This window comes from Mustelus asterias, chromosome 25 (assembly GCF_964213995.1).
Source record: "Mustelus asterias chromosome 25, sMusAst1.hap1.1, whole genome shotgun sequence".
Taxonomy (NCBI): Eukaryota; Metazoa; Chordata; class Chondrichthyes; order Carcharhiniformes; family Triakidae; genus Mustelus; species Mustelus asterias.
In genome coordinates, this window is record NC_135825.1 from 20,327,073 (window position 1) to 20,399,161 (window position 72,089).

Below are 72,089 nucleotides of genomic sequence, written 5' to 3' on the forward strand. Positions count from 1 at the left end.
TAGTGAGGGTGTAAGCTCCTTACCCCACATGGTCTGTTTAATGCGGTTCACGGGCATAACATTTTCTAATAACGCAGGACTATCCATTGATGGGGACGGTTAAGACTGCATTCAGAACTATATGATGTGGAGATGCCGGCGTTGGACTGGGGTGAACACAGTAAGAAGTCTCACAACACCAGGTTAAAGTCCAACAGGTTTATTTGGTAGCAAATACCATAAGCTTTCGGAGCACTGCTCCTTCGTCAGATGGAGTGGGACATAGTGCACATTTCCACTCCATCTGACGAAGGAGCAGTGCTCCGAAAGCCAATGGTATTTGTTACCAAATAAACCTGTTGGACTTTAACCTGGTGTTGTGAAACTTCTTACTGTGTTCAGAATTATATACAGTGGTGGGATTCTTTAAAACATTCATTCCTTCCCAATCAACATCTCCTGGTAATTCCATGCCTTCCTTGTAACTAATAGTCACAGAATTCTTTAGATCAGGGGCAAATTCTAAACTTACTGTGGGATTACGTGCCTCCGGAAAAGGAGGTGGGGGTCCCCAGTCAATGTCACGTGCAAAATGGGTATTCTTTTCCAGATACAATCCACAACCCAATCCATAAACACCATCTCCCTCAGACTCAACTGTCCCAAATATAGACAAGATCCCTATCTGCATTGGCAACTGAGATTTTAATTGTTTAATCTGCTGGAACTTGGAGTAATCAGAACTTTGATTCTTTTCACTAACTTGATATACTTTAAACTGACTCATAGACAATATATTTACCTCATTGTTTTGTTCCTGCTTATCTACTTTTCCACAAAATTACTTATTTTCTTCTCTTAACTTCTCAACTAACTCTCATAATTTCTAACTTATCTTTTAACTTCATTTTCTCTGACTTCTCACTCTGTAACTCTTCTAAACTAATAATCACAATAACTTTACTCAATTTCAACAAACATTTTCCTTTATCTCTGTTTCTCTCATTAAAACATCTCTGACTCACGGATCCCAGATCCAAAAACTCACTGTAGTATTCTACCCATTTCTCTAGGCGTAATCCCAGGAGAACAAGAAGTGACTGAAAGGGTACCGTGCCTGCTAATTTACCAATCAGTCCCTCTAAGTCAGTTGGTATCAAGGGTATGATGAACACCACCTCTCTACTCCAGAGTTAGGTTTGAGCCTTGCCTCATGGTCGACAATAGAGTTCACCCTTCCCTTTGACTAACCTTACTTCAAAATCTCACTTCTAGATTAACTAAGGATCATCCCAATACTTCTGCCCTAGGGATCCCAGTCCTGTCTCAGTATTGGCACAAGATTCTGCCCATAGGGGGCAACCCTTTTATATATATATTCCCTGATTCTTTTTTCCCATATGGGACATTTCTCTGTCTCTATACTGCTTCCTGCCATTCTATATTTAACGACAAGGCGTAGAGAGTCGATCGGACTGCGGGTACGGCTTTGGGCTATGTTCCGGTCCTAATCCCTCTGTGTTCTAATACAAACCTACAGAGTTTACCCTATCCTCCTTGTTAGTAACAATACACAAATTCCCGAAAACAGTTATTTGTCCAGTAAGGAGTTTACGCCTGTCGGCTCTGAATTTAAAATAACTGTTCAATATAGATTCTACGGGGTTCGATATCGGAGCAACAAAGTTACTTCTTATCGAGCCCACCCAGGGACGCCAATGTTGACTCTTATCTGCCGCACAGTCTGTTTTAACCCTTATACGGTGGACAAATAACTACGAGTAGACGTCTTATTAGTACAACCAATATTTATTTAAACCCACACAATCAATAATCACCTACCCAACCAACGATAAGTTATCTTACAGGAAAATACTAAAGTTCAAGTCCAACATAAGACCTTAACTTAACTTTGCATGACTGACAAGTACCCAAGCAGATATTGGTCTTTATCTGTGCGTTGGTCTCGGTCGTCCTCTGTGTAGTCTGGTCCTTTGGTCTGGTCTGGCGCTCTGGTCTTTCTTCCTTCCTTGGGTGTGGTGGCTCTCCTCGTGCTGGTCGTCGCTGGTGATGTTCACTGTTGTAGCTCATTCGTGGGGTCAGAGAGAGAGATTCCTGGTTGCGCAGCACCTTTTATACCCCGTTGGGTTTCACGCCCCTTTTGGCCATTGCCAATCAATCGATCAGGACTTGATCACCCTGATTGATAAGAGTCCAATCAGGTGCTGCCACACCAATCTCTGGGTGTGTCCCCAATGGCCATGTTTGTAGGTGTTGGAGGCACATAGGTCACATACCTCCCTCCTAAATAAGGGGTCACAGTGCCCTTATGTCTGTTAAACAACCCAGTGTGGCCAGAAAGTCTCTTTCATCCTGGAGATGAAACATATCCTGTTTATTCACCCTTCAGGGTTGCAGCCTGTTTGTCTCTGTCTCTTAAACTGCAGCCTGCCGTTTTAGTTCTTGCCCAATTGTCCCAGAGTGCTTTACAAATCGCCATTTTAGATGGCCCGTTTGGCCACATACTAGTTCCTTTTTATCACGTGAACAAATTCTTTGAAATCCTAATTTGTCAGGTCCTTATTCTTGGACTATTTTACAATGCACATCTGTATGGATCAGCAGCTCTCGCTGTCATGTACACATCAGTAAAGGACCATTGTCATCATCAGTATAAACAAACCTCACTAGGAAGGATGTGCAATTTCTATCTTCAGCATAGAAGTGAATAGTTGTGCTCTCCGACTCATGATCATATCCACACATCACCTCCCACACCACCATCGTTATCCCAGTTTTCTTTCATTGCCTCTCCAGGGTAGTTCACCTACAGCTGAGAGAATGGTGCAGGTAACCTTCAGTGCCATTGTTGGCCAGCTATCAGATAGAACATGATAAGGATCCATTGAAGGCTCCATGTGATTTCTTCCCACTCCTCCTATTCCTGCAACAATGGATTGGATATCTAGCTGAGTGGGGAAACGAGTATGGATTTCATTATTCCAAAGTGCTTAAGGATGTTGCACCTACGCCAGCAGGTTTGCGTACAACTTAAAACATCAATGAAATAAACATAACTAGAACTCGGCATCATCTTGAAATATTAATTTTATTGACAAAATACATAGAAAATACTGCATTTTCAGCTGCCATTTTTGATGTCAGTACTTAAAACTCAAATGTGAATATATTTTTAATTCGCCTTTACATCTTAACGACGAAGTAGCGAGGCAGGGTTTTAACCATATACGTTGTGAAGTGAATTATTGAAATGGAATTTGTTGCTAATGGTTTCTCTCATTTTCCCTTAGCCTAAATAGTAGTTTTTTAAAAAAAAATCCACCTTCTTTATTCGCTTTGTCTGTTTCACATGCTGGGTGGACAAACCGCCTCCTTCCCCAATCCTCAGCCGAGACTGTCCCGGATAGCGCCATCCTTATGTTCACATGCTCACTCAGAAATAAGAACCATTGCTTGATAAGAAATCTGGTTCAGTCTTGAAGGGAACAAAATAATTTTGACTTGCTGATTGGGAAGTTCATATGGTACCAGAGCACTTCAGGTTAACTACTCTGCAAGAATTGCTCATCAATTGTTAGACTGAGCAATTCAAAATCTTACCATTTGCTTTCATCTTTAAATAACTCCTCAGTACTAATTTTCTTCATCAATTATCTTATGAAAAATCATTTTGAAACTTTAATCAACGGGGCTGAAGTAGAAAGGGTCGAGAACTTCAAGTTTTTAGCTGTCAAGATCACCAACAACCTGTCCTGGTCCCCCCCCCTTGCCGATATTACAGTTAAGAAAACCCACCAACGCCTCTACTTTCTCAGAAGACGAAGGAAACTTGGCATATCAGCTACGACTCTCACCAACTTTTACAGATGCACCATAGAAAGCATTCTTTCTGGTTGTATCACAGCTTGGCATGGCTCCTGCTCTGCCCAATACCGCAAGGAACTACAGAAGGTTGTGAATGTAGCCCAATCCATCACGCAAACCAGCTGCCCACCCATTGACTCTGTCTACACTTCCTGCTGTCTCCGCAAAGCAGCCAGCATAATTAAGGACCCCACGCACCCCGAACATTCTCTCTTCCACTTTCTTCCGTCGGGAAAAAGATACAAAAGTCTGAGGTCATGTACCAACCGACTCAAGAACAGCTTCTTCCCTGCTGCTGTCAGACTTTTGAATGGACCTACCTTAAATTAAGTTGATCCTTCTCTACACCCTAGCTATAACTGTAACACTACATTCTGAACTCTCTTGTTTCCTTCTCTATGAACGGTATGCTTTGTATAGCATGCAAGAAACAATACTTTTCACTGTATGCTAATACATGTGACAATAAATCAAAGGTTAAAATTTTAAATGATTAACATTTTTCATTGAGGTAGGTCTTGACCATGCATAGCCAATTCTCTCCACATACAATGAAATGGGATGCTGTAAATGGTTGTTCCTCCTTTTCTCTCAATTTAAGGGAGCCTTATGAAAAATGTTTGCCATGGCTAATATTTTCTGTCTTCTGAAGTAACAAGATGTATTGGTATCCAACATGTTAAATAAAATAAATTTTAAACGGGCTAGTTTACTATGTGGACTTCAAATATTGTGATACAACAGATAAGAGTTGTGGCAGTGAATCATTACTTGACTGGTGATATTGATTGTGTGATTACTTTTTGGCAAGTTCTCACTAGAGCATCAGTGTAAAGTGTTGAAACACTTAAGTTTTGTGCTGTACCCGTGTTTAAAAAAGCGGTGTGTCACAGCTTGAGTAAGTGAATTGTTACTTTAAATGTAAACATTTTCACACACTGGAGGGAAAAATACAGATCATGAACAGTGGACCTATACAGGAACTGGTGAGTTTTTGTTCAGTTAATCATCACATTAACTCCATCAATCACCATTGTTATTTGATAAAGAATAAAATCTCTTTGAAGACAGTTGTTTTCTTGTTACTTGATTCTCTGGTGTAACTGAGCTCTGCGTTCAAAACAGTGATTCACGGATTTTCCACAACATGTAATTATGCTGTTTTTTTCCTCAGTAAAATGCACAATCCTCTCCCTAAACAGTGACTCTATTTTTACTACTGATCCTTGGCTGTTCAGTAGTAATTAATTTCACTGACCTTATCCTTGAGAGTTTTGGGCAGCTCTAATTCCTTGGGCAAATCCCCGACCTTTCCCTGATGGGGGCCCCCGTACTTCGCTGTAAACATCTTTAGTTCCCAACATCTTTATCAAATTTTCATTTTGAAATTCTAGTTTAAACAGGAAGTTAAAATTTTAAAGGATTAACATTTTTCATTGAGGTAGGCATTGACCATGGGTGGCCAATTCTCTCCGCATACAATAAAATGGGATGCTGAGTGGTTGTATCCTTTCCTCTCAATTTAAGGGAGCCTTATCACTGGAGGGCGGGGCGGTCAAAGGTTAAATCAGGAAAGCTATTCGATGAACTATGCTGATTCTGCTCTGTAATCAGCCTGATGGAGATGCATGATCACAAACCTGAGGTAAAAATATCTCTCATTGATTTTGCCTTCTCTAACTGAAGAAGTGGTGACCCTATAGGCTACAATTTGCTAACTGAAAAATGTCACATAGATAAGCAATCAGAATTTCACACTTGATAAGTTACTGATCTCAGTCAGGTTGGCAAGAGCAAGCAGCAAGCCTGTAATCCGTGAGTTTTTGCATCTGTGTAATTCTTATGTTGTAACATTCATGTCCAGTAAATTATTTTTGAAAAATCTCGAAAGATAAAAGGATTTTATATTGAAGGACGTTTGGTGTTCAAAGGCTGAAGCAAGTTTATGCTGGTAACAAAATGTGCTTTATTCCAACTTCTTAGAAAGGGATATTGTCCATATTTGCCCAAAGTACTGCAAGCCCTGCTGCTACTGCTGCAGCCAGTAGAAGGAAGGGCACACATCGACAGCATCGCCGCTAGAAGAGACAAAAACGTTCAGACAAATTATTAAAAATCACCCAAGAGACAAACCTGCATGTGCCAGCTCTGCTTCACACTGATCCTGATTCCTTATTGGAAACATACACTAATCATGTGGCAACTTCCGATTTCATAGAATCCCCACAGTGCAGGAAGCCATTTAGCCCATGGAGTCTGCACCGACCCTCCGACGGAGAATCTCACCCAGGCCGTCCACCTCCCCTGCCCGCCCCCCTTCCCCATACCAGTAACCCCACGTAATTACCTCGCTAATCCCTCTAATCTACTTGGGACACTAAGTGGCACTAAGTAGCATAGCCAATCCACCTAACCTGGACTTTTCATCAGTTGTAATCAACTATTCGTAAATTTAATGGATACAATGAGGTAGTTTTTGCTTGCTACATTCAAAATCTGTAAATATGATGACAATTGATAATTCATATATTCAAATATTCTCCATGAGCTTGGAGCGATTCTGAATATTCCCTATTTTGGCTGCACCTTCAGCCTATGAGTTACGTTATGCAACATTACATGTTGGCAGCTTCAATCTGATACTGCAGCATTATACAGTTCAGATCTATGTGATATCCAGCTGTATGTTGAATTCTAGATGAATGCCAGAACCACTGCTCAATATGAATGGCAAGTTACACCACAATATATTCTAGAACAAAGCATGACATAGTCAAATCAAGACGATGCCAGGCAGCACATTATACTGCTCCTCATCTCTGTGTTAACTTTGAGAATAACAAAAAAAATCTCAAATTGTTCTATGTTGACATTGATCTGTTGCAGTTGAAACTCAATTTTAACTCACTCAAAAACTCAATTAACTGTACAGAATTAAACTTAGGCCCTTCCTTTCTGTCAAATCTATGGTTTCCTGCAACAGTCCAACTGCCTCTTCCCTATTCATAAAGTCATGTCCTGATGTGAGTGAATAATATATTTATAATGTTTAATGCAGTACCTTTTTGTCAGTGCTTTCCTAGCATTTCTGCTCTTCAGCACATTATCCTAGCTTTCTAGTTTCCCTTACCACTGCACTTTCCCTCCTGCTGCACAGGATATAGTCTTGGACATTTCTCCCTCTTGAGCTGTGAGTTACAAATACCATTTCTCATTTTTCCCACTCTTCCTAAGCAGCTTTACAATATTCTGTGTTCACGAATATTGCTCACACTCTCTTTCTTTACCTTGTGATAATGAGCTGTGTTTTCATTCTTGAACATGAGTTAGTTAACAACGTCTCCCTTTCTCATTCCTCTGAATTCATTACCATCATTGTTCGGATGTTCTTTCCGACAGGCCAATTTGCGGGTTGGAGTGGCAGTGATTAGCACTGCTACCTTACAGCGCCAGGGACCTGGGTTCGATTCCTGGCTTGGATCACTGTCTGTGTGTGGAATTTGCACATTCTCCCCATGTCTGCATGGGTTTCCTCCGGGTTTTCTCCCACAGTCCAAAGATGCGTGGGTTAGGTCGATTGGCCATGTAAAATTGCCCCTTGGTGTCAGGGGGACTAGCTAGGGTAAATGCATGGGGTTATGGGGATAGGGCCTGAGTGGGATTGTAGTCGGTGCAGACTCGATGGGCCGAATGGCTTCCTTCTGCACTGTAGGATTCTATGATCTATGATCTCCCTGTTAATAAACTACTGAAAAGTTTCTACTTAACATATTGAATCTGTATCAGCTTCATTTCATGTCATTTCTGAACTGTACAGACACTAACTGATTACTTCACTGGAAACCCATCGGAGGTTTTTCTATGTTAAAGGGTGCTATACAAATGCACTTTGTCTTGTTGTTGCAATGAATTATTGCAACAGTCTGATAATTGCAAACCAAATTAAGTCTACTGTAAATAAATATTTTGCTATTAAATTGCAAATATTTTGTTATTTACTTACTCTCGTAAAGATGTCTGGTAGCAACCAATGGATTAGCAAAAAAATTAACAAACCAGGGTGGATTGGAAGAGATATAAAATGGGCTGCTGACATGCTATCATTTATTCTGTTCCATTCCACAATGTCTGCCCCACCTTGTGAACTCACAATAACCTATTCGCTCTTGGAGTATGAAATTTACTCATGTCAGCACTGCCTGTGAAGCTGTCATACTGTGTAGTCTATGCAAAAATATATCAGCAAGAATGGCACCCTAAATACCAGAGATGACAACAATCCTATCTGTAATAACGCTTTATTTTATTGTTTACTTCAAGAAGAATTTAAATAAGTTTCCAAAATAAGAAAAAAAAGGTTTCGTCTGACCACATAGGTTTTATCCTAATGATGAAAAGCAATCAATCAGGGGCAAATTAATTTTCTCTTGATTTGGAGACACAAAAGATTGACGTTATAATCAAGTCTTCAACATCAAAATCATTGTTATATCATTAGTGTAAAATCCAATCACATGAGACGGTATGAAAGGTGTTAATACAGGCTTGCGCCATTGCAGATAAATTGTTTTAGTGTTGCTAAAGGTATTGGCTGAGTTTCAGATGGATAGAATGGAGAGGAAGCCAGTTTGACAGTGTTGGCTTTTAAAGCCGGGTTTTACAGTTTTCACACACCCCTTTAGCTTGAAACTGTTTTCTTTATTTATTAGTGTCACAAGTCGGCTTACATTAACACTGTAGTGAAGTTACTGTGAAAATCCTCTAGTCGCCACACTCCGGTGCCTGTTAACATCTGTCAGTACACCTGTTGTTACATTGTCCTTTTCATTCAGATTCTGGGAACCCAGCATCAGTTTCACTCTAGTCTACAATCTGCTGCTGGGTGACACAAAATGGATTTAACAGCATAAATATCATAGCCAGCTCAAAGAAACCAAGATCCGAGAACCTGAATTAAAAGGTAAAAGCAACTTTAAGTTTGCTCACAGCTTGCAAGCTGCATTAAATAGGCCAATTTTATGTTGCTCGGGCAGGCGCTCACCTGACCCTGTGAAATCATGCGAGAAATCGTGTGAGAAGATGTCGGGCACGGGTCCCAATGTCATTGCACCTCACGCAATATTCCAGTTGTCTGGTGTGGGCGAGAGAGTCGGAAATGCACTCACCGACAATGAAGCAAGCAAGTTAGCCCATTAAGGGGTCAATTGAAAGCATTTTTACGTGGTCCACCTGTTTTGATGGGTGGGCCAAATGGCCAGGCAACCTTTAGCTGCAACCTCCATCGAGGATGGAATGAAATGTTCGGGCTGAAATAAAATTTATAAAGGTGACTGAGGTTTGTGCTTGAACGCGCTGCCTAGACAGTGTTTGCAGCATCTTCCCATCGGTATTTTTATTTTAACAGGTCTGCAGCTTTCTGAGATAGCGCCGCCCCGCTCCCTCCCTTGAGGGACCCCATTAGAAGCACCAACCCACATTCTTCCCTTTCTCGGTGCCTGTCCTCCTTGGCAGACTGTGCCTTTCCCAGCATGCAGTTCATGCTGGCTGCCCAACAAGTAGCCATCCAGTGCAAAATCGCCTTTCGGGGCTGATCGCGGCTTGAAGCTCATTTCACGCCCACTTCTGGATCTGAAGAATTTGCAAGCCTGACAGGCAAAAAACTTAGGCCCATGAATAAAAATTAACTCTTGGGCTGATACTAGGCACCCTTACAAAAACTATGTACAAAAACATTTTTGTCACCAGTTTACCACAGTTAACTCACGTGTATTCCAAAAAAATCCTGAATGTTAGAGTACAAGATAGATACTGTAAATTGTTTTATTTTTTGACCTTGTATAGTAAAGTTTATTTTTGTTTGTTGAAAACCCATGGAATCTTGTAGCTTTACTCCTTTGGCAAGTGTCTTGAGTCTCAAATTTTATCTACATTAAACAAAATGTTATTGGTCCCTAACACCCCAGATCTTACCAAAACCTTGGGGCCTGGTCTAGGATTAAAAGAATAGCCACCACCAGTCTAGTTGGACTGAATGGCCTGTTTCTATGTTATTTATTCAATATAATATCTTTGGGTTCTTTTTCTTTTTAAATTACTGTTATCAGGTTAATTCAACCAAATGTTGTCACATAATGTACCAGTTTTGATAGGTTAGTATGTGAATAAAATGGTTATTAGTGACAATTACAAAAACAATCATCAAATTAGTCCAAAAGCTACATTATTTAAAATGGAATGTGGTTTAGTGAATTCTTGAAAAGGAATCTTTTGTGTTTGACTTCAGGCCTTGAAATAAAACCCTAGTAATGTATTGCTTGCTAACTGTTAAACTCTGGTATTTGTGGCCATGTCTCACCTTGCCTTGTGACTGCAGATGAGATGATTTCAGAACCTCACCTGGGCAGGTTTCTTCTGAAACCTCTTTAACTCATCCCGAGGATTTTGCAGTTTTTTCAAACAGGTGTGATGCTCATTTTGCACGAGTGTGAGCTTCGAACGAAGTTCGCTGCACTGTAAAGTTGATGGGAAAGAACAGATTACACAAGTGTGCAAAAGAAAATGGCTCAATATTCCCCAACACAAACAAAATCTCCAGAACTAATGAGGAATTCCACCTCATATAAGGAGTGTGGTTAAGATTATGTAACGATTTGGCTATACACAGATTTTAAAGTTTATCTATTAGTGTCACAAGTAGGTTTACATTAACACTGCAATGAAGTTACAGTGAAAATCCCCTAGTCACCACACTCCGGCACCTGTTCGGGTACACTGAGGGAAAATTTAGCATGGCCAATGCAACAAGCCTGCACATCTTTGGAGTGTGGGAGAAAACCAGAGCACCCAGAGGAAACCCACGCAGACACTGGGAGAATGTGCAGACTCCACACAGACAGTGACCCAAGTCGGGAATCGAACCTGAGGGGGTCCCTGGCACTGTGAGGCAGCAGTGCTAACCACTGTGCCACCATGCCACTCTGAGATTGAATGGCGCAAGTACTGTGTTGTTCATGCATTGTACCACATTCAGTGATTTGTCCCAGAATAGCTATGGTACTATCAGAGCATCACCATTCAGGATGGGCTTCCTCCAAATGAGAATTAAAAATGCCTTTTTGCTCACTTAGTTTTCAGCTGGCCACACATCTGGAATGAACAAAACCATGCAATGTGCATAAAATATGAATTTGTTATTTATTGTAGAATTCTCATGGTTTCTCTGTTGCAATAATAAGCTGTAATTGAAATCTCCGTATCTGACTGGACATGTTTCATGACATTATAGAGGAACATTAAAGGGGGCGAAACGGGGCGGAACAGTGGCACAGTGGTTAGCATTGCTGCCAGGGACCTGGGTTCAATTCCGGCCTCGGGTCACTGTCTGTGTGGAGTTTGCACATTCTCCCCATGTCTGCGTGGGTTTCCTCCGGGTGCTCCGGTTTCCTCCCATATTCCAACGATGTGCGGGTTAGGTTGATTGGCCATGCTAAATTGCCCCTTAGTGTCAGGGGGATTAGTAGGGTAAATATAAGGGTTTATGGAAAGCGGGCCTGGGTGGAATTGTGGTCGGTGAAGACTCAATGGGCTGAATGGCCTCCTTCTGCACTGTAGGGATTCAACAATCTCTGGAATATGTAGCTTGGTTAGTGAGAGGAAAGTGACACTTATATTTAATGTGAAACTTCTCAACCAGAGCTTAATTTTAATGCTACTTAAAATGCTGTTCCTTTCCCATTGGGCGAACCTCCGTTCGCTCAATAGGGGACCTCGTACTCTATGAGGCCCATGGCGAGTCCTAGTGACGATCCCTGTGGCCATCATAACATGGGGGGGTGGTGTGGTGGTGGTGCAAGAGAGGCACCTTTGTTGCAGGGGGAACCATTGTAATCATGAGCCCAGCCGTGGGCTGTGCAGTGCCAATTAAGGAGGACGTCTCCGGGAACTGGCTGGGAGACTGCTGGGGCTTTTCCTACAGTTTCCCACATGGTGGTAAAATATCCACGAGGGCCCTTAACTGGGCCATTAAATGACTCAATCGACCACCTGGGTACCAATAAAATTCCCACCACTGGCCATATGCCATGGTCATGATGTGGAGATGCCGGCGTTGGACTGGGGTAAGCACAGTAAGAAGTCTCACAACACCAGGTTAAAGTCCAACAGGTTCAATAAACCTGTTGGACTTTAACCTGGTGTTGTGAGACTTCTTACTGTATATGCCATGGTGACAGTCAAACATCAGGCTCCTCTCCTGACACCTTCCCCCGCCATTTTGCCAACCCCCCACCTCCCAGCCTGACAACAAAGGGCCAGGAAAGTTCAGTCGGGTTGTCGTAAAATTGGTTATCTGACGACTTCTAGGGAGTAAACTCTGCGAGGAGTGAAATATACTTCCTCTTATTCCAGCATGAGGCAGGAATGAAATATTGGTGAGTATTAATCTAAAATCAAAACGCCTGATACAATCGTACTGTGTTATTAATGTGAAAGAAAAAGCAACTTATTCCTAGCTGTAAGTACAAATACATTTAAGCACTTGAACCAAATATTTCCAATCCAAACATTACCTTAGATTCTAATAGAGAGTCTTAGTATTGATTGATGCCTTTTTAACAAACAACATTTTTAGAAAGGATTGTTATAAATCAATACTTGGCTTTCCATTGGTTTTGGTTTTTATTTTTGCAAATTTGAGGCTGTGCACATATTTATATTTTTTGTTAAAAGTGGGTCGCTTGAGCTAGTGATAGATTTCTCACCTCTTTCTCCGTGGTGTGAAGCAAGGCTGACTGCCTTTCCAACTGGTCACTCAGCTCGCTGACCTTCAGCTGAAGAGCCTGATGATGTTGCTCACTCCTGGCACTAAACAAGTCTAAAATAAATCAAATCCAAGCTTGGCATTGATAATCAACCGTTGAATTAATCTGGAGTTACTGTGATTTTTTTTTTTACTAACCGTTCTGTTGCATCGCCTTCTCTTGTGCTGTTGCCTGGATGGTTTTCTTCTCAATCATGTCTGCAATTGGAAGGATAATTGAAAAAAATATGGAATAGAGTTATTGTCAGGCACATAGTTAACGTCTGACCTCAGCCGAATTTCATATCTACTCAAAACCAACTCTACCTTAATGCACAGATTATTAATTTGTTCCATTATTATTCCATTAATTATTAATTTGTTCCATTATTTTTGCAACTCTCCAACAGTGGTCAAGTGAGTCGGAGGTTTCTCCAATAGCTGCTGACATTATAAAGTTGGAAGGTGCATCTTGCAGCAAGAAATTTCGATTGTTGCTCACTCTGCTGCTGGAGGCAGTGATCGGTGGAGGAAATTTCAGGAAACGCCTGGTGATTGCAGGAGACTGAGGAACTCTGTCACAACTACCATTCTCCTAAGCAGTTTTGTGATGGTCTAGATCATTCTTTTGACCCCCAGCGCAATCGTAGAATCATAGAATCCCTACAGTGCAGAAGGAGGCCATTCGGCCCATCGAGTCTGTACTGACCACAATCTCACCAGGCCCTATTCCCTTAGCCCCACATATTTACCCTGCTAATCCGCTGTCACTAGGGTCAATTTAGCATGGCCAGTCAACCTAACCCGCACATCTTTGGACTGTGAGAGGAAACCGGAGCACCCTGAGGAAACCCATACAGACACGGGGAGAATGTGCCAGCTCCACACAGACAGTGACCTGAGGCCAGAATTGAACCCAGATCCCTGGCACTGTGAGGCAGCAGTGCTAACCATTGTGTCTCTGTGCCGCCCGGCTATGTCCTCCCATTGTCCAAAATCACACCCCTGCCTTTAGGATAGTCACTATTTCCTGCAGGGTTAGGGTGGAAGACTGACAAGACTCAAGGTGAGGCCTTGTTGCCTGGGCTATTTGCTGTGGGTGGCCAGAGCGATCCTTTGAAAACCTCGGTCCCCATCTTGAGTAATTCATGCCAGGAGTTAAAACTGGTCTTATGCCTACTGAACCCTTGGTAGTATTCTAATGGATTTGCCTTCATTTAAAATTGAGTTAGTTCAAACTTTTAAGGTGTATATTTTTATTTGAACGCGATATTGAAAAAAATTTTCTTCAGTTTATAGTGATAATTTATTAAAAGGAAATTCTCTATAAATTCACATACAGAGGAAAGGTCTCCCCATGGAGTTCTAACCATCATTTATCATTGACTAACATCCCAGCATTTGATGGATTCCCGAATAACATCTACCTTTGGAACTGTTCTCAAAGTGAGTTGAGCTGGCCTGGCTATTCAGGTAAAGAATGGATCAGTGATAAAATGAAATTAATCAGCCGGGATCGAAATTTGGTGCAATACACAACAAAGCAGACAATCTTCTCATTCCCATCCAAACTAATTAATTAGATTAACTATGTCATATAACTTAATTAAAGCAGAGAGGAGACTATATTGTCTATAGTAGTTGTTCACACAACACCGTGTTTTCCAATTCAAGCCACGTAGGCGCATTTTTCATTGTAATACAAATCTACGGTGACATCAGCATTGCAGTTGCTCATTGGAGATTCTGCGGCAAATAACTCACCTCCTGACTCCCCAAAGCCTGTCCACCATTTACAAGGCACAAGTCCTGAGTTTAATCCACTTGTCTGGATGAGTGCAGGTCCAACAACACTCAAGTAACTCAACACCATCCAGGACAAAGCAGCCCGCTTGGTTAGCATCCCATCCCCCACTGTATTCATTCCCTCCACCACTGACACACAGTGCCAGCAGTCTGTGTATATATATATATATATAATATATATATATATATAAGGTGCATTGCAAAAACTTGCCAAACCTCCTTTGACAGCGCCTTCCAAACCTGCAACCTACACCACCTAGAAGGACAGGAGCGACAAACATGTGGGAACACCACCACCTACAAGTTAACCTCCAAGCCACACATCATCCTGACTTGGAACTATACCATTCCTTCGTTATGGCTGGGTCAAAAACCTGGAATGCCAATCCTAACAGCACTGTGCCTACACCAAATTGACAGCTGTGGTTAACGGCAGCTCCCCACCATCTTCCCAATGGCAATTAGGAATGTGTAATAAATGCTGGCCTTGTCAGCGATGTTCACATCCCATGAGAGAATAGCAGAAGAAGCTACACACTTACCCTGTAGGCTACTGATTGTGGATACCATCAACCTTTTCTGCTCTTCCATTTCTTGTAGTTTTTCTGAAAAAAAAAACAATCTATAATTATCACCGAGCTCGCAATATAGCACTGGTGTTGAAAGTTTCAACCCTTTCAAAGATCATGTTGCACATACCTAAGCAGAAACACATGTCCCTGTCCTATCTGTCTGTATGATTCAACCTTTGGTTTCAGGAGCTTGTATAGTGCTGTGGCAGAAAATATTAAACTCTACACACCTCTCTCAAATGCTCACCTTTGCTTCCCTCTGGATACCAGTGCTTCTTCCTTGTTTGCAGCTGGTTTGGTACTAACTCGGTTGATGTCCACTATGCAGCTGCTACCTGAGCTTTTACTGGAGGCTGAGGGACTTTCAACCCCAAAAATGACCAACTTCCTTTGGCACACCTACTGCAGCAGAGCTTTCAATTCCTCGGCATCAGGGTAGGCCCCAAATCTAAGCTGTGCCACTTTCCACAATTAAGTCATTTTTCTGGTGCTGTAATAGCCTCTCCTTTCAGAGGAAGTTCACTCATTTCAGAGCCACATCCTCTCTGTGCTGTAGGTTTTTAGAGCCACAGACTTTCTCAGCTAGGTTTGGGAGAGACCAACCCTCAGCTTTGCCTGTTCAAATTAGGAAGCAGGACATAAATCATAAAATTCATCGCGGCTCGCATGCTGATCACCTGGCAGAGCGGATTCTGGCCCATGAGGCAACACAGATCCAATTTCCCTGTCTAGGTTCAAAATGGCCTCTTGGGCAAAGTACTAGAGAGAGGTCAATGTCTAAAGCTCCTGGCACTGTGCAAATCAGCCTCCCTACAAATCCACAGTGGTGACATTGTAGCATAAGAAACTACAAAAAGTTCTGAGCGTAGCCCAGTCCATCACGCAAACCAGCCTTGACTTTGTCTGCACTTCCCACTGTCTTAGAAAAACAGCCAGCATAATCAAAGACCCCGCGCATCCCGGACATCCTCTCTTCCACCTTCTTCCATCGGGAAAAAGACACAAAAGTCTAAGAACGTGTACTAACCGACACAAGAACAGCTTCTTCCCTGCTGCCTTCAGATTTTTGAATGTACCTATCATATAATAAGCTAATCGTTCTCTTCATGCTATCTATGACTGTAACACTATAGCCGGAATTCTCCAGCTGGAGGGATTCTCCAGTCCTGCCGGCAGCACACCCCAGCCCATGGGTTTCCCGTCGGTGTGGGGTGATGTCAAAGAGAATTCCCATTGCCAGCGGTGGAACAAGAGAATCCCGCTGCTAAGAAACAACAGACCATCTCCCGCCGACGGGAAACGTGTCTGGGAGGCCGGAGAATCTCACCCGTAATTCTGCACACTCTCCTTTCCTTCTCCCCAGTGTACTCTATGAACGGTACATTTTGCCTGTATAGCATGCAAAAACAGTACTTTTCACTGTATCCCAGTACATGTGACCATAATAAATCAAATCAAATCAAATAAGTGTCGGAATGTGTTAACCAGGACTCTGGCCGCAGTGGGGAGGATTCCCTGATTTCCAAATTTAAACACCAGTTCAGCTCACCCACACCACTCGCGGCCCACCTGTCTTCATCAGACAGTGCAGGATGTCCAGAACCCAGAGGAAAAAGGCTAAGCAGCCTCAAGAAGAAGGCAACACCAACTTTCTCCGCCAGGGGCCTTATTCGGGGAGACCAGGCCCAATGGTCTGTCCTCTGCCACAGGGATGGCTCAAAGAAGCACACCAACCTCACATCTCCAGCCCGGGAGGCCGTTGCCCAGGAGGTCAGTACAGCTGTTACCCGCCCACGACACACCGTCCAGGGCAGGAAATGAATGAATGATTGGCTTCGCCAGTTTAAGCCCTCTCACAGCTCCCTCTACAGTCAAACTCTCAGCATGGCATCATGTGCCGCTCTCTTCATGGATCTCACATATCAGTCACCGGAAACACATGTCAACATTTAATTCTCACAAGGCTTTCAAAACACCACCATCCCATCTGTCTTGTTGTTCAAATTCCATTCTCTGTCCCTTCTGGGTAGGGCTCACCACACACCGGGGTTATGTCTTTCACCCAAACTCTGCTCCATCCTCTCTAATCACATCTCTTTCTTTTGTCCCCGTACAGGCCAAACTTGCCACAACAAGCACGAGCGAACCCCCAAACCGGGGAAGGGGCAGCAGAGATCATCGCCCTCGATGAGCTTGCCGGTGAGGACTGGGATCGCTCCTGTGACGACACAAAGTTTGGCCTCTCACAATAGCTTAGTGCAGATCTCAGCTCCATCACTTCACCCGATCCTGCAATTCACACAGAGGGCAATGCGCTCTCAATCAGCCCACCCACTAAAACTACCCATTTGTCTTTTGCAGGAACCAGCAGCCAGCCAGCCCAGCCCCCGATGCACCTCTGAGGATTAGGAGACAGACAAAGAACTGTCATAGAGTCCCATAGAATGCCTACAGTGCAGAAGGAGGCCATTCGGCCCATCGAGCCTCCACCCTGCTGCTGATGTTGGGGCTGCACCAAGGCATAGTGGTAGAGTTAGGAAAGTTAAAAAGTGTTTCATTCGGCCACCCCACACCTCCCCGGCCTCACCTTGCACTCCACCAACACCCCCTCTCCACACCCACCCCCCCACCATCCCCACCCCAGTGGACCTGCATTGCAGTGGTTGCAGGAGTCCCACAGCACAGTGCAGTCCAGATAGACATGGGGTGTGCCACCAGGGGGAAGGAGACCCAAACCGCAGGCGCTACATGATCCAATTCAGTGACACAGGAGGGTCCATGGGTCCAGCAGTACGGTGCTGTCCATGAAGACCAGCTCGGCATGGAGATGGAGGCAGGACCCAGTCTGCCCTGGCAGAGTGGCATCAGGAGAAGTGCAGCACTATGGCAGAAAGGTTGTTGCGCTCACCTCAAAGTCTCTTGTGAACTGAGGACTGCCTTGTGTATGCCACTCTATACCAACTGGGGTTTTGACCAATGTAATTTCCCGCTGGCATGACGCAAGATTGGAAAGACTGACAGGATGCAGACAGGTAGCTGTTTTAATCATACAATCTCTACAGTGCAGAAGGAGGCCACTCAGCCCATTGAGTCTGCACCAACTACAATCCCGCCCAGGTCCTATCCCCATAATCCCATGTATTTACTGTTCTAATCCCCCTGACACTAAGGAGTCAATTTAGCATGGCCAATCCACCTAATCCCATCTTTGGAGTGTGGGAGGAAACCGGAGCACCCAGAGGAAACCTACGCAGACACAGGAAGGACATGCAAACTCCACACAGACAGTCACCCGAAGCAGAAATCGAACCCAGGTCCCTGGCGGTGTGAAGGAGCAGTGCTAACCACTGTGCCACCGTGCTGCCGAAAATGATCATTCATGAGATGCAAATGAATGCAAATGGGATTCACGTCACCAGCCAGCAGGAAGACTGACCTGCCAATAATCTGCCATTGGCAGAATTGCAACGTGATTTACATTGATGGGGTTCTGACTTTTCGGTACCCGCCAGAGTCTCCGAGTCTGCCCGCCATCACATCTGTGCAGGAGGAATGGGAAAATTCCGCTCAATGATATAACATCAAGAGCAATTGTTTCACTGAAAGTGATACGACTACCACCCAAACATAATGCTTCATCTCAAAGATTGTCTACTATTTTGGTTGCAGTGTCAACTCACTGCATTGTAAAGACAGAAGGCGAATTTACAGATAATTATTCATGCCACTATGCGCAATAATTTTAGGGTCCAAAGGTAACTGTTTTCAACAATAATATTTCACACAATGTATAAAAATGAAATTGGACTAGCATAACCAGGTGCTCTGGTTTCCTCCCACAGGACGGCATGGTGGCACAGCTATTAGCACTGCTGCTTCACAGTGCCAGGGACCTGGGTTCGATTCCTGCTTGGGTCACTGTCTGTGTGGAGTTTGCATGTTCTCCCCATGTCTGCTTTCCCCCAGGTGCTCCGGTTTCCTCCCTCAGTCCAAAGATGTGCAGGTTAGGTGCATTGGTTGTGCTAAATTGACCCTTAGTGTCCCAGGATGCGTAGGTTAGAGGGATCAGCGGGGTTACGGGGATAGAGCCTGGGTGCGATTGTTGTCGGTGCTGACTCGATGGGCCGAATGGCCTCCTTTTGCACTGTAGGGATTCTATGATATTTTCAGTTGTGCATGAGAACTTTGGGAAATACCCACAAGTCGAACAAAGATGTTATTTAAATAATTCTCCATTTGCATTATGAAATTACTTCAGAATGGTTTTACAGTGCAAGTACCAGTGCACCCACCGTTAAGACAGATCAATAAGGAATCGGGTTCAGAAAGTCACTTTCAAATACAACTTACATGCTGCATTTGTCACAGTTACCAACCTTTCACATTGAAAAGAAACACATTCAAAAACTGCACACAAACAGGAAGTAATGGGTTTCACTCTAGTCTCAGCCCACGACCAGCTACTGGCTTCTCCCAGCAAAACCGCAATGAGACCAAAAATAACAATGAATATTTTTAAAATGCATCAAATTCAGGAAGTTCGTTTTGCAGGTTTATTTTTAATGATTTGCATTTACTTTATTTCTTTTTATGTTATTTTGAACACCACAGGCTGACGTGCAGCAAGCATGAGTCTGAGAGTTGATAGTTTCTCTTAAGTCTGTTCTATTCAGTCAGTGACACCTATTTGAGTATTTAGAAGCAGTTGGTTTGCCATGTAGACCTTTGCATGACGTTATTTTGTGACTTCGCCTTTTTTAAGAGTGTCAGCTTATCTTAGCTTCTAGAACTTTTGCCTTTAAAGCGGCACAGTGGTTAGCACTGCTGCCTCACAGCGCCAGGGACCTGGGTTCAATTCCAGCCTCGGGTCACTGTCTGTGTGGAGTTTGGTAAGAAGTCTCACGACACCAGGTTAAAGTCCAACAGGTTTATTTGGTAGCAAATACCATATGTAAGTTGTATACCATGTGTGGAGTTTGTACATTCTCCCCATGTCTGTGTGGGTTTCCTTCAGGTGCTCCGGTTTCCTCCAACAGTCCAAAGATGTGTGGGTTAGGTTGATTAGCCATGCTAAATTGACCTTGGTGTCAGGGTGGATATGTGGGCTTGTGGGAATAGGGCCTGGGTGGGATTGTGTTCGGTGCAGGCTGGATGGGCCAAATGGCCTCCTTCTGCACTGTAGAGATTCTAAGCCAAATGCCAGGTTGGAACTCATCCAGCACATTACAGCAAGAGTGCTGCACTGTTGGAAGTGCTGCCTTTCAGGTAACATACTAAACCAAGTCATCTTTCTATTCATTTGGACGTTAAGAAACATAAGGAGTTCTCCTTGTGAAATAACAACAGAAAATGCTGGAAAACCTTCTTGAAGAGTCAAAAGGGTTTGACACTCTAACTCGATTTCTCTCTCTACAGATGCTGCCAGACCTGCTGAGTTTTTCCGGAAATTTCCATTTTTATTTCAGATTTCCAGCATCCGCAGTATTTTACTTTTATTTCCAAGTTTTCCTTATGGCCTTGGGATGTTTGTCTAGATTAAAGGTGCTATAAGCACAAGTTGTTTTCCTGGCATCAAAAAATGGAATCGTAGAAAGTTTACAGCACAGAAAGAGGCCACTCGGCCCATCATGCCCCCGCCAGCCAAAAAACAAGCCACCCAGTCTAATCCCACTTTCCAGCAGGTTAGGACACTTGAGGTGCATGTCATCATCATCCCCTCAACCAATACCATCAGGAATCATACAATCCCTACAGTGGAGAAGAAGCCATTTGGCCCATCAAGTCTGCACCAACTCTCTGACAGAATATCTTACTCAGGCCTTCTCCCCCGCCTTATCCCTGAAATCCCATCCATTTACTATGGCTAATCCCATCGAATCTACACATCTTTGGACACTGAGGGACAATTTAGCATGGCCAATCCACCTAACCTGCACATCAAGCCCCTTCTTTATTGGCGGCACAGTGCTGCCTCACAGCGCCAGGGACCCGGGTTCAATTCCGGCTCGGGTCACTGTCTGTGTGGAGTCTGCACGTTCTCCCCGTGGCTGCGTGGGTTTCCTCTGGGTGCTCCGGTTGCCTCCCACAGTCCAAAAGACTTGCTGGTTAGGTGGATTGACCATGCTAAATTCTCCCTCAGTGTACCCGAACAGGTGCTGGAGTGTGGCGACCGGGGGATTTTCACAGCAACTTCATTGCAGTGTTAATGTAAGCCTACTTGTGACAAAAATAAACTTTAAAATCTTTGGACTGTGGGAGGGAACTGGAGCATCCAGAGGAAATCCACACAGAAACGGAGTGAATGTACAAATTCCACACAATCACGCAAGGCTGGAATTGAGCCCAGGTTTCTAGAGTTGTGAGGCAGCAGTGCGAACCACTGTGCCACCCTGGCTATTTATAAAATCATAGAATATTGTATTCAGGCATTGTACAAGTTCAACATAAGAGTCTGGATTTTCTGCAATCTCCCGCACTCTCTCCCACGCTTTTGACAGATCTGTGATGTGAGGACTCAGAAAATTGTTCCAGAGTGCTCTGTGCAGTACAGAGTTAACAGGATACTATCAATTGGAGGTGGGCTGGCAGTGTCTTTAGTGGTATTGTCACTGGACTAGTAATCCAGAGACCCAGGGTGATGCCCTGGGAACTCAGGTTCGAATCCCAACACAGCAGATGATGGAACTTAAATTCAATCAATATAAATGTGGATTTAAAAGCCTAATGTTGACTATGAAACCATTGTTGATTGTCATTTGCTAATGTCCTTTAGGGAAGGTTATGATGGAGATATATAAAACGCTCATTAGGTCACAGCTAGAGTACTGTATACAGTTCTGGTTGCCACACTATGGGTAGGATGTGATTTCATTAGGGAGGATGTAGAGGCGATTCATCAGGATGTTGCCTGGGATGGAGCATTTCATCTATGAAGAGAGGCTGTTTAAGCTGGGATTGTTTTCCTTAGAGCAGAGAAGGCTGAGGGGGGACCGGATTGAGATGTGCAAAATTATGAGGGACATAGATAGGGTAGATAAGAGAGGAGTCAATAGCTGGGGGCATGAATTTAAGATACGGGCCAGGAGATTTAGAGGGGATTTGAGGAAACATGTTTTCACCTCGAGGCTGGTGGGAATCTGGAACTCACTGCCTAAAAGAGTGGTCGAGGTAGGAACCCTCACAGCATTTAAGAAGCATTTAGATGAGCGGTTGAAACGCCATACCATACAAGGCTATGGACCAAGTTCTGGAAAATGGGATTAGAAAAGATGGCTAGCGCAGACATGATGGGCCAAAGGGCCTCTTTCTGTACTGTATGACTTGCATTCCAAACAGCATAAGCAGCAAGCAATCAACAGAGATAAACGATTCCACAACCAACAGATCTAAGCTCTGACAAATGCAAGGTGATGCATTTTGGTAGATCCAATTCAGGTGGGAGCTATAAAATAAATGGCAGAATAATCTGGAGCATAAGCACACAGAGAGACCTGGGAGTACAGGTCCACAGATTCTTAAAAGTGGCAGCAAAGAAGGAAAAGGTGGTGAAGAAAGCATGCTTGCCTTCATCGGACGGGACATCGAGTATAAAAGTTGGCAAATTATGTTAGTTGTATATAACGTTGGTTTGGCCACATTTGGAATACTGCCTGGAATTTTACCGGCATGCCCGCCTCGATTCCGAGGGCGGGCAAGACTCGGAGAACACCATTCTCCATTGGCCTCGGGTGGGATCGTATGAACCTCGGGCGGACGTGGTAGTAAAATTCTGCTCACTGTGTTCAATTCTGGTCACCAGAAGGATGCGGAGGCTTTGGAGAGAGTGCAGAAAAGGTTTACCAGGATGTTGCCTGGTATGGAGTGTATTAACTATGAGGAGAGATTGAATAAACTGGGATTGTTCTCCTTGGAAAGACAGAGGCTGAGGGGTGACCTGATAGAAGTTTATAAAATTATGAGAGGTATAGGGTGAACAGTTGGAAGCTTTTTCCCAGGGCAGAAATGACAATTACAAGGGGGCACAAGTTCAAGATAAAGGGGGAAAGGTTCAGTGGAGATGTGCGGGGGAAGTTTTTTACACAGAGGGTGGTGGGAGCCTGGAACGCACTGCCAAGTGAGGTGGTTGAGGCAGTTACGTTAGCCACATTTAAGACTTATCTTGATAGACATATGAACAGATGGGGAATAGAGGGATATAAGCGGTTGGTTTAGATAGGACAACGTGATCGGCGCTGGCTTGGAGGGCCAAAGGGCCTGTTCCTGTGCTGTACTATTCTTTGTTCTTTGTTTTCTGTAGTCCTGCCACATCCAGCCATGAATGATGGTGGGCAACTAAACAATTCAGTGGAGTAAGAGGTTCCATAAACATCCCCATCCTCATTAATGGAGGAGCCCAGAACATAAATGTAAAGGATAAGGCTGAAGCATTTGTAACAATCTTCAGCCAATTCAATTCACTCCAGGTGATACCAAGAAGTGGCTGAAGGCATTGGATGCTGCAAAAACTATGGGCCCCAACAGTATTCCAGCATAAGTACTGAAGACTTGTGTACTAGAACTTGCTGTGCCCCTAGCCAAGTTATTCCAGTATAGCTACAACACTGGCATCTACCCGACAATGTGGAAAATTGACTAGGTATGTCCTATAAATGAAAAGCAGGACAAATCCAACCTGGACAATTACTGCCTCATCAATGTACTCCATCATCAGTAAAATAATGTAAGAGGTAATTAACGGTGCCATCAAGTCGCACTTATTCAGCAATAACCTGCTCACTAACGCTCAGTTTGGGTTCCGCCAGGGTCATGAAGCTCCTGACCTTATTACAGCCTTGGTTCAATCATGGACCAAACAGCTGAACTCCGGAGATGAGATGAGAGTGCCTGCCCTTGACATCAAGACAGCATTTGACTGAGTAAGGCATCAAGGAGCCCTAACAAAACTGGAGCCCATGGGAATCAAGGGGAAAACTCTACTGGTTGGACTCATATCTAACACAAAGAAAGGTGGTTGTGGTTGTTAGAGGTGAATCATCTCCGTCCTGGGACATTGCTGCAAACTCAAGGAATGTCCTAGGCCCAGCCATCTTCAGTTGCTTCATCAATGACCTTCCTTCCATCATAAGGTCAGAAGTGGGGATGTTCACTAATGATTGCACAATGTTCAGCACCATTCACAACTACTCAGATACTGAAGCAGTCCATGTGCAAATGCAGCAAGACCTGGACAATATTCAGGTTTGAGCTGACAAGTTGCAAGTAACATTAATGCCATACAAATGCCAGGCAATGACCATCTCCAACAAGAGAAAATCTAACTTTGACATTCAATGGCATTACTATCGCTGAATCCCCCACCAATGGGTTACCATTGACCAGAACTGAGCTTAGATTCATAGAGATATACAGCACGGAAACAGACCCTTCGGCCCATCTCCTCCACACTGACCAGATACCTATCCAAATGTATTTTAAACGTTGAAATTGTACCTGCCTCTACCACGTCCTCTAACTAGTCATATAAATATCATGACTTCAAGGAGTTACATAAATGCAAGTTGTTATTATTCTTGTTGAGTGATGCAAAAGGGGCTACCAAAATTCAAGTTCTTTATTTCTATACAGGATGAACTTTGACTGAAACCAATTTCAGACATGTTCAAGCATGAGGAAATTGGATGATTGAATGATTCGGTTATGTAGCTTTAAAGATGGGAACATGAATTAAATATTAAAAATGAGATATATCACAGTACATCAGACTGACTAGATTATAGTTGCTTTTCCACAAGTATTTTCAACAGTATTTAACATTTGCATCACTCAAATTTCAATTTGATTATGGACTAAAATGATCAGGTAAAAGCCCCTTGTTGCATTAATGCTTGCTATTTAAATATACAGTACGTAGTTGTAAATCACGTACAATTATTTACTGCTAAATAAGTACCCACTCCCTCCCTCCCTGCAGCCCCTTGCCCTGGTGGAAGCAGTACCTTGGCTGATTAGGAGCCGTTCTTGTTTGAGATCATTGTCTTCTCTTAATGTATCGATTTGATCCAAGAGTTTCTGTTTCTCACTTTCTACAACTTCCAATTTCGTTTGTAAATTTCCGAGCAACGAATTGTCATTTTCTGCTCTCTGGAAAAAAAGAGATGAAGAGATTGAGACAAAAAAAACGCAAGAGAGACAGAAAGGGAGCAATCAAATAAGCCAAACTATCAAATAAAGTGGGCCCACATTTTGACTGAAATATCTCATTGAGCTAAAGTATCGAACATTTCCTTTTGTGACTTCAACTTCCAATTACTCATCTTTTCAATATGGCAGCTGCTTTGCATTTTCACACATTGGAACAAAAACCAATCTGTTTCAAAACACAATGAATCCCTCGTTGAAACAATCCATTGTGGACATTACACCTTCTACAGCTAAGCAGTACACGGGATATATCATCTGTATTCAGCTAGTGTCTTGAATCCTACCCCTTAACCAACTAGTCTGCGGAATACCCCCTCTGAAGCCAACTAATATATGAGATGCTCTCTCTGTAACTTAGCAGTTTGTAGGGTACCTCCTCCATTGCTAAGCAATGTATGGCAAATCCGGTATAATTAACCAATTGTATAGCTTACTCTCTGTAACTGCTGATTACTCTCTCTAATGTTTGGGTTACTCACCCTGTAACCAACCAATTTATGGGATATTCTCTCTATAGCATGTCAGTGTGTGAGTTACTCCCTCTGTAGAGAATCCCTTAGGAAACATCGTTGACTTAATTTGTCATTGGATCCCATACATTCAGTTGAGAATGGGAACTGACAATGAAGAGATACCTAAGTATAAATGTGACTCTCCGCAGCAATGCATCAACCTAGTGTGCTGGGTTGCATTTCACTGAATTAGAAAAACACAAGTCCTAGCTCAGAATATAAAAATAGATAGCAAAAATTGCCACAAATATAAAAAATGAAAAAGAGTGGCTAAGGTAACCATTGGTCCTTTAGAGGATGAGAAGGGGGATTTAATAATGGGAAATGAGGAAATGGCTGAGGCATTGAACAGGTATTTTGTGTTTGTCTTCACACTGAAAGAAACAAATAACAGGCCAAAAATTGATGACAAGAAGGCAGGCGATGACCTAGAAACTTTCATTATCACTAAAGAAGCAGTGTTGGCAAGCTAATAGGGCTAAAGGTAGACAAGTCTTCTGGCCCTGATGAAATGCATCCCAGGGTACTGAAAGAGATGGCGGGGGAAATAGCAAATGCACTCATGGTAATTTACCAAAATTCGCTGGACTCTGGGGTGATTCCCGCAGATTGGAAAACAGCAAATGTGACGCCACTGTTTAAAAAAGGAGGTAGACAAAAGGCAGGTAACTATAGGCTGATTAGCTTAACTTCTGTAGTGGAGAAAATGCTTAAATCTATCATGAAGGAAGAAATAGCAATTCTCTGGATAGAAATTGTCCCATTAGGAAGACGCAGCATGGATTCATGAAAGGCAGGTCATGTTTAACTAACTTACTGGAATTCTTTGAGGACATTGTGAGCGCACAATGGGGAACTGGTGGATGTGGTGCATCTGGATTTCCAGAAGGCATTCGACAAGGTGCCGCACAAAAGGCTGCTACATAAGATAAAGGTGCACGGCGTTGCAAGTAATGTATTATCATGGATAGAGGATTGGCTAACTAACAGAAAGCAAAGAGTGGGGGTAAATGGGTTGGCGAAAGGTGACTAGTGGTGTGCCTCAGGGATCAGCATTGGGACTGCAATTGTTTACAATTTACATAGATGATTTGGAGTTGGGGGCCATGTAGTGTGTCAAAGTTCGCAAATGACATTAAGATGAGTGGCAGAGCAAAGTGTGCAGAGGATGCCGAAAGTCTGCAAAGGGATATTGATAGTTTAAGTGAGTGGGCGAGGGTCTGGCAGATGGAGTACAATGTTGGTAAATGTGAGGTCATCCATTTTGGTAGGAATAACAGCAAAATGGATTATTATTTAAATGGTAAAAAAATTGCAGCATGCTAGTTTGCCGAGGGATCTGGGTGTTCTTGTGCATGAATCGCAAAACGTTGGTTTGCAGGTGCAGCAGGTAATTAAGAAGGTAAATGGAATTTTGTTCTTCATTGTTAGAGGGATGGAATTTTAAAATGGGGCAGTTATGTTGCAGCTGTATAAGGTGCTGGTGAGGCCACATCTGGAGTACTCTGTATAGTTTTAGTCTCCTTACTTGAGAAAGGATACTGGCATTGGAGCAGATGCAGAGGAGATTCACTAGGTCGATTCCGGAGTTGAGACGGTTGGCTTATGAGGAGAGATTGAGTAGACTGGGACGATATCCCTTGGAATTTAGAAGAATGAATGGGGGGATCTTATAGAAACATAGAAAATTATGAACGGAATAGATAAAATAGAAGTAGGGAGGTTGTTTCCACTGGCGGGTGAAAGTAGAACTAGAGGGTATTGCTTCAAAATAAGGGGGAGCAGATTTAGGACTGAATTCAAGAGGAACTTCTTCACCCAAAGGGTTGTGAATCTGTGGAATTCCCTGCCCCGTGAAGCAGTTGAGGTGGCCTCATTGAATATTTTTAAGGCAAGGATAGATAAATTTTTGACCAATAAAGGAATTAAGGGTTATGGTGAGCGGGCGGGTAAGTGGAGCTGAGTCCACAAAAAGATCAGTCATGATCTTATTGAATAGCGGAGCAGGCTCGAGGGGTAGGTGGCCTACTCCTGCTCCTAGTTGTTATGGTCTAATTAAAGTATTGCACATTCATGGACAAAAGCAGTGAAGTATCCCCAGATGGGGAACATGCATTTCATTCAAACCTGAAACATAATTATGGATCTATTTTCTCTTAATGAATTCCCAAACATCGTTAATCAGTGTGCGGAAGGAGGGACTTCATACACATCCTAGTGGTCTGGTTCTGAGGCATATTAGCAGATAACTAGCAGGAACAGGATGTCGACCGAATCACCTCAGTCAGACAATCCACAGTCTCCTACAGAGACCAAGGAGAATTACACTGCAATCTGAGAAATTTTTGTAGACTCGGTATTGGATCAATCCAGGCAAAAGATTGAGAACTGTCCTAACTTTCCTCTGGAGCAGTTTCACCATCACAGGGGAATTAAGGGAATAGGTTCCACCCCCCCCCCCCCCCCCCCTCCCCCGCACCCACAATGGCCTGGCTTCAAGCTGACTCTGACCTGTGCTGGAAGTTATTACCAATGCAGGTATGGTTTCTGGGAGATAAACCTGTTAAATGGAGGGAACTCGTTGCTAGTGAGGGTATTACAGCAGTTCTGCAGCTAAACTTTCAACAGAAAGGGGAGGATTCCGGATTAAAGTAATAAGGCAACTCTGGAAGATTGCACTATAGTTTATCTCAAAACGTTTGGAAGAGCCAAAGTAGCAGAACCAACCTCTGCCCCATAGTAAAGGGACAATTGATGCATATTTAGTCTCTCCTTTCTCTGTCACAGATAACCTGCTGCCACTTCTGGTCTTACTGAAGGAAGCAGGGAAATTGGCCTTTTTTTTTGCCCCATTATTGGATAAATAAGGATGGGGTGCCAAAGGGACACATGGCTAAGATCCCAAATGGAAGCGCTCAGATAAGAAATGGAAACTGCAACAACTCGACAAACCTGCTACCACTGTATTGTTTTGGACATTATAGCTTAAAAATTGAAGCTACTCCTATTTGAACTTTTACAGATTGTTCTTAAATTACTTTTAAATGTTCTCACTTTCCACGTTTAAGGGGCATAAGTAAGATATTAAGTTCATAGAATCCCTACAGTGTAGACGGAGGCCATTCGGCCCATTAAGTCTGCACTGACAACAATCCCACCCAGGCCCTCTCCCCATAAACCCACATATTTGCCCCACTCAGTGCCTCCCACTCAGAACCTCTCCACTTGCCACAGCTAAGGTGGGAAACTCATCAGTCGGGCAGGCACGGATGTGCAGCAACAACATCTCGAAAATCTCCGCTTTGTCAAAGAGCGCAGTTTGATCGCTTCTATATTTTGTAAAATATAAACTAATACTTTAATCAAACGCATGTTTTTAACATGGGGTGGCATGGTGGCACAGTGGTTAGCACTGCTGCCTCACAGTGCCAGGGACCCGGGTTCGATTCCTGGTTTGGGTCACTGTCTGTGAGGAGTTTGCGCGTTCTCCCCATGTCTGCGTGGGTTTCCTCCGGGTGCTCCGGTTTCCTCCCGCATTCTGAAAGACATGCTGGTTAGGTGCATTGACCTGAACAGGCGCCGGACTGTGGCGACTAGGGGAATCTCACAGTAACTTCATTGCAGTGTTAATGTAAACCTTACTTGTGACCAATAAATAAACTTTACTTACTTTAAAATCAATGAGTTAATGTGCGTTATGATATTAAGTTACCTGTAGTTTGCTCTGGGCTATGTGCAATTGATCTGTGGTCTCCAAGTGTTTGATGGTCAGTTCAGCGCAGTCTGCCTGAGCTCTGTTATATTTCTCTTTCCAGTGAGCAGACTCCTGTTCTGCTTCACTCAGTGATCTCTGCAAACACAAACATGCAGGATTAATGCATCTTCTCAAATCAACTGTTTCGCACAGGCATCAGAAGGTATGATTTGTGAAGTATTGATAAATTCAGATCCTCTTAGCTACAGGTTAACCCTGTTACTTTCTTGTCATGTCCTTTGCTGATTGAATAGTGTGGCGATTAGGGGATTTTCACAGTTAATTCATTGCAGTGTTAATGCAAGCCTACTTGTGACACTAATAAATAACCTTTACTTTACTATTTCCCTATGGTCCACTATCCTCGATCTATGAAATATTCATCCACCTCCATCTTAAATACTTCTAATGATCCAGCCTCCACTACCCTTTGGGGCAGAGAATTCCAGAGATTTTTAATTTTTTTTATTTTAATACTTTTCCAATTCAATCAAATCAAATCCAATTCAGAGTCTCAACAAGTTGAGACATTTCCGATCCACGCTGACAAGACAGGGCGAGCGACCAAACCACCCTGTCCTGGGCCTGATCTACATGAGCCAAGCTGATTGGAGAAGGGGGAGGTTCCTCCTCCAAGACTTGGGCTCATTTGCATCTTAGCCAAAAGGCCGAGATGCCGCTTTTAAAAATTGCTTCATACGAAACATATGAAGCTTCAATGTAACCTAATGACCTCAACCAAGTGCAGCATCCTCTCCATACTACACTTGATCTTAGCCAAAAGGCCGAGAAGAATTCCAGAGATTTACCACCCTCTGTGAGAAGAAATTTCTACACACCTCAGGTATTTTTTGAAAAGTGAACCATTTTGATCACAATTGCATTCACATCTGTAAGAGGCTGGTTTAGAAATGTAAGCAATTTTAATGCTTCTCTTAAGAACTAATCCAACTCAAAGTATTAGCTGTGGTCTGCTCTGCCTGATCATAACTCTCGGTCCAGACATTTCCCAGGGTTGGCAGCTGGGACTGAGATCTCAGTCACTCTGAACTTGAATTTTCTCTTTCTTACCTGTACGTTGGCTAAAGTTTGTTCAGCAGCCATTTTCTCCTTGATTGCCCTCTGGAGTGACTCCTTAGCAACCAGCTCATACTTGAGTTTCTGCTCCTGCATCTCAATCATGCTTTCCTTCACAGTGTCCCGCGAGTGATTCTACGGATAAACAGCAGAGGATGCTATTTCCCAGTTGTTCACACAACACAGTCGAAAGGTCAGTGCTAACGACCAGAGATGGTACATGTGTCCCTGATCAGACCACTATGCAGAATTATTGGTAACTTCAGATTACTACTAAAAAATTTAAGTCTATTCATGTCATTGTCATCCTCTGGATCTGCTTATTCAGTTCCCTTTGATCACAAAGATAGGGGATTCCAGGTGGGCAGGGGTGGGGCAAGTACAAAATGAATTTGAAGGCCCCAGTTTCAGGCCTGGAGTATTTTACCTTCAGGGAGTATTTAAGTATAAATGGCCCATTTTCTACTTGTGAGGAAGGTGCAGAATGAGTTTTACGGGGCGCCTGGACAAATACATGAATAGGATGGGAATAGAGGGATATGGTCCCTGGAAGGGTAGGGGGTTTTAGTTCAGTCATGGTCGGTGCAGGCTTGGAAGGCCGAAGGGCCTGTTCCTGTGCTGTAATTTTCTTTGTTCTTGACAGGAACTGGGAGAACTGGGTAGCTGTTAGCCATCAGCTAGCTCACAAGTAGGTGGCAGAGAGAGGCAGTAACCCTACAGTGTAGAAGGAGACCATTCGGCAACAATCCCACCCAGGCCCTATTCCCGTCACCCCACATATTTACCCCGCTGATCCCTCTAACCTATGCATCCCGGGACACTAATTTAGCATGGCCAATCAACCTAACCCGCACATCTTTAGAGTGTGGAAGGAAACCGGTGCACCCAGAGGAAACCCACACAGACACGGGGAGAACATGCCAACTCTGCACAGACAGTGACCCAAGCCGGGAATCGAACCTGAGTCCCTGGTGCTGTGAGGCAGCAGTGTTAACTACTGCGCCACCATGCTGCCCAAGGTCTCACTCAGAGGGAATGGGGTAAATATCTGTGGCAGCAGTGACTGCAACTGTCTTTATTGGGCCTGGAGGAGCATTCCTGCCCCTCCTTGCCCTTAAAGCATTGTTTTTCATTTTTCTAGAGGGCCCCTTTGTCCTCTCACCAGATGAAGTCTTGCCTCAGCCCAGTAGGTTTCTGCAGTGGTTTGTCCCCTCATACCTCAGTTAAAATGCCATTGGGATCTTATTGACATCATGGAACCTCAATTGGCATTTATACATGAGGCTCTGATCAAGTCCAGTGGACACTTTGTCCTCCAGCAGCATTACAATCACAACAATGGGGCAATGGAATTGAAAGCGAAGCTCTGTTTTAGTTGCTCGTTGACTCTGTTAGCAGCCAGCAAGCCAGGAGTAAATAAAGCTCCCATCATTGTATTTGGATCAAGTCCGTCCTAATGGATCTCTGGTCACTTTCCGAGTTGCAAAATTTTTGACCTTCTTTTTGCTGAGCTCGACTAATGAACACACAAACAAACAAAAACAAAGGATAGAAGGTGGAGGCAAATCACTCTGGTCTCTTCCATATTCCTTTGAGGTAATTTCTAAACAAACTGATCCATATCTGCCTTTCCCATCTGCAACCTCACTGCCCCCACCCCCATCACCACCCACCAGACACACAAAAAGACATAAAAAGTGAAAAAGGATGGGCTAATTTAGACAAAACATTGTACCTCCTGACATCCAGCCCTCACTCACATTCCATGTAAAGCATTCAATCTTCTGACAATCCTTTGTGAAAAGAATTCATTGAACCTTGCCCTTCATTCTTCTAGCTTATTGGATAAACCCGATTTACCAACCAATGGAAACAAACTTCCACTTTTTACAGTGAAAGTCTCAGGACTTTCCTACGCCTGTCCAACCTCTTCAGTTTAGTAGAAAACATTGGGACTAAGTAACTCCTTGTGTCATTGTAGTGAATTTTCGCTGTACGTTTTTAATAAATCTAGTATCCTTCCAAGAATGAATGATCAGCTCTAACCTTGGTCTAATTAATGTCTTAGACATGTCCAACATTACTTCTTCATTTTTACACCTATTGTCCCCTGTATAAAACTCACCAAGTGCCTTATTTATAGCAGTTTTTCAAATTGCACATTTACATATCTACAACCCAAGATCCTCCAATCTGTTCAGAATCTTTCTTGTTCAGGTCACACTGCCTTTCATGGCTCATTTTTTAAATATAAGCAATACTTCACATTTTTCCTGTTAAATTGAATTTGTTAATAACATCACACTTTACCATGTCAAAGCTTTAATCTGAATGACTATTTGCCTGTAAACATACATTAGGAGACAATGGCCGTAACTTCCTCAGAGTAACAACCACTGTTGGATTGCCACTCTGAATGAATTTAACTTCACTGGGATTCCAGAGCCCGTATCTCTTCCGGACCAGTGGGTGGGCTGTTGGGGAGGTGGGGTGGGGTGGAGGGGGTGAGGTGTTGGAGCGAAGTGGGATGTGTGGACTGGAAGGAGGGGATCGGAATGGAGGGGGTAGTTGGAGCAGGGAAGGAGGGTCGTATTGGATTGTTTGGGGAGGGGGAGGGTCAGACCAGGAAGGTGGGCAGTCAGGGGTAAGGGTGATGTCGTGAATCCCTTGGGGGTGTTGGGTCAGGGTTGGGGTTGGAGGTGGGGTGGTGTGGCGGGACGCTGGGGGGGTTGTGAGTGTACGTGTGGGGTGTCCTCTGCAAGGCTGCATCTGGGTGTTTCAATAGTTATTCTAGAGTTAGAAGTGATTTTTTTTCCTTCTAACTCTTTCAAATTAACTACCAGGGTGAAGCTGGCAGAACCATCCAAAGTTAGTGATTTAAATCTCTTCTGTTGGATAGTTCCCAGTCCAGCGCAATTGACCAGTGGAAGTTAGCGCTTCTGGGCAGCTCCCGGGTGAACCCTTACATGGGAATATCCTGGAGGGATTCCCCAGCGCATCATTGGAGTATCCCCCAAATATGATGCTGGGGAACCCGGAAGTTATGGGCCATTGTTAACTCAACAGTTTGCAGGAATTAGCTCAGTTAAGAATTTACTTATTTTAAATCATTCTTTCTTTCTGTTACCTGTGCCCAGATGTGTAACTGATTCTCAAGTGACTGCAGTTTACAACGCATTGAGTCATCATCCAATTGCACCTGTAAAAGCAGAAATAAAGATTCAACTCAAAGTCAACAAAGTAAATTTGAATAGATAGCTTTTAGCTTGATTCCTTGTTACTTGTGCATTGAATTTTGAAGGCCTCGCAATCTGTGCCTTGTCTATCAGGAATAAGAAGGTGAAAGCAAAATACTGCGGATGGGGGAATCTGAACACAAAACAGAAAATGCTGGAAAATCTCAGGTCTGATAGCATCTGTGGAGAGAGAAAAGAGCCAATATTTCCAAAGCGTTTGCTCTATTCCCTCTCCACAGGTGCTGAGATTTTCAAGTATTTTCTGTTTATGTAGGAACAATAAGATGTCCATAAGACCATAAGATATAGGAGCAGAAGTAGGCCAGTCGGCCCATCGAGTCTGCTCTGCCATTCAATCATGGCTGATATTTTTCTCATCCCCATTCTCCTGACCTTTGTCAGCACTTCCAACATCTCGAGTGAAACATACAATCATAGATCATAGAATCCTACAGTGCAGAAGGAGGCCAATCAGCCCAATGACTCTGCACTGACCACAATCCCACCCAGGCCCTATCCCTGTAACTCCATACATTTATCCTACCAGTCCCCCTGACACTCAGGGGCAATTTAGCATGGCCAATCCACTTAACCATCATGTCTTTGGATTGTGGGAGGAAACTGGAGCACCCGGAGGAAACGCACGCAGACATGGGGAGAATGTGCAAACTCCACACAGACAAGCCGGGAATCGAACCTGGGTCCCTGGTGCTGTGAGGCAGCAGTGCTAAACACTGTGCCACCCCAACGGAATGGAAGATTTTGAATTCAACAACCAATAGTAATTGGTAACAGATCGCCCCTTCCCTTCCTACCTTCCATGATTTCTCTGCCGCCTGTAAGACTGTTGCAAGTAGCTGTTGGAGAAGAGTGTGCTTCTTTTTTAGCATCAGCTCACGATGCAGAGCTTCCTGCAAGAGAAATACACAGTTAGAGTCAGTCAAAGCTCTAGCAATCCGATAAACTCACAATTTTAGTTGGGGATTGAAACTGTATTAAATCACTAAATCTGCACTTGCTGCATTATATTTATCTCATTTTAACCCTGAAAATCTTACTGTGGACATATATAAATTGACAGAACCCATTTACTCTGGTGAGATTGAACTGAATGTTTTTATGAGATAATAAACAGGCATTGCTGTCTTCACGAAAATAAAGGTGGGATATTACCTTCAGGTACTCCGAGAGCTGCTGCATCTCCTGCAAGACATGAATACAGGTAAAATTAATTTCAAGAAACAAAATGAATTATGGATGGAGACCATTCAGCATCGGGCCATCCATTCATAGGAACCTCAATCCCTCCACCCAAATGCCTCTTGAATGATCACAGAGTTTTATTCCCCTACCCTACCCTCCCCAGAAGATAATTGCAGATATCCATCACCATTTGCAAAATACTGTGGATGCTGGCAATCTGAAACAAAAACAGAAAGTTCTGGAAATACTCAGCAGGTCTGGCAGCACCTGTAGAGAGCGAAACAGAGTTAATGTTTCATGTCAAATACGACTTGATCAGAACTGGGACTTTATCTTCAGCTCTGAAGAAGAGACATATTCAATTTGAAACATCATTTGTGAGGTGTTTCTGACATCAATACAAAGCGTGTTTTTCATTAGCTGAACATGTCACATTGACATATGTTCAATAGTGCTTTCAACTTTTCCATTCCACTGAGTATCTTAAACATCTCTCTCAAGATTGAAAGTTCAAGTGTTTGTAGACTGTCCTCAGAGTTCATTCCTTGCATAGAAGGAATTACATAGAAACATAGAAACTAGAAGCAGAAGTAGGCCATTCAGCCCTTTGAGTCTGCTCGGCCATTCATTTTGATCATGACTGATCATCAAATTCAATATCCTGATCCCCCTTCCCCCCATATCCCTTGATCCCTTTAGCCCCAAGAGATATATCTAATTTCTTCTTGAAATCACACAACGTTTTGGCCTCAACTACTTTCCACACATTCATCACTCTCTGGCTGAAGAAATTTCTCCTCACCTCAGTTCTAAAAGGTTTACCCCGTATCCTCAAACTATGACCCCTAATTCTGGACTCCGCCACCATCGGGAACATTCTGAAGTGTACGTTTTTTTGGTGCGTCGGATTGGGAAATGTGCGTGTCGGCCATTTTGCGGTATTCGCGCATGAGTTCTCGACGCATGCGCGTCTCCCACATCCGGAGAGCAGGCGCGATCAGGATCACGCTGGAAACCGGCAGGAAGACAGGTAAGTGATTTAAATCTGTTTTTAATCTTATTTAAATGTCATTATCGGGGTTGGCATGGAATTCTCCGGGCCCGATAGCATCTCCCACCCCGCCAGGAGTATTTCACTCCGGCGGGGTTTAGAGTAGCTTCCCACTTGTGGGGAACTAGCAGGAGACCCAGCCATAGTGAAGGGGAGGGCATGGGCGGCGGGGGGGGGGGGTTGATGCCCCCTGGGCATGGGCACCCTGGCAGTCCCAGCCTGTGCCCCCTGACAGTGCCCAAGGGGCAAAGTGCCCATGCCCAGGGAGCACCTTGACACTGCCCATTGGGCATTGGGCAGTGCCAAGTTGGCAGGCCATTGGGAGGGGCCTATTGTGGACAGGGCCAAGGGGTGGGGCCAACAGGTGGGGCCTATTGTGGGTGGGGCGATCTGCAGGGGTGGGGGGGGTCTGCAGATAGGATCGGTCGGGGCTGGAGGGAGGCCAGTGATCGGGGCAGGTGGGGAGGGGGAGGTGGTCTGCCAGGGGGGTCTGCCTTCCGGGGGAGGGGTGGGGCAGCCGGGGGGTGTCTGGTGGGGGGATGGGGGGGATGGTCACTGCTGGGGGGGGTGGGGTGGGGGTGTGTGCTTGAGATTGCAGTACTCCGGGCCGGGGGAGTGCAGTCGGCCTGGCTCGGGAATGTTGTGCGGGCTGCGATCGGACCACGATTGGGCCATGGGGATGGGGGGATGTTTGGGGGGGGCAGCAATGTGAGGGTCCCGGGCTGGCCAGCAAACTGCAGTCTGACAGTTCGGGGTCACTGTGCATGTGCAGAATTCCGGAGCTGTCAGCGTCCGGTGTGAATAGGCCCCGCCCCCTGAGCTTCTAATGAGATTCACGATTGTGACCTCTGCAGTACACAGAGTGTGGGAGATTCGAGTCTGGACTTACACTGAAAAAACAATCGTGAATTGCACCATTTTACTCGCCAATTCAGCACTTCGAATATTTTTGGGATAATCGGGCCCATTATTTTCGAATCTACCCTGTCTAATCCTGTCAGAATGTTATAAGTTTCTATGAAATCCCTTCTCACTCTTCTAAATTCCAATGAATATAATCATAACCAATTTAGTCTCTCCTCATATGACAGACCTGCCATTCCTGGAATCAGCCTGGTAAACCTTTGCTGCACTCCCTCTATCGCAAGGACATCCTTCCTCAGATAAGGATACCAAAACTGCACACAATACTTCAAATGTGGCCTCACCAACACCCTATACAATTGCAGTAAAACATCCTTATTCCTATACTCAAATCCTCTCACTATAAAGGCCAACATACCATTTGCCTTCTTTACTGTCTGCTGTACCTGCACACATACTTTCAATGACTGATGCAAAAGGACACCAATGTCTCGTTGAGTATTAATCTCTCTCAATTTACAACTATTCAAATAATAATCTGCCTTCCTATTATTGCTACCAAAGTGGATAACCTCACATTTATCCACATTATACTGCATCAACCATGCCTGCACCCACTCACTCGGCCAGTCCAAATCACGCTGAAGCATCTCTGCATCCTTCTCACAGCTCACCCACCCCGTCCCCTCCCAACTTTGCATCATCTGCAAATTTGGAGATAATATATTTAGTTTCCTCTTCTAAATCATTAATATCTAATGCAAACAGTTGGGATCCTAGCACAGACCCCTGCGGTACCTCACTGGTCACTGCCTGCGAATCAGAAAAAGACCCATTTATGCCAACTCTTTGTTTCCTATCTGCTAACCAGCTTTCTCCAAAGATATGTGGGTTAGGTGCATTGGCCATGCTAAATCGCTCCTTAGTATCAGGGACACTAGTAATGATTAAAACACTCAGCAGACTGAGCAGCATCCATAGAGAGTTAAACACAGTTAATGTTTCAGGTTGATGATCAGAAATGTGAGAGGTCATCCGTCTGAAATATTTGCCGGAATTTTACCGCCTCGCCCGCCCGTGTTCGTAAGATCCCGCCCGAGGCCAACGGAGAATGCCGTTCTGCGAGCCTCACCCACCCTGACTCTGGGCGGTAAAATTCCACCCATTAACTCTGTTTCATTGCTCACCCATGTTCAAAAACCTACTGAGTGTTTCCACCACTTTCTGACAAATGGCTATTCCCTCTACTTTGTTAATTGTCACTCTATCGTGATTGAACATGTTGATGTGCAGTCTACTGCCATTTCAGGCCTTTTCAAGACCTCTCCCCAAGCATTCACTAGGTACGCTTCCCCTTATCTGCCCCAGTGTAAAAATGAGGTCATGATTGCGAATACAGATGCCAGGGAGTTAACGCTTTACATGTTACACAATGATCATTGAGGTTATGAGAATTTCTTCAGGCGACATTGTAATTTTAACTATCATGCTGCAAATAGTTTGTCATCAGTGATCCCCAAGTATGAATGACTGCATTGTGAAAGAATTGACTGAAATACAACAGGACCATTGATGTAATTTTTTCTTTACCTTATCTAGAACAGCAATACCGCATCTGTAAAGAAAAATATAAAAACAATTAGGGCTGTTCACCAGGCAGTGGATTCCAACTAAAATCGTTTGATTCCTATCTGTAAATGCTACCCTGCTCCTACAGGATGTTCATATGATAGATGTGCAATCCATGTATTGATGATCATTTTCATTATGCATGAACTATTGTGTTTTAGGTTAGGACAGTTTCATGAGGCGTGATGCAGAGCAGAAATGGACACCTTTGCCCAGATCACTCTTACCTTCCTGTACAGTAGTTTGATTTCATTTTCCTTGATCACTACACAGAAACCTGACAAAAACTTTAAAAGGAATTGTCAAAATGAGAACTAGTGCATAAGACTGATGGTGGCACAGTGGCACAGTGGTTATCACTGCTGCCTCACAGCGCCAGGGACCCAGGTTCAATTCCAGCCTGTCTGTGTGGAGTTGCACGTTCTCCCCATGTTGGCGTGGGTTTCCTCTGGATGTTCCGGTTTCCCCCCACACTTCAAAGATGTGCGGGTTAGGTTGATTGGCCATGCTAAATTGCCCCTTAGTGTCAGGGGGATTATCAGGGTAAATATGTGGGGTTATGGGGATAGGGCCTGGATGGGATTGTTGTTGATGCAAGCTCAATGGGCTGAATGGCCTCCTTCTGCACTATAAGGATCCTATGATTCTATGAAGATAGTTGAGTACTGGTGTGAAGCAAGTCTCAGAATAACAGTGCACATGACAATAGGCGTATACATACTCTGTTTGTTGGCTTGCTTCTTTCCTGATGAGTTCATTGGCAGTGTCTGAAGGCATCTGTGTGGCTGTTCAGAAAAAGAGTAACATTGGTTGCATAAATACAGTGACGGCTAAAACTCCCCACAAAAAAGTTTAGAAGTGACTAGCTTATGAAAACTGACATGTTTCTGCAGAAAAGTGAGAGATTTTGATCTATTAAATTGGTGCATTATCGATAGACATTATATGTGAATAAATAACAGTTATATATTGGCCCCGTCAGTGGAGAAGGAACAACATTCATCACTGCTATCAGCTGACCACAGGAGTTTGGTGGGCTTGTTTTTCCTAAACCTCAATTTCAGCATATCTTGTACCCATTTCAATGAGACGCCCTCTTCTACGGCACACCTGAGGCATCTGTGAGCAGCACAAGAAACAGCGAGACTTTCCACTAATCAAACTGAAGAATTCTCACAGAGAGGCACAAAGTTCAAACCAAAAAAATCCAAATCAGGAAGTAGAAACTCGATTTAAATCATGTACAGAAAACCAAATACAGATTGAAAAAGACAGATGGGACTAAGAGAGTGACAGAAAAAACATTGGAAAGAAGAATCACTTTTATTTGAAAAAAAATCTCCATCAATAATTTGCTTACAAGGGAATAGAACTCCACATTTATGAAATAAAATTTTCGGGCCACAGAGGTTGGTCAGCAATAATTATTACTTCTTACATTGTTAGAAACTAATTTTCTCCTGAATGAATCAGGCCTAATAGCTGCAGTAATTTTGTGTGTGGAAGGACAGGGTAAATGTACACCTTTGCAGACATTTCAATGCAGAGTTGATTGATACGGATGATAATAATGTGCTCTGTGAAGCAGCACGCTATCTCTGACACCAAGGTATGGATTTCTATATTTAACTGCTTCTGTGCGGCAATCAGGGGCTGAATATAATGCTCCCTTGCCAGGGATTTGAAGGCAGGGCAGGTCAAATCCAACAATTTTACCAGTGGCGAGGCAAGGAGGGGGATTAGGGTTTTATGGCCTTGCTCATCCAGGAATCGTAAAATCCCGTCTGAGGTCAATGGACCTTTCCATTGTCCACCCCCTGCCTGCTCTGATTCCCGTGGCAGGCGGGGCAGCAAAATTCCAGCCCAAGTGTCCAGCCCGACAGCATTTCCTGCTCAGGCTGGTAGCGAGTGGGGGGGGGGAATGGGATCCCACTTTAATTCACCACCTCTACTTAGCAGAGGGCACTTTCAAACTTTTCCACTTTCCACTGCCACTCTCACCAGCCCTTCTATGGGCCCCCACCCCACTCCCCTTGCATCGCTCACAAAGCCTGCCAGCCAGTAAGATCCCAGATTCGCTTCAAATCCCAAACCCAGCACAACATTCCGTACTTTTGGTCTTGCTGTAGTACCGGCAGTGGCCACCTCTCCCAGTGGTGCTGTCAGTATTGGAGTGCTACCTGCTTCTGATTGGCCAGCAGCTCTCTGAGTCAGGACATCCAGTTGCTCAGGGGCAGAAGTCCAGCCTCAAATCAGTGGACCTTAAACGGCTGCAGAGCAACTATGGGAATGGGCAGGATCCCTAACCTTTTAGTCAAGGGGTGCAGGGACTATGGCGTTCCTTTAAGTCCACCCCAAAAAGTAGCCATCAGGATTACCCTGAGCATTTGAAATGCCATAGCATACAAGGCTAAAGACTAAGTGCTGGAAAATGGAGTAGAATAGATAGGTACTTGATGATCGGCACAGATAAGATGGACCGTAAGGCCGCTTTCTCCACTGTAAAGTTCTATGACTCTATGAACAATGAGCGCTGATAGCCTTGCCATTTTTATTACAGAAAAATCTGGGCCAATTAGCTTTAGAAATTATATATACTTCCCCTGATCCAGGGAAAATATCATTTAATTCAAATACATCCCTCTATATTAACAGAGCCATATGATATGTTGCAGATCAACAAAAATTATTAAACATAACTATGGATATTTGGAAAATCTAATTGGTCCAAACCATAATAAAATGAAGCAGAGGATTACTAGTAGCCAAAAATTAACACTTGATGCCAAATGGTGGCACAATGGTTAGCACTACTGCTTCACAGCATCGGGGACCTGGGTTCGATTCCCGGCTTGGGTCACTGTCGGAATCTGCACTTTCTCCCTGTGTCTGTGTGGGCATCCTCTGGATGTTTCCTCCCACAGTCAGAAAGACATGTTGGTTAGGTGCATTGGCCATGCTAAATTCTCCCTCAGTGTACCCTGTTAGGAATGGATTAACAGACCCTCCAATTAAGTCCTAATTTGATGTCAATTATTCAATAGAAGTCACTGATATAAAAAGGGGCTACAGATGGCATTGCGTATTGAAGGAGAATTGTATGTGGAGTTGGATCAAAGAACTAAAGATAGTTTATGAAGAAGCTGGACTCATGTCTCCTTTACTGAACTACAATCGAGAGGCTCAAACATACCCGAACAGGCATTGGAGTGTGGCAACGGGGGGGATTTTTACAGTAATTTCATTGCAGTGTTAATGTATGTCTACCTGCGACTAATAAATGAACTTTAAACTTTAGAAATTTAATCTCTCTCTCATTTATAATCTCCTCCAAAACTTCATGCGGCACAATAACTGTCCAGAATATAGCAATCAGCCAGGACAAGAATTTCATCCATTCCACCTTCAACTCCAGTGGCTCCTGCAGTTTCCTTCGTCAATCCAAAATAATACGTCCTAACAATGGAAACAAACTGTCTTCAGCTTTAGAACCTTTATTATTGTGCTCAGGCATAAAATCTCACCTTTATCCCTTTTAGAAACCTTCTTGAGGGCTCTGTCACACTGGAGTGGTGCACTGAATCGGAAACTGAAATGTGAGTCCTGTACTCCCCAGTGAGGATGCTGGTTAGCTAATGGGGTGCCATTGCTACACGACGTGAAGCGTGGAGACATCTGTAAACAGGAAAAGAGTTCACTTAAAAAAATATCTTTCAACAACAAGGGACTCTGCTGAGGACCCGACCTACGTAGGGTGGGGATAATTCCTTCACGTACACCAAAATAAAACTCCTTCTTCTCTGCGGCTTTATATTGACAGGGCACATTCTCTGGAGGACCACGTTTTACTGGACACATACCAATGTTCAGAGTGTTTTTTTCAATGCAGCTTAGTCGAAAATCAGCCTTGTTTTTTGATTGAGGAAGTGACTTTCTACTTCTAACATCTCTTGATAAGAATCTGCATGCAGATAATAATTGAACCATGGCCGTCCAATTAATCTTCCAATTGGTAAAAATTTCCGAAGCAACTTGTTTTTACCAGATAGTAAGACATGGTAAATGCCACCATGTCGAAGTAATGAGGTCATCGGTCTTAATTTCAACAGTAAATGACTTTCAGTTCTGTTGCATGGATGAACATAAAGTTCAAATTTTTAAGTTGAGATTTTTTTAAATGTCCTATAATTTCAATCTGGAATTTGGTGCAGCAGAAAATTATTATTTCTCTGCCATTTTAAGTGAGTGATATGTCTATACTGAGAGATGATTCATCTTCAGATTCAGAAGCTAAAACGTCAAAAATCCCAAAGGGGAGTGGAATCTTTGTGAAATGCTTCCGTTTTTGCTACCTAAGACCAACTTTACAGCTATAAATCACCACATCAAAGCTCAAGTGACTCAAATTGAAACAGTCTGTTAACCTAATGGAGAGATCTTCAGACTGTTTAACGGCCCAGATCCCACATCTACTGCACTGAGAGATGAGTGGGTACAACCATCTATTAACACTGGCTGCAATGGAGGCTGTTACAATAAATTATTGTTTCAAAGTGTACTAAGTAATTAATTCATAGACTGAAGATGTCTGGTGTGGTAAAACACTGAGACTCACTTTCATTTTATTAACTATAGTGTGAACTTCGCTATCAGTAGAGACAATTGCCCTGAATTTCCTTGATCTTGTTCATGCCGAAATTTACACCAATGTCTGTGCCAATCTTGATGATGGGGGTTTACACCCAAAGTTCCTGCTTAAACCTATTTGCCTAGTTTGGAACTTAAAAAGTGAAACAAGTGTGGTTGGAGCACCATCAGGGACAATGGTGAGTGGGCTATTTTCCTTTGCCACTGTGTCTCATTCTCAGAGCTTCACCTCTTATCTCTGTTCCTCTTCCCTCTGCCCTTATAATACAGAACAGGGAGATGACCTTTAAGAAAACAACCCCAGCTGCTTAGTCCTTCTGAATGTATGAGCAGTGCATGTGTGTAGTAGGTTAAGGGTTTGCAAAATGATATGTGCACTAAGATTGACAGTAATTTTGCTTAACTACAGAGCAGATCTCAATATAGAATATAACTTTAATTTGTGAAAAAAACTTTCTAACAAACTGTAGAAATTTCAGAAATCACTTATCAGATGTGCCATGCCAACCTTTTTGACCTGTAATCTACACTAGTGCAGTATCGACATAAATGCAGGAAATTGGGCTGGAGTGGAGAATGGGGGCCATGTCAATAAGTAGAAGAGGATTTCTGCAGACATATAACAGAAATGGGTGGCACGGCGGCTCAGTGGTTAGCACTGCTGCCTCACAGCGCCAGGGACCCGGGTTCGATTCCGGCCTTGGGTGACTGTGTGGAGCTTGTACGTTCTCCCCGTGTCTCTGTGGGTTTCCTCCAATTTCCTCCCACAGTCCAAAGCTGTGCAGGTTATGTGAATTGGCCATGCTAAATTGCCCCTTAGTGTCCCAGGATGTGTGGGTTAGGGGGATTAGCAGGGTAAATACTCGTGGTTACGGGGAAAGGGCCTGAGTAGGATCACCTGTCAAAGAGTTGGTGTAGAATCAATGGGCCAAATTGCCCTCTTCTGCACTGTTGGGATTCTATGAAGTGACACAAAGAAGTGAGGACATTTGCATAAATTGATGTTTCAGTATAAAACTTGCAAAAACAAGATAATAAAAAATGGCAGGATACACAGCCTTATGCTATAGTTACTGGTGAGGAGTTCCAGGAAATTCCGGGATGATACGTAATGCAATCTTGCCTTATCACAAACATTTTCTGTACTGTTGGCATTTCCAATTATACCACACACCCGGTCATGTGATATAACAACAACAAGCCTCTACAGAACGCTGTCAAGATGGATTTGGGATACTGCAGCATCTGCCCAGTTCATAACATCATAGCTACCTATACATATTCCAATTGCAGTTCTGCTGTGTACTTTAAGAACTGAAGATGGATGGATCTGGTCATTGCACCTACAGGAGCTCAGTTCAGATTGGAAAAATCTGTTTTCGTAAAATGAAATCTTATTTGGTTCCTTTGTCAGCAATCAGGCATCAACAAGAATTACACGTGGATAATCTAACCTTTTAGCTTTCCTCGACACAATTCACAAACTTCGAAGGCGTCATAGAATCATAGAATCCCCAAGTGCAGAAGGAGGCCATTCAGCTCATTGAGCCTGCACTGACAACAATCTCACCCAGACCCTATCCCCGTAACCCCATGTATTTACCTTGACTAGTCCCTCTTGACACTGAGGGGCAATTTAGCATGGCCAATCAACCTAACCCGTACATCTTTGGACTGTGGGAGGAAACCGGAGAACCTGGAGGAAACCCATGCAGACACAGGGAGAATGTGCAAATTTCACAAAGACAGTGTCCAAGGGCAGAATTGAACCCAGATCCCAGGATGTCGAAAATGAAAACTCCCAGTGGTGCAATGAAGATGCTCTTCAGTGGTCAACACAAGACACATTGTTCAGGAAAAAGAGAGTTTATGTACCGAAAAAAAGGGGTTATCATTTCAAAAGAAGAATTTTGTCAGAGATGCTGTTCTCATACATTCAGATCACTAATCTATTTTAAATTTTGGTGTTAAATTCATTTTTAGTCCTCTCATTCCACATTGGTGCCATGAGATTCACAGAGTTCGTGCCCTATGTTTTTTTATAGGTTAGTCTTGTTCCTCTCTGTACTTAAGGTGTATTGCAGCTGTATCTCATGCTCGATAAATGGTTAGCAAATCAAACCCTCTGTTGGCTATTCCATTGTTTGTCATTCATTAATGTAGGAACATGGGTGCAGCCCAAATAATTAAAGTTTTTTTATATTAGTGTCACAAGTAGGCTTACATTAACACTGCAATGAAGTTACAGTGAAAATCCCCTGGTCACCACACTCCGGTGCCTGTTCGGTACACTGAGGCAGAATTTAGCATGGCAAATCCACCTAACCAGCATGTCTTTCGGTCTGTGGGAGGAAATCAGTGCATACCCATGTAGACATGGGGAGAACGTGCAGACTCTGCACAGACAATGACCCAAGCCAGGAATCAAACCCAGCTCCCTGGCGTTGTGAGGCAGCAGTGCTAACAGTGCTAACCACCATGCCACCGTACCATTGCCACCCATTGTGATAGAAGCCATCTGCAGAGAATGTTAACACAAAAATATCTTTCTGATGATCCATGAAGTTTGGCAGCATAGAAAAAAATATATTTAACATGTCTGTGCTGGTGTTTTTGCTCCATACCAGCCTCATCTCACAACACTGTATATAAGGCATCAAGACAAAATGTAATATTCAGAGATTTTCAGCAATATTTTTAGTCTTGTTTGTCTCTGAGAGTTGCCACTTATTTTTATGTACTTAATTTATCATTAATAAACATTAAAATCTATTTTAATTTCTTATTATGTTTGCTTGTTTGTCCTTTTTATTTATTTTTGCACCTGGGGCGGCACGGTGGCACAGTGGTTAGCACTGCTGCCTCACAGCACCAGGGACCCGGGTTCGATTCCGGCCTTGGGTGCCTGTCTATGTAAAGTCTGCACATTCACCCTGTGTCTGTGTGGCTTTCCTCCAGGTGCTCCGGTTTCCTCCCACTGTCCAAAGATATGCGAGTTAGGTTAATTGGCCATGCTAAATTGCCCCTTAGTGTCAGAGGGATTAGCAGGCTAAATATGTGGGGCTACAGGGATAGGGCCTGGGTGGGATTATCGTCAGTGCAGGCTCGATGGGCCAAATGGCTATTGTCTGCACTGTAGGGATTCTATGATTCAATTATCACTAACTCTTCTCACATTGCTTTTATATACCTTCCAATACCACTCCTCAAATTGTTTAAAATAATAATTGATCTCCCATGGTGTTGTACATGAGACATTAAGACAAAGTGCAGCCTTCAGCTCAATTGATGTGTGAGAGTGCTGGAGTAACTGGAGCCGGGTACCCAGATATGGTTCAGTCCCAATTTTCTTTATTTTTAGGTAATACTTTTAATTTATTTATATTTTCTGAGCAAAATTACTGCAATTGGGAAGAAGGAAAGTGAAGTTGAAGTCGAAGAGTTTATAATACAGGTTGAGAAGGTGGGAGGAATTAAACTAAAGATGTTATTGTTATACAAAAGCAGAACACGCTGGAAATACTCAGCAAGTCTAGCAGCATTTGTGACAAAACTCTTGAAACATTGGGCTGGATTTTCACTCTTGCGGTGGGTAACTATAGTTGGGTTATTTCCCAATACGCCAGACCTGCCTCAATAAAAAGTGTCCCAATACACATAAGGTTCAGTCCAGCAGTGCGGGGCCAGGATGGGATAGAGCTGGGCCTGATACAGGTTAGAGTTGGCCAGGTTAGAAGGCCTGTCTCAGATCTCTGGGGCTTTATCCTGGTTGTTTCCAAAATTTGCAAGCTATCAGCTCTCACCCCTCACACCCCACTTACCTGCCACAACCCCCATTCCTCATAGGCCCCATGCCAACTCAATTTCAACTCATGCCACTCCCACCCATCCCCAAGCCCCTGATTGCCCCATAGCAGCTCAATATCCATTCATGCCTCCCAGTAATCTCCATGCCACCTCATACCCACCATACTCCCTCATGGCCACACAACCCGTAAACACTATGAGAAAATCTCAAGAGCTACAGGGAAATAGAAGAAAAATAAACTTCTAATGATCGAATGTAGCTCTTGAGTATGCACACTTGATATTGAAGAAACTCCCAACCATGAAACCCATTCCAAACTTTTAAATATCCTCAAGTAGTTAATCACCAGTTAAAACAAATACACTTCTATTCAGACCCCACATCAAAGACAGCTAATCCTTTAATATACTTTTTAACTTGTCAATCAAACCGTGATCTCAGGACACTCTTTTGAGATGATTATAGCTTTTGAAACTCAGCCAAGTATTCATTGCGAGATAATAATAGTTCTCATGAGAAAATGTCAACAAAGAGTTCCATTGAAACTACATGAAACAATGCTCATTTTTTCTAATGTACACCAGGTGGCGTCTCAATCAAAGCACATCGACCAAGGTAGCTTTTTAAAAATCTCACTGACAGCTGCAGTCTGTTTTTAATGTTTAAAGAGCAGGACATCTAAAACACTTCAGATCAGGATACCTAAACAGGCCTTATCTGCCCTCTAAGAGAATTGTGTCTATTCCATCAATTTGTCACACCCTCATCACAGGTTAAGGCCCTTGCAACAGTCAAAATGGGGTCTGTTTGAACTCAGCATTAAGTTCAAATGACGCAGCTGAATTTGGGTTTCCCTTTTGTGTGAGTCAGGCTCTGCCCCTTCCCCCTGCAGGCAATTCGATCTGTCAGAAATGGGGCCGGGACTTCTGAGCCTTGGTCTGACTCACTGGGCGGAATTTTCCTGTCCTGCCCACCACGGGAATCGAAGCGGGCGGGACAGGACCACGCAAAGGTCCGTGGACCTCGGGCGGGATTTTCTGATCTTGGGGCGAGTGTGGCCATAAAATCCCACCCACTATTTTTAAAGAGCCGTGTAGACTTCCGTACGCTACAAAAATCTGACCTATTAACTCTGTCTTTCCTTCTGTTTTCTCTCCACAGATGCTACCCAATCTGCTAAATACTTCCAGCATTTTCTGCTTTTATTTCAGATTTCCAACATCTGCAGTATTTTGCTTTTGAGGTTGCATTGGTAGATTCTAAAATAAAAATCTTCCAAAGAATTTATAACAGAAAAATAGAGAATAAATGTGACAAAAATGTGGTTACCAGGAATTGATGTTTCATAGACAGAGATAGCTTGAAGATGTAGAATTTTTAATATATTATATATAACATAATACATATATTATGTATGTAAATGTAGAATGTATGTAGATGTAGAATTTTTAATATATTATAAATAATATAGTATATATATTAAACCACTGCCAATACACTGTGCCAGGAGGAGAGTAAAAAGATCCCCTAGAAACAGTGGCGACTACTGCAATGGGAAATTAAATCATGGGCCCAATGTTGATTTTACCCCAAGTAAAGGTGAAGGTTAATGGACTAATGGTCCATTAACATTGTGAGTATTCCCAGAGTGAGACAGTTAAGAAACTACATATTATGCCATCATTGTTGACCTTAGATGGGTTGCATATTTCTATATAAGCTGGTTTTAAAGCTGTGTTACTGAGTTGACCTATCCAATCAAGGTAATTACACCAATTCTCTCAACTCATTTGATAAAACTCTTTAAGGTGGCACAGTGGTTAGCACTGCTGCCTCACAGCGCCAGGGACCCAGATTCAATTCCGGACTCAGGTCACTGTCTGTGTGGAGTTTGCACGTTCTCCCCATGTCTGCGTGGATTTCCTCCGGGTGTTCCGGTTTCCTCTCATAGCGCAAAGATCATAGAAACCCTACAGTGCAGAAGGAGGCCATTCGGACCATCGAGTCTGCACCGACCACAATCCCACCCAGGCCCTACCCCCACATATTTTTACCTGCTAATCCCTCTAACCTCCACATCTCAGGGGCAATTTTTTTAACCTGGCCAATCAACCTAACCTGCACATCTTTGGACTGTGGGAGGAAACCGGAGCACCCGGAGGAAACCCACGCAGACACGAAGAGAATGTGCAAACTCCACACAGACAGTGACCCGAGCCGGGAATTGAACCCGGGACCCTGGAGTTGTGAAGCAGCAGTGCTAACCACTGTGCTACCGATGCGTGAGTTTGGTTGATTGGCCATCTAAATTACACCTTAGTGTCAGAGGGATTAGCAAGGTAAATACGTAGGGTTACCAGGACAAGGCCTGGGTGGGATTGTTGTTGGTGTGACTTGATGGGCCAAATGCCCACTTCTGCACTGTAGGGATTCTATGAAGTCCCCAAATAATTATAATCTGTTTTTCATTTGGAAATTAGAGTTTTTCCCTTAAGTAATTAAGGAGTTGGCCCTGTGGGAGCCACAACTTTATAAAATGCTTAATATCATTCATTATATTGAGCCTGTTGTGCTTCATCTTGAGATACTCCTCTTCATTACCTACTGGCAAAGGCCCAAACATATAACTCCCAGGGTTATCCATGATAGTTAGCCTGTAATAATACCTTTAATGGAAAACTAAGACAGCAGAATAAATATTCATGCTATCATCTTCCAAGGTTTGTCTCTGTATTGCATACAGCTCTTGCAAGTGTGGTAGATCAGAGTTTTTCATTGGGATAAGTGGTTTGGATAAAGGAATTGGGTGACACAGCTATAGCCTCGAAGTCAGATAATGACACCAATATCAATAGGAATGCAAGGAGTCAAGGGAGAGTAGAGAGCGGCAGAGGGATATAGATAGGTTAAGTGAGTGGGCTAAAAAAGACAGATGGAGCATAATATGAGAACTTTCCCACTTTGGCAGGAAGGATTGAAAAGCAGTGTACTATATAAATGGAGAGAGACTGCTTAACCTAGTGGCAAAGAGGGATTTGGATGTGCTGGTACTTGAATCACAAGAAGTTAATATGCAGGGATCGTACGATCCCACCCGAGGCCAATGGAGAATGCCGTTCTCCGAGCCTCTCCCAACCCCGGAATTGAGGCGGGCATCCGGTAAACTTCCGGCCCACATGTGGAGTACCATGTACAGTTTTGGTCTCCTTATTTGAAAAAGGATATAATTGTGTTAAAAGCAGTTCAGAGAAGGTTCGCGTGATTTATTCTTGCAATTATGAATTTATCTTCTGATTAGTTTGGGCCTACATCCAGTGAAGTGTAGAAGGACGAGAGGTGATCTTATTGAAACATAAGATCCTGAGGGGAGTTGACAGGATAGATACTAGGAGGATATTTCCTCTTGCGGGGGAATAGATCTAGGGGACACAGTTTAAGAATAAATGGTCTCCCTTTAAAGACACAGATTAGGAGAATTTATTTCTCTCGGAAGTGTGCTGGTTTGTGCAGGTTGAGTCATTGAATTATTGAAGGCTGAGTTCGATAGATTTTTGATAGACAAGGAACTCAAAGGTTATGAGGGCAGACAGGAAAGTAGAGTTGAGACCACAACAAGATCAGCCATGATCTTATCTAGTGATAGAGCAGGCTCAAAGGGCTGAATGGCCTACTTCTGCTCCTAATTACCACGTCCCTAGAACACTGGTCTTTCATCTCTGAACCATGAGTTTGAATGAAGAAATGATAGTTTGCTGTCTTTGACAAGTGAGATTATCTTTGACAGTCCAGTTTCGAGTGGCATGTGCACAAAATAATTGCAAACCATTAGGAATAACATTATTATCTCACTCTGAGAGCCCTGAAAGATAGCTGGTACGGCAAACTGAAGTTCCACAATGTTGGAGTAGAGAGATTGTGTTACGGAGTATTGCTAATTGGCAGTGTATGGATCCTAACCCTTACAGTATATGACCTGGATGGTGGCAATGGATGAAAAAATGTTTAACTCCCCAAATTACAGCACAGTGGCACAGTGGTTAGCACTGCTGCCTCACAGCACCAGGGACCTGAGTTCAATTCCGCACTGTCTGTGTGGAGTCTGCATATTCTCTCTGTGTCTGCGTGGGTTTCCTCCACGTATTCTAGTTTCCTCCCACAGTCCAAAGATGTGCGGGTTAGGTTGATTGGCCATGCTAAATTGCCCCTTAGTGTCAGGGGGATTAGTAGGGTAAATATGTGGGGTTACGGGGATGGGACCTGGGTAGGATGGTTATCGGTGCAGACTCGATGGACCAAATGGCCTTCTTCTGCACTGTAGATTTTATGATTCTATGATAAATTAGTGTCTCTCATCCTGAGCATCAACGTAATTTTCAAAAATGCAATCTTCACAGCTGTGATCTTGATTGAGTATCAAAATGTTGTGGTGGTTTAAAAAAAAACTCTTTCAGGCTCAACTTTTGAGGCTATCAGAAGTTATCATAATTTAGAAGATATTTATCATTAGATTTAGATAGCACCAGTCCAGCCAAGACCATGAACCTAGAAGCCAAACAGCGAGGGCAGTTAGCAGCAGATAGTGCAAGAAGAGCAAAGGGAGGAAAATAATCTATTCTATCTTGGTCTGATTAGCCATTATTTGCTAGTGTGCTGTTTTAAAATGATGCAGAGAAGTAGGTTTTGTTTTCAGAGTTAATTTTTGTTTGATGAATCACATTACATTTGCATAAGTCTGTTCAGCTTTAATTTCCAGCAGGCAATAGTAATTGTTTTTTTTCCTCTCTGTTACCACATCTATTAAAGCAGATAGTTTTACCTGGTTGACTGCAGTTGGCTTCTGTTGTGATGGCTTGAAAGCCACTTCCGGTGCTGTTGCAGCGGCTGCAGCAGAAGTGGTGGTTGCTGTTGTCCTCTCCACCCTGTGATGTGTCACTTTGGAAGGCTTTTGTTTAATCTCTTCTTCATCTACTGTTAGATTTCTTCGTTTCAGAAACTGCGCCTGCCTCGAGTTCTGCTCCACGTTCCGCTCCCTCGGCGAGCTGCGGCAGGTTGTGGTGTTATTGCGACCAATTAGACTCAGGTGGTTTTCGTGCCTCCGCTCAAGTTTCTCATCATAGCTTTCAGCAAAGAGTCTCCTCTTCTTGGACAAGTTGGGTCCCCCTGGGCTTAGACCCCGCTTTGGACTGCTTACCGTCATTCTAAAGCACGGGATATCAGTGGACATTCCTTGGGATACTTGCAGAATACTTGTCGGCCCCAAAACATTTAACCCGCTTGCACCTTAGTAATTGGCAGGGATGCCACAAGACACGATATAGCTTTCACAAAATCCTATGAGGCCCTTATACTTTAAGTTAGTTCTGATGTTCGCAGAATACAACAATGAGTGTAAAACTACCCAAGAGGATTTCAGGTTACCTGGACTCAAAAATTAGCTTCAGAAGCTGGCTGTATCCAGGAGTTCTGTTTCAGAACTGTTTTCTAATCAACAAAATTTATACAATAAACAACGGTTCACTCAGAACAGTGTGATCACTTTGGAACTGTTACTTTCTTCCTCCACTTGCATAGTTTATTGTGTTCTTCATGAGCAATGCATTTATCCACTGTTTATCATTCCAGCCTTTCTCTGCCTTTCTTGTCAGACTGACAGATTGTTGCTCCCTCAGAGATGCAGGTGTACCACCAGCGAATAAAAGGTTAAGCAGGCCTCATGTGCACATTCTACATTTGCTGGCTATCCACATATCAAATAGATCTGAACTTACTTGGCCAGGGACTGAGAGAGACAAATAAGCAAGGTGAATAGTCAGAGAATGTGTTAATCCTTGGGCCCTGCTCAGAGTCTGGAAGTCTGCAGGTGTTTCAGCTTCTCATCTTCATCCCCATAAACTCCAACTCCAGCAGGATTCTTCAGCAATATCAATCCTCACTTCCCAAAGGCGGCAAAGTTACTCTGAGAGTGACGCTTACAGCCAGTTTGAGCCACGAATCAAATTGGGGTGACTGTGAGCCAGGTCGCTCACTTCCACTGTACTCATGCTTCTTTGCAATTTGACACAGGAAATAGATTTTTTTTGAATAAACCACCACGCTTCTAACGTTCTTCCTGTCCCTGTCTCTCACACTCGACTCAGAACGTGTGGCTTCTTCACCATCCTGTCAGTTACGTCGCCCTGCTGACTGTTCCACAAAAGGTGGTCTTATTTTAAAGGTACACCTCACAAGGAGCTCTGCACTGTGCTGAGTATGTGTTGTACTGTGAGAGCCTGTGTCTGCCGGTTCACTCTATGTAAAGTCCAACTTTGTTCCTGTAATGCGCTCTGCTCCTTCCTTCAATTTCTCTCGTTAATTCTGCCTATTTGCTGACAGGCTGTATCTCAACTGCACACTGACTGAGATAACCCAATCACACAGGATATGGTGCATTTTAAGCTCTGAGCTCTGACAGATGTTTATCAGTTTATGTGAGGGGGGCGGTGCGGTGGAGGGAGGGAGAAGAATTTGAGAGAGAGAAAATATTTTAAACACACCCAGAAATTAAAAAAAAACACCCTGGTCTTTTCTCCTGCAGTACGACCAAATGTTTGCTGATCATACGCTGCATCATGCAAGATCAAACTGCAATTTGTTACCGCCACACAGTGATATCTTTTATTTTTAATTTCAGCCTGAAGGGGCTGATCTGGTTTCACATCTTTAAATGCACAACTTCTTGCGAAATCTTTTTAAAAAAGAGTGCCAATTATGTGTGACATCATCCTCTATTAAAAGGGAACTTGACACAAATTATATTTGCAAGTCAGATGGTCTGTTAGCTCTTGTGTTAGGGTGTTGCTGCTCATTATTTGTCAATCTTCCGAATTTGCCATAAAAAGTGCAACTATTTATAAATGCAATGACTTTGAAAATATACAGTCAGGTATGTTTCCTTCTGTTCTCTTAACTGGAGTGAGAACATCAGACCTAATGGCTGGAATATTACCGTCCCTCCCGCCACGGGAATCGGAGCGGGCGAGGGGCGGACAACGGAAAGGTCCATTGACCTCAGGCTTCTAGACGAACAAGGCCGTAAAATTCCACCCAATATATTTGCTTAATACTCACACTGGATGCCTGAAGCCAGCCAACACTCACTCACCCCTAACATTCTACAAAAGATTGCACTTTTTTCAATCAAAGGATTGCAATAGTTCACAAAGCATTACTTCGCATCTTTTTTTCCCTCAACTTTCCAAAGAAGATACATATGTCTATCTTTGAGCATCTTTGACTAGTTAATTGAACCCCACTGCATAAAACCGCCAGAATGAATATATTCCAGTCTTCACAAAGATAAGATTGTTTCTTCTGTCACGTGTATTATAATGATATAAGGTACCAACCTCTCATAAGGGATTGTGCAACTATGTTGTGGATTTATTTATTAAGAACAGGCACATGAAAACAGATAAAGTTTATTTATTAGTCACAAGTAGGCTTACATTAACACTGCAATGAAGCTACTGTGAAAATCCCCTAGCCGCCACACTCCGGTGCCTGTTCGGGTACACTGAGGGAGAATTTAGCATGGCCGATGCATCTAACCAGCACGTCTTTCAGATTATGGCAGGAAACCAGAGCACCCGGAGGAAACCCAAGCAGACACAGGGAGAACGTGAAAACTCTGCACAGACAGTGACCCAAGCCGGGAATCAAACCCAGGTCCCTGGCGTGTGAGGCAGCAGTTCTAACCACTGTGCCACCGTACCGCATGGATGGAAAGCTTGTGGACATCATAGCTACAGAGTTGTATATATGTTGTGTCCTGCTCCGGTCCAAAGTGAAACTAAGGCTGGACCACATGATACACCTCCCTTAAAGTGGTAGTATGCTGCTATGCCCCAACGGCATATTTTATAATAGTTTCTCCCCTTTTATAGATAGTTTCTCCCCTTTCCCCCCAACCAAAGTATAACTATTTACAATAACTGTTCTGGTTTAGTTACCATTACATAAGTATATAGGACTGGTGAATCTATGTGTCACTTAAACGTCGAATCTGCTGGTATACCCAGATGTTGTCATGGTAACCTTGTCTGGAGGTGTTTTTATTTGCTCACAGTGATTTTTGGGAATGTCATTCTTGGATGCTGTTCTTGATTGCATTTTGGATCAAAGAACCATAGAATCCCTACAGTACAGAAATAAGCCATTCGGCCCATTACATCTGCACTGACTTTCCATAAGAGCATCTTACCCAGGCCCTTAACCCCACCAATTCCCATAACCCTACCCATCTACCATGGCTAACCCCCTAACCTACACATCTTTGGACACTAAGGGGCAATTTAGCAAGGCCAATCCACCTAACCTGCACATCTTTGCACATCGGGTGGGGTTTTCCAGCTGCGTTCACCCCAAAACTGGAAAATCCCACCCGAGGTCAACAACCTTTCCATAGTCCGCCCCTCGTCCGCTATGATTCCCGTGGCGGGAGGGATGGGAAAATTTGCCCCATCATGTCCAAAATTATTTTGGGGTTTTGGGACTTGTTTGGATCTTGATAGTTAAGGAGCTGGAATGGATGTGATTTATCCTCAGTTATGCCCCACCATTGCGCATTTCTATTTAATGACTTCATAGGACCTTAGTTCGGAACAAATCCTTGTCACCTCGGCTGCTTGCAATCTTCCACGGGATCCTGGGTACGAAATGGTCCAACTGTAAACTTGACAATTCTCCACATGCTGTTTTAGACTGGAGGGAAGTGTACAGTGGAGTTCCCCAGGGGTTAGAATTAGCACAATTGCTCTTTCTGATATATTATAATGACCTTTACTTGGGCACGAAGGTGGTTTTTCAAAGTTTGCAGTTGGCATAAAACTCAGAAATGTGCAGTGAACAGCAAAGAGAATGTCCACCAGACCTCGGGACAGCACAAGCTGGTGGACTGGGCAGACACATGGCAAATGAAATTTAACACAGTGAGATGTGAAGGGGTGCATTTTGGTAGGAAAAATGAGGTGAAATATGATCAAATGAAAGAAGGGGCCGGGCCGATGATGAGATTAATTAGAAAACCATCATGGGGCCAGGCCTCCTTCTTTGCAGTGTATTCTACGATTCTATGATTGCAAAATGATAGAGGAAATCATGGGGTTGTACAGCCAATGGCTTACCATGCACTCTCACTTACAAAGTTCTGCACACCGGTAGAAGCATTTTACATGCACATTCTTGTAGTATGCAAATAAAAGGAAATGAATAGAGTTCATCTAACTCATGTTGACAGAGGCCCATTGAGCTTGTTCTGGTTTAACAGGTTTATCAGATTTCTGTGTGTATTTATGGAATTAGTGAGTGATTATATTATACATCTCAACTAATAGAATTAGTTGACCAACTCAACTGCTCCGACTCTCCGATGGAGCATCTTACCCGGGCCCATCCCCCACCCTATCTGCATAACCCCATGAATTTATCCCACTAATCCCCCTAACCTACACATCTTTGGACCCTAAGGGGCAATTGTAACATGGCCAATCCATCTAACCCGCACATCTTTGGACTGTGGGAGGAAACTGGAGCACCTGAAGGAAACCCACCAGACACAGAGAGAATCTCCACACAGACCTGAATCAAACCCAAAGGCCCTGGCGCTGTGAGGCATCAGTGTGAGGCACTGTGCCACTGTGCCACCCTGCACCACCGCGTAGCACTTTGGGAGGTGCTGGTACTGCACATTTTCTGAATGATCAACACTGTGTAATCTCAAAACTTTACCATTCCATTGACACCTTACCCAGCTTTGCCTGCATTCTCATGAATACCTAACCTTTCATTGCAGCCCCTCTCCTCTCTTGCAGTAGATTTCAAAGCCTCACCTACTCTCAACCCCTGGCCTTGCTCTTGACTGCATATTTCTTCCTTTGAACCAACAGTATCTCTCGGCGATTTATTTTGTGCAGCTGGGCACAGTTCTGCCTGTCTCCAGTTTTTCCCAGTGCTAATCTCACTCCAGGGTTTCCCCACACCTCTTCCTGCCAACTTTTTCAATAATCATTTCATGGGCATCACTGGCTGGCCAGATTTATTGCCCATCTCTGGTTGCCCTTGTTTAGGGGGCAGTTGAGAGTCAACCATGTGGCTCTGGAGTCACATGTCGGCCAGACCGGGTAAGGATGGCAGATTTCCTACCCTAAAGGACATGAGTGAACCAGATGTGTTTTTCTGACAATGCTTTCATGGTCATCAGTAGATTTTTAATTCAAGATATTTTTATTGAATTCAATTTCCACCATCTGCCGTGACGGGATTCGAACCCGGGTCCCCAGAACATTAGCTGAGTTTCTAGATTAATAGTATCGTGAAAAGACCAGACCAGATAATACTAGACCAGAGCCATCACTGCAAAACATGGCATAGCGGGGGTGGGCAGAAAATCCTGCCCCTAATAAAAATAGAAGACACTTAAAGGCTTCAAATCGCTGTTTATTGGTGTCAGAACATGGCACATAACAGGGTGGCTCTCATCTCCTACCTGTCACATTTGCACTCAGAAATGGGCAACAAAGTAAACAATGCCACGCCCTCACTTCCTGCTATTTTTACAGGTGATATCATTACAATGCTGACTACATTTCCCATTTTACTGTCTGACCAACCATACTGTTTCCCTCCATCAAGACCAAACCCTGAACTGATCATTTCTAACAATATCTAAAGGGATCCTCAGCTGTTCTGGGATTGAGCTGGCTGGAGTTGCTATGGTAGCCTCTGGGCCTTCTGACCTTAAAGGTATTGAAAGTACTTATTATTGCTACTGCAGATTCTCAACTATTAAGAGACTTCACAGTTGAATCTCGAGTTAACGCGGCAGAGTTAAACTGGGTTTATACCCTCTGGAATTTAGAAGAATGAGAAGTGATGCAAATTTCTGAAGGGCCTTGAGAGGGTTGACATTGAGAGCTGCTCCCCTGGCTGGGGAATCTGGAATGTGGGAACGCAGGGCAGAATTCTCCCATCCCGCCCTCGGTGGGAGGGTGATGTGTGGGAATCCCACCATCCTCCTACCTCTGCTTAAATTGGATCCAGGTTAGGAAAGCCCATGGTCGGACGACCCACGCTGCCGTCTGTTGAGCCCTGTAAATGACAAATGAATTACTAATTTTGGGCCTCAAATCACCACCACAAGTTATCAACCCAGCGGTATGCAGGGAACATGTCGAGCTGACTTGTGCAGGTTATTTGTGGTCTCCTGGGTTCTTGTAGAGGAAAGGATCGGTGAGGGGGGTGGGGGGGGGGGGGGGAGCGGGCATTGGTCGGGGGAGGCAATCAATGCCTGATCAATTGACCTTTCCCCTTTATCTTTCAACTCGGGAGGGGGAGGGGTCCATTGATCCCTATTGACACCCTTTCTCCACAACTTCCATCTCGCGAAACCCTCTGGCCTGGGTCGCTCCTTGAGCCTGGGCCTCTGGTGGTTGTGGGTGGTCTCTGATTGGCCGCAGCTCTCAGGAGCCCTTTATCCCAGGGCAGGCCTGCCACCAGGCCCCTTAAGTGCCTGCAAAGCACTTGTACCTGCGGGCCTTCCTGGAGGAAGCAAGCTGGCCTATTCGCTGCCTCTTCAGTTGGCAGGCAAGACCCTCGATACCTCCATAAAAACCCCCCCACCCTCCCCCTCCCCACAATTCAGCAGGATCTATCCTTGGCATAGTGAGCTGGAAAATCCATCAAGAATAAATTTGGCAGCAAAACAGGAGATGACAAAAAGAGGAATGCAGCTTTCCCTACAAGCATTACCCTTACCCCCAAGACAGCTCTCTCACCACTTCTCCCAAAAGCTTCAACTCTTATACAGAGCAAAATAGTGCAAATGCTGAGAATCTGAAATAAAAATGGAAAATGCCAGAAATACTCAACAGGTCAGGCAGCATCTGTGGAGAAAGGAACAGAGTTAATGTTTCAGGATCAGAAAGGTCAAAATAAATAACTGAAAATGGACAGAAACTCAGAGAGAGAGAAGCAAGTAGAACATGGTTACATTGCTCACTAGATTGCCATCCTGACAATTCTGCTAAGGCACAAACAAAAGACAGAATAAAAAAGGCTGCACGGTGGTAAAGTGGTTAGCACTGCTGCCTCACAGCGCGTTCGATTCTGACCTTGGGTGACTGTGTGGGGTTTGCACGTTCTCCCTGTGCCTGCGTGGGTTTCCTCTCAGTTGGCAGGCAAGACCCTCGATACCTCCATAAAAACCCCCCCACCCTCCCCCTCCCCACAATTCAGTCCAAAGGTGTGTGGGTTAGGTGGATTGGCAATGTGCAGGGTTATGGGGATAGGGAGGGTGGCCCTGGATAGGATGCTCTTTCAGAGATCAGTGCAGAGCATGATGGGCTGAATGGGCTCTTTCTGCACTGTAGAAATTATATAATCTATTTCTAAGGACATGCCATTATCTACAGACTGGATTCACTATTATCTATTATCTACGGACTGGATTCACAGAATCAAAAAATACTACTGTGCAGAAGAGGCCCTTTGGCCCATCGAGTCTACACCGACACATGAAAGGCCTGGACCTGCCCACCTAATCCCAGTTGCCAGCACTTGGTCCATAGCCTTGAATGTTATGGCGTGCCAAATACACATCTAGATACTTTTTAAAGGGTGTGAGGCATCCCACCTCTACCACCCTCCCAGGCAGTGTATTCCAGATGTCACCATCCTCTGGGAAAAAAAAGTTTTTCCTCAAATCCCTCCTAAACTTCCCATCCCTCACTTTTAACTTGTGTTCCCTTGTAACTGACCTTTCAACTAAGGGGAACAGCTGCTCCCTATCCACCCTGTCCACGCCCTCACAATGATTCAAATCGACTCCTTTGCTTTAACACAACACACCCCACTAAAGTACAAGTGTGAACAATGTACCTGACATTATGCATCTGGAGGAGTACCCTATATTCCATAATCTTAATAGTTTGGGTGGAAGGTTTCACCTGAAAGCTCATTAAATGTTCCTCGGAACCAACCTTGTAAATAAATATAGCAGCAAAATATGCAGATGCTGAAAATCTCAAAGGAAAACAGAAAAAAGCTGCAAATACAAGTTTGTCAAGCATTTCCAGCATTTTCTGTTTGTAAATAAATAGTTAAACTAAATAGATAATAAAGATAGATTTTAACTGGGGACCTAACTGAATGTCATCTTGGGTTCCTGGATTTAATAATCATTGTCAAAAGTTGGAAATAAACTGAGATCAAATTAATGGGTTAACAAGTCTGACTTCCCGAGTCTGGGTCACTTACCAAGATCAGAGTCATTCCTGATCCTGTAGAAATAAAAGAACCAGGAAAAAGCCAAGGAAAAGGACAATTATTTTGGATAGAAAGCCCATTGTCTGAATACAAAACTCCACAAAAAAGAAGTGCATAATAGAGAATACATTTGTTGAACAATTAAATCAGATTCAGGTGTTATTTTAACTGCCTCAGAATTCTTTTAGCTTGCATTCTGAAGTTTAGCAGTGAAGACTTTTACTGACAACTGTTCTCAATATTGTGAGCAATGACTTCCTTGAATCCAGTGTCCTGATCCAGCACAGCACCCTCTACACAGCATATGTGGTATGTGAGCAGTAGAAGCAATAACATGGCTCTCTAACCAATTAAGGTGCAGCTTCCTCACGGAGACATACAGAGGGCCCGATTTTACCATTTTGATTCTAAGTACTGGGCGGACTTGAAACTGGAAGTGTTTCAGATCCGACTTTTAGACCCATTCTGAGGCGCCCCCCCATACGCACTCTGCCTGCAAAAATATCAGCGAGTCCGAATCGCACTGCACAAGCCTGTGGGTGGGGCTTAACGTGCCCAAAACCCTGCAGCTCCGATCGGCGCCTCCTACTGCACATGCGCAGAAACAAAATAATAGAATTCTGCTCCCCTGCCACATCCCTCCTGGGCCGGATAATGCCTCCCCCTGGCCCCCACAGACATTGCCCCACCCCCACAATATTATTGACCCCCTTACCCCCCCCCCCACACCCCCACCACCCAGACTGATCGTGGGCCCCTCCCCTTCCCTCCCCCACTGATCTCAGGCAGTGTGGCAGCAGACCCCCCCCTTGCCCCCCACTGATTAGGCAGAGTGGTAGCGGACCCTCTTTCACCCCCACTGATCTCAGGCAGAGTGGCAGCGGACCCACCTCCTGCCCCACCGATCTCAAGCAGAGAGCTGTCAGACACTCGGCACTTACCTCCTCACTAACCCTCACTGATGGAGTGCCCAAATTGGACTTATATGCAGCATGTATGTTCTGTGCCGATTCTGGATGGGCGAACGCGATGGGTAAAGGGGAAGTGCCGGTAAAGTTGGGCGTGCAGCCCATTGCGTCAATTTAAATGCATGCAAGTGCATTTAAATTGCCATTGCGCCCATTCCGGGTGCAGTCCCGATCGTGGCCACTTTCGGGCCTTGATAAAGGGGGAACCGGTGTGGAGGCGGGCGCGGATCACGCTACCCACCTCACGCCTGACTTTACCAAGTTTTTGCGCCCGAAAACAGGCGCAATGCAATGGTAAAATCAAGCTTATAGAGTCTAAATTGGAATGTATGAAGCAGAAAGATTAGATTTAAACAAACCAAATAAAGATGAGAAAATACAGATAGCAGTAAATAGAGATTTTTTAAACTATCCAGTACTTATTTCCTTATGAAGGAATGTGACTCCACATTTGAAAATTTACATTTTCAGAGCCAGAGAGGTTGTTTGAAAGTTATCATTTATCACTCCAATAAAAAATGACCTTCTCCTGGATGTACCAGCCTTAACTTTTTATGGAATGTTTCATGGCTAACTAATTAATAAGCATCCCAACTTCACACTATTACATGCCTTTCAGTGCCAGATTTACTAGAGAGGTTCTGTTATAGACAATTCCCCTGTGAGGTGGTAGTGTAACCTAGATTGCAGCTTCTGGATTTATCTTTGTGGAAGCTGCTGTCCGATTTATTCCATAATAACGGTGATCGCTATTATCTTCACCATTACAAACTGTGGAAATTCTGGGACAGATAACAGGTCTCTGGATCATTGCCACCTTTTGTCTGCCTTTTATGCCCAGAAAAACTAGGCATTTCCTTAGAGGTTAGAGTACTCAAAATTGACCCTTCCTAATGCTTCAAATACCTATGTGGAGTTTCACTGGAGCCTGGAAGAGCAAGAAATGTGGCAGGTGACGTGACTTAATTGGGCAGGAGCTAAAATTTCACTTTCCCGATGGTGGGTTCAAATTTAGAGATTAACTCAGCATTGTGTAAACTCAGCTCTTGTTGGCCTGTGGCAAACATTACTCATTATGTTAGAATATTTTGTAATTACATCCTACCTTCATGATAAAGTGAGTGCGCACAAAACTCTTGTGGCATCTGGTTCAAGTTCATTTAAAGATGGCGTGTGACAGTTAGCTTCATGTAGAAGGCCGGAGTTTTCCGGCTGTTCACATTGGCGGGATCTTCCTGCCCCAACAACGGTGCACCCCCACCGTGGTTTCCTGGTGGCGTGGGGTGCAGTCCATGGGAAATCCCGTTCACAGCCACTGGACCAGAAGATTCTGCTGTCAGCAGATGGCGTGCCACCTCCCACTACGAGAAACACACTGTTTAAGTAATAAATTTATTTATTAGTGTCACAAGTAGGCTTGCATTAACACTGCAATGAAGTTACTGTGAAAATCCCCCAGTCACCACGCTCGGGCACCTGTTCGGGTACACTGAGGGAGAATTTAGCACGGCCAATGCAACTAACCGGCACATCTTTGAACTGTGGGAGGAAACCGGAGCACCCGGAGGAAACCCATGTAGACACGGGGAGGATGTGCAGACTCCACACACTGACCCAAGCCGGGAATCAAACTGGTCCTTGGCTCTGTGAGGCAACAGTGCTAACCACTGTGCCACCATGCCGCCCCACTGTGGGGAGTCCAGAAAATCCCCTCCCTCACCCCCGTTGTCTATGAACTCAGTGGTTTTCTTTGGTGAACTCTGCGATGTGAAGGAGGAGGGCAGGAGAATGGCAGCTGGCATGGAGATTTGTTACTGGCAAAGGTGAATCTGTGGTGAGTGTGGGGAGTACATGTGGAGTGGGATCAGGGCACAGGGACATAGGAATTAAGAGCATAAGTAGGCAATTCAGCCTTTCGAGCCTGCTCTGCCATTCAATCAGACGATGGCTGATCTCTCCCTGGTCTCAAATCCACCTCCCTATCTATACCCCACATCGCTTTAACCTGTTTTTTAAAATCAGAAATATATCTATCTCCTTGAAACCATTTAATGATTCAAACTCCACCACACTTTGGGGCAGCGAGTTCCACAAATTCACCACCCTCTGGAGACTTTTTCTGACATATAGGCCGGAATTTTACCGTCCCGCCTGCCACAGGGATCGGAGCGGGCGAGGGGCGGACCATGGAAAGGTCCACTGACCTCGGGCAGGATTTAATGGTTTCGGGACAAATGAGGTCATAAAATCGCACCCATAGTGCGGGGCTTCCTTTTCTAAGAAGGGAGGCAGGGTCTCACATCGTAACGCTGTGGAAAACCACTGAGAAGTAATTCCTCCCCATCTCAGCATGGAGAAGGGGAAGAGAGATCCAAGGGAAAACAGGATATTTCTACCACAGAAAGGATTAATCTGCCATTTAGAATGAGTATTGGAAATTGAGAATCGAACGCAATGCAGCAATTTGGCCATAAGGTGGTGCTAACATGCCGAGCTAGCTAATCTTCTAGTCCGGTTGGACATGAATTGATCCTTAGTGGTTTAACTCTTTACATTGAAAAGAAGACACTAGCTTACCTCACGGTCATCAAACACATGGGGGTGGGGGGAGATTATCTCTGATGTTGAGTGGGAGAAACGGCATTGAGGCTGCCAACGGCAATGGTGGCTTTTCCCAACAGATAGGCCGGAATTTTACCATCCCGCCTACCACAGGAATCGGAGCGGGCGAGGACCATGGAAAAACCCATTGACCTCGGGTAGGATTTAACGGTTTTGGGATGAGCAAGGCTGTAAAATCCCACCCATAGTGCGGGACCTCTATTTCCTATCACTGTGGGAGGCCTCTTATTCGCACGCCCTGCCATCAACTCAGTGCATCAATGATCCGGGCCCTGTTTTTCAAGTCTGCCCCAGCACACAGCGAGAAAGCTGGGAATCAAACTTTACCCAGATGCACCACCTTGCACCAAGCTGGCATGACTCTGGCATCAAGGTGGCACCCCTGACATCACCCTGGCACTCTCTGGCATACTGCAGATGCTGGAATCTGAAACAAATGCTGGAAAATCTCAGCACGTTTGACAGCATCTGTGAAGAGAGAGAACAGAGCCAATTTTTCGAGTCTGGGTGACCCTTCGTCAGAGCTACTGTCAAACAAAGAACAAAGAACAGAACAGCACAGGATCAGGCCCTTCAGCCCACCACATGAGGGCCAACACATGATGCCTTTCTAAACCAAAGACCTTTTGCCTCAACATGGTCCATATCCCTCTATTTCCTGCCTATTCATGTGTCTGTCAAGAAACTTCTTAAACATTGCTATTTTATCTGCTTCTACCACCTCCTTTGGCAGTCCATTCCATTACCCTAGAACTCCCCTGCATTATCCCGGCACCCTCTGGCATTACTCTGGCATTACCCCAGCATTACCCTGACATTACCCACCGCCCCCCCATCCCCACCCCGCCATGACCATCTCCCCCCCGAGCTTTGCACTCACCTCCCAGCTGCCGTGAGAGTGCTGCTCACCAGGTTCACATCTTCTGAGATATTTGCACCATCACACCACCGTGGACGCATTTTGGAGTATGCTTTTGGTGTATGGGCCCAACATTGAGATGCTAATTTATTATAATGATGTTGAAAAGCGTAAAAAGCAGCCTTACACTGACTGGGGGGGGTGAGGGTTTGGGATGGGGGGGGGGGGGGAGGCGGTGTGGGTGCAATGGGAGGGATAGGATGGTGCGCGGGATGGGACTGGGATGGGGACAATTGCTTCCTATGTTATGTGAACATGAAGCTCAGCTTTGGCTTCCTGTGATATTTTATGCTCTTATTGCCAAACCCATCCAACTCGAATGGGAGCAGAAAATCCCAGCCTCGATCTAACAAAAGTGACCCTTCTTTAGGAGAACACAATTAATAAATATCCAATTCATAAAGAAAAAGAAAGAAAACTTATCAGGTTAGATTATAATGTTGTTGCCTGGGTCATCAACTCAGTGAAAGATCTTTGGTCTGCCCGAAACCTGCTGATCTTTCAGTGCAAAGAATCGTCCTCGATTGTGGCAGAGTGGCATATTCCAATGTCAGGGACTACGTACTGAGGGACGTATTCAAGCTTGACGAGGTGCCACGGGGAAAGGCCACTGTGTTAGGTAACTGTGTAAAGCCCCTCAGACTGTGTGCTTAATTCTAACTACATGTAACTTTATTGAAGAACTGCAGAGTGCAGCATGATCGATGTATATCATTTATAAAGAACTAGGTTCTCTGTAAAGAAAGTACTGAAATGTTTGTAATGTTCTCATTACTGAACTAAAGCACCTCAGAGTGAATCTTGATCTCATGAGAAAATGTAAATATCATCGTACTTTACTGTTATAATACTTGGAAATGTTTTGTGATGTGCCTTTCAGATTTATACAAGTAAAGCATATTTTTGTGAAACAAAAATCCTCACACACACCTATCTGACGTGATGGGAGAGTTGTTAGACTATTTTTGCTGAAGCGTGAGATTACATTGATTGCAGGAGCCATAAATCCAGAAATTTAATAGTCCAGCTGTGAAAAGTAGTCCTGAGGGGGCTTTAACAAGCTTAAGGTTTGCAATGATAAAAAGGTTTCGAATAAAAAACAAGTTTACCCAAATATCCCAAGGTGAAAATGTCCTTCACCTTTTTAGGCCAATCTTACTTTAGCAATGGGTGAGTATTGAAGATGGTGAGGAAATTCTGAGCCATTCTCTAAATTGCAGGAGTTTTGCTTATAAAAGTAGTTGTGTATGCATAAGGTCTTTACTGGAACTGTCAGACTTATCTGACACTGAAAGAAATTACTTCTGGTACAGTCAGCGGCCAGATCGTAATATTCCTTGGGTGACGCAGACTTTCCAGCCTATAGTCAGCCACTGTTCGGGTGATTAAGAGGATCAGAATGTGCAATGTTTTCTGCAGCGACATGTGTACAGGGATGTGGGGAAAATGAGGGGGCTGAACTTATCTGCTTCAAATTATCAATTCCTTTCTAAATCAAAAATAGATTTTCCTAAGGACATGAATGTTTTAGGAACAATAATGAACCCAGTGATACAGAATCTACTCCAAACACAGTTGCAGACTGTCTTGAATAAAGACCGCTAACTTCTTTCCGATGCAACCTCGCTCACAAAGACATAACAAATCATATTTTCCAGCAAATTCCCCTTTCTTACTTGTCTTTGTTTTGATGCACAGGTGTCTGTTAGTAAGGTGTAGCAGCACTCATCTTTAGGATATTAATTAAATGAGATAGTCCAGAAGGAGGCACTTTGGCCCATCAAGCCTGTGTTGGTCCTTTGAAAAAACTAGCCAATTAGTCCCACACTGCTCCACCTGCCCCATAGCCATGCAATATTTTGTTTTCAAATATTATATCAATTTATTTTTGAAAGTTACTATTAAATGTGCTTCCATCTCCCTTTTAGACAGTGCATTCTTTTTATGAAAAACTCACCATGTAAAAAATCTAACTCTGATTTTTTTGCCAATTACCTGAAATCTGCGTTCTCTGGTTACCAACTCTTCTGCCATTGTAAGAAATTTCTCCTTATTTACTCTATCAAAGCCCTTTAAGATTTGAACATCTCTGTCAAACTTCTTTAAACTTTCATGCACTGGGGAGCATAATCCCAGTTTTTCTAGTCTCTCTATGTAAGAGAATCCCTTCCTCCCAGATCACAATCTCCTCCACACCCTCGCTAAACCTTGCACATGTTTCCTAAAGTGCGCTGAACAGAATAGACAATATTTCTGCTCAGGACGAATCAGACTGATAAAGGTTTAGAATATTGTTGATAGTAAATAAAAACAGAAACTGCTGGAAATGCTCAACAAGTCTGGCAACACCTGAGGAGAGAGCAACAGAGTTAAAATTTTGAGTCAAAAATGACTTTCTTTTATTTTATGAGAGGTCACATGACACCAGGTTATAGTCCAACAGGTTTATTTCAAATCACAAGATTTTGAAGTGTTGCTCCTTCATCAGATGAAGTGTAACTTCACTAACATGCACATCTTGGGATACTAAGGGGCAGTTTAACATGGCCAATCCACCTAACCTGCATATCTTTGGTCAGTGGGAAGTAACTAGAGCACCCAGGGGAAACCCATGGGGAAAATGTGCAAACTCCACACAGTTGCCCAAGGCTGGAGTTGAACCTGGTTCGCTGGCACAGTGAGGCAGCAGTGCAAACCATGGTGCCACCCTGCCATCCTCTGTTCTCTGTTCTTTTTTCTCTGTTTTCTCTCTGTTAACCAGCTTTCTCTCCACGCAGCTGCACTTCCATGTGCTTTCACTCATCAGCAAGCTTCGGAGACCAGTAAGTTGGAGAAATGGGGGCAAATTACAAAGGAACAAGTGAATGGGGAATGGAGATCATCAATGTTGGATCCACAAGAGGCAGAAATATTTTCTTGATGGTGAGAGACGTGGCACTATAGGGAAACATTGGGAGTTGGGCTAGTAGAATGTTGGTCTTTATTGCAAGAGGATTGGAATATAAATATGAGGAAGTTATGCTTCAGCTGTACCGAGTTTTAATCAGTCCTTATTTTGAAGTAATTCATTCAGTTTTGGGAACTGCACATCAGAAAGGATATATTGACCTTAGCACAGATTCACCACGGGGACACTTGACTTGAAAAGTTTAAACTATAAGGACAGGCTGCATACACTTGGTCGTATTTTCCTGAGTTTAGATGTTTTAGCCATGATGTGGAGATGCCGGCATTGGACTGAGGTGGGCACAGAAAGAAGTCTCACAACATCAGGTTAAAGTCCAACAAGTTTATTTGGAATCACGAGCTTTCGGAGCACTGCTCCTTTAGGAAGCTCGAAAGCTTGTGGGTGGCACGGTGGCACAGTGGTTAGCACTGCTGCCTCACAGCACCAGGGACCCGGGTTCAATTCCGGCCTTGGGTCACTTTCTGTGTCTGCGTGGGTTTCCTCCAGGTGCTCCGGCTTCCTCCCGCAGTCCAAAGATGTGCAGGTTAGGTGCATTGGTCATGCTAAATTCTCCCTCAGTGTACCCGAACAGGTGCCAGAGTGTGGTGACTATGGGATTTTCACAATAACTTTATTGCAGTGTTAATGTAAACCTACTTGTGACTAATAAATAAACTTTACTTTGACTTTAACCTGGTTTGGTGAAACTTCTTAAACGTTTTAGGGTTGATCTAATTAAGATATTTAAAATGCTAAAATGATTCAATGCCAGAAATCTATTTCTTCTGATGGGAAATCCAGAACAAAGGGATACAATATTAAAAATTAGAGAAATAGCCATTCAGAAGTAAAATCAGGAATGACTTTCTCACACGCTGCTAAAGGACAACATTGCAGATGCCAGTAATCTCACACAACGAGGTTAGAGGGAATCTGGGACTCACTTCCCTAAAACAATGCAGATGCTGAGGCTGGAATTTTCCAGCCGTTCACGCCCCACGGCCGTTGCCAGCGAGAACAGGGAATTAGGCACTCTGCCAAATCTCCGTTCTCTGCAGCGGGAGTGGAGAATCCTGACCACGGGTGAAGTCAGAGAATCCAGCCCCAGTTAAAGTTTCAGATTGACATCAACAGATTTTTATGAGATAAGGATATAAAGGGAGATGGATCTGAGTCAGATAATTGGAACTGCGGTACACATTATCTGGCAGAACAGACTTGAGGAGTTGCACATCCTCTGCCTATTCCTCTTGCTATTAATATTCTGATATTCTGATGGCCCCACAAACTTTGGTGAGGTCATCACTGACAATCACTCCTGGATGAATTGAGGCAATTTTGCCACGATCAAACAACAATAAATGTAATTTACGTAATGCCTTTAATGTAATAAAACGTCCCAGGGCAATTAATAGCGGTATTATCAGAAAAAATCTGACATCTGCAGTTTTTCAGATCCGCCTATTTTTTTCTCACTGTTATTCATAAGCACTAAATGGTAAATGGTTAAATATAATACACAGCCTCAGTTTCGATTACAAACAAGGCAACTGCAATGAAAGATACTTTTTTTAATCTATAGGATCCCTTCAGTGCAGAAGGAGGCCATTCGACCCATCAAGTCCACACCAACTCTCTGAAGAGCATCTTACCGAGGCCCACACCATCCTTGTAACCTTGCACATTTACCATGATCAATCCACGTAACCTACACACGTTTGGACACTGAGGGAGAATTTAGCATGACCAATCCACCTAACCCTGCACATCTTTGGAGTGTGGGAGGAAACTGGAATACCTGGAGGAAACCCACACAGACACGGGGAGAATGTGCAAACTCCACACAGACAGTCACCCAAGGCTGGAATTGAACCTGGGTCCCTGATGCTGTGTGACAGCAGTACTAACCACTGTGCCACCATGCCGCCCATAACCACTGTACCACCGTGCCAACCTTATCCGATTGTCGATGGCAACTAAATATTGTACCTTGCTCATTGTCCTTGAGTGGTCCTACTTGTTCTTGATAATTACTGAGTAAGGCAATATAAATCATTGTAACTTGGCTGGAATACATAGTGTTTCGTAACAGCAAAGATCTGCTGCAGTGGGTTCATGGCCAGCAGCGCTGATAGAAAGGTCACAGGATTGATGAATTGCATCAGCCTCTGTCTATTCCTCTTCCTTTTAATATTCTGATATGATGGCCCTATAAATTTTGGTGAAGTTATCACTGACAGCTGCTCCTGAACGAACATCCTGTTCAAATCTTTCACTTTCCCATTACAGCAGCATATAATACATACATCCTCTAATCTAGAGTCTCTTTTAACATGGTCCACTCTACAGGTGATCTGTGATATCTGTCACATCTGTGACAAGAAACAAGAAGACCCTTTAACAATCAGATTGGAGAATCCTCACGAAGGTACTGTTCAAACCAGAATGTATAAATTGGATAGGGAGTATAGATTGGATTTAAATCATGTACAGAAAACCAAATGAAGATTCTGAAACATAGATGCGATTAAAGGACATTGAGATAAAAAGGCAAGAGACAGAAAAGGCAGAAGAAATGTTTAAATAATTTCCAACACCAACGTTCTTCAGTGGGTCCATACCTATCAGATTGATTTTTCCTTGTAAATCCTTGTAGTTCCTTGAATAGCCTACCTTTTGTAACATGGCAGGTCTGGCAGCATCTGTAAGGAGAGTAAAGAGCTGATGTTTCAAGTCCAGATGACCCTTTGTCAAAGCTTTAACAAAGGATCATCGGGATTTGAAACATCAGCTCCTTTCTCTCCTTACAGATGCTGCCAGACCTGCTGAGATTTTCCAGCATTTTCTCTTTTGGTTTCAGATTCCAGCATCCGCAGTAATTTGCTTTCTACCTTTTGTAACAGATAGTCTCCAGCCCAGCTAAAAACAGGGTCCGCTCTTACTTGAAGGAATTCTGCAAATCAGTGTCCAACGCCCCGCTCAGCAATTTGTTTGGAGGTTCATTGTTCCCAGTGGAAATAACCACCTCCTATCGTCTATCCTGGATATGACTGAAATTGGCCCACCTTGACCTGGTTAATTGGAGCAAAGTACCAACTGGAACACAATCCATTCACTTCATCATCTATAGACCTCAATCTTATCACCCCTAAAGTCTTTGTTAATGCATAGAGTCCCGGCTGTATTGGGGTATGATGTTTTTAACTTAAAATAGACTCGTGGTCCTTCTTTCAACCATTCCCAAAATCTCAATATCACCCTTTGTGTTAGGAAGCCAAAACTAGGCATAATGGCCAAGATCTTCTGCTGGCAGTGAGGTTGATGGTGGTGGGACTGGGAGTGCGTGGCACCTCTGCTTGTAGGCAGGACGCGTGGCCACGTGTGATAACATGGCAGCCAGCCAATTAGATATTCATGCATGAGGAGCATGGCGAATTATGCAGCAGGGGGCAGACTGGAATTCGACATCCCGCTGTTATGGGGTTGAAGGTCTGGGTGTCATATTTAAGGAGCTCGCATTCAAAGCCTGCGCTAAGAGCATTAATCTCGCTGTCAGAAAGGAGGTTTTGGGAATTGCAAATGCTGCCACGACCTCTCCATCTGTCACCACCTGACAGCCATGTCCTTTTCCCCTTTGTGCCGCCACCCGTTCTCAGTCATCAATGTCCCCTCTCCAGTAGTTAAGTAAAGTCCCGATAGAGGAACAAGCAGCTTCTCCTTCCTCCAAATCCACCAGGAACACTACCTCACTTGCTGCACAGCAAGTTTAAGCAGTCGTGAGTCTGAAGGCACATGTTTTGCATTCACTGATTGCTTCATTGGAAATTAATTCTGGTGAGGTTGCCTATTAATGAGAATGTATGACATGTAAATGTATTAAAAACAAGTTCCTGAGACTTGCTGTTGGGAAGCTCATTCCGCCATCAACCTGCTGCCAATGGTGGCACACTGGTTAGCACTGCTGCCTCATAGCGCCAGGGACCCGGGTTCAATTCCGGCCTTTGGTGACTGTCTGTGTAGAGTTTGCACATTCTCTCTGTGTCTGCGTGGGTTTTCTCCAGGTGCTCCGGTTTTCTCCCACAGTCCAAAGATCTGCGGGTTAAGTTGATTGGGCATGTAACTTGCCCCTTAGAGTAAGGGGGATGAGCAGGGTAAATATGTGAGGTTACAGGGATTGGGCTTGGGTGAGATTGTCATCGGTGCAACCTTGATGGGCTGAATGGCCTCCTTCTGCACTGTAGGGATTCTATGATTCTAACTCCATAGTTTCATTCCACCATCAGGAATCTGATTTTTGACTTCCCGCCCACCTCT

At 43.9% G+C, this 72,089-nt stretch overlaps 1 protein-coding gene across 4 annotated transcripts; it reads right to left on the minus strand.

Moving 5' to 3' along the window:
- Positions 1 to 3,069: 3,069 nt before the first annotated feature.
- Positions 3,070 to 53,413, minus strand: traf3ip3 (TRAF3 interacting protein 3). 4 transcript variants are annotated; one of them, XR_013500914.1, is made up of 16 exons: positions 51,837 to 53,413; positions 42,090 to 42,240; positions 39,287 to 39,350; positions 38,527 to 38,551; positions 34,992 to 35,021; positions 34,634 to 34,729; positions 33,710 to 33,781; positions 30,577 to 30,717; positions 29,464 to 29,601; positions 25,035 to 25,179; positions 15,010 to 15,072; positions 12,821 to 12,880; positions 12,624 to 12,736; positions 10,261 to 10,374; positions 8,592 to 8,742; positions 3,070 to 5,942 (listed from the first exon to the last, which is right to left on the minus strand). XR_013500914.1 is itself a non-coding variant. In XM_078242226.1 (15 exons), the coding sequence occupies exons 1-15, from the start codon at positions 52,242 to 52,244 to the stop codon at positions 5,844 to 5,846; spliced, it is 1,719 nt and encodes a 572-aa protein (XP_078098352.1). In that variant the 5' UTR covers positions 52,245 to 53,413; the 3' UTR covers positions 3,070 to 5,843. The 4 variants fall into 4 exon arrangements, 3 of the variants coding, with proteins under 3 accessions (XP_078098352.1, XP_078098354.1, XP_078098353.1); XM_078242226.1 differs by lacking the exon at positions 8,592 to 8,742; XM_078242228.1 differs by lacking the exon at positions 8,592 to 8,742 and having other exon boundaries at positions 10,220 to 10,374.
- Positions 53,414 to 72,089: the final 18,676 nt, after the last annotated feature.

What these genes read in the sequence shown, in the direction of transcription:
- traf3ip3 (XM_078242226.1), bottom strand. Translation starts at nt 52,244, where the DNA reads ATGTCCACTGATATCCCGTGCTTTAGAATGACGGTAAGCAGTCCAAAG. An exon ending in CGGCAGAGAAATCATGGAAG is followed by an intron (nt 33,782 to 34,633) that starts GTAGGAAGGGAA and finishes CTGCTTTTACAG; the next exon opens with GTGCAATTGGATGATGACTC. An exon ending in TTCACACCACGGAGAAAGAG is followed by an intron (nt 10,375 to 12,623) that starts GTGAGAAATCTA and finishes TCAACTTTACAG; the next exon opens with TGCAGCGAACTTCGTTCGAA.